Here is a 68,841-nt window from a genome sequence, read left to right as displayed (position 1 = left end):
TTCATCCATAACTCAGCTGAACCCAGAATTCATGTGCTGCTTGTGGCCCAACAGGAACGGCGAGAAACGGGTGCAGCTTTGAGGATGATCTATCACTGGGAGCCGAGGGTGAGTTCCTCTGCTGTGCCCTTCCGGAATCCGAATCCTCGCACCCTTTGCTGCGAATGGAGTCCTCGTGGCCCATGGGGAATGTTCTCCCTCAACCAGATTGTTTCCTTCCCGAGACCCTCAGAGTCACTGCCTCCCGCGCTGTCATATTTCACAGAGCGGGATCCACATGTTCCTCAGGGCTTCTGGAAGCTTCTCGGGCCATATCCAGACCCGCTCACATACTTGACACACTTTTTAATCATTTGACTCAGCTAGACGCCCTTCCTCAAGGTGACCTGCATGGCTCTGCTAATCTCTCCTCACAAGCTGTTTGCCAGCACCAGTGACTCCCCCCAGACAGCAGTCGTGTTTCTCTCGGATCCTTAACCACGACGCCGCTTTGCTGCGGTGGGCCCTGTCTCCTGAGTCACTCCACTCTGGTCCAAAGGGCAGAACTGTTCTCACCCGCTCTTCTCTACTCTGTCCCCAGCCAACTACCTGCAGGCCAGCGGAACTGCGACTCTGTCACCGTGGTGAGTGACGTCCCATCGGCAGCGCCCCCCACAGGCCGTTGGTGACCTTTCTGACTGTGTTTGTATCCATAGCAGCTTTGGTGGCCTGGCCAAGGAGAAAAGGAGTCAGTTTCAACAAAGGGCCTCAAGCATGAACTCCACCGGGTCTGGAAGGAGCAACACCACGGTGTCCAGGTGAGTGGCAGCAGGGGGCGCTATGCGTAAGCTGACAAGGTGATTCTCATGTTGCTTCTATTGGCCCCAACAGTAATGATCTGTGAAAAACATGCTGGACACAGTATGAAACCAAGTAAAGTACTGTAGGGGTAAGTAACATGGTGAGTCTATGTGCTGCTAAGATGATGCTCACTTTTCTGATTTTTCTGGTTTCGGTCCTTGTCTTCCCAGCATCTCTGAGCTCCTGGACCTGTACGAGGAGGACCCCGAAGAAGTCCTCTACAACCTTGGCTTCGGCATCGAGGAGCCCGACATTGCCTCTAAAGTACCGGCTCGCTTCTTCAGCTCCGCCTCCAATGCCAAGGGAATTGACATGAAGGTGTATCTGGGAGCCCAGCTGAAGCGCATGGAGCTAGAAAACCCTAGCTATGCCCTGACCAGTAAGAGCCGCCTCCTTATGATTTCAGCTCCACCCCCAGACCGCCCTCCTGAGTCGGATACCGTACGGGGATACAGTAGCCAGCGTGGCATTAGCAGAAGTGTCTTTGGGATGTGCTGGTGCTAAAGTGCAGAGTTCTGGTGCTGCTGAGGGACAGTGGAGGCGGAGCTTCCCACTCAGGTTGCCACGCCTTTCCACCTGCCCTGCGGGTACTCAGCACCCAGGTTGTTTGTACCCCATCTACAGAGTCAGTGTGGTGTACAGAGTGTTTCTTTCTAGCTCTGTGTGATTCTCTACTGCTGAGTTGCTCAGTTGAGTTGCAAAAAAGCATTTTTACATGTCACAGCTTCTGGAATCCTGAGTGGGGTCAATTATCATCATCCTGCTATCATGTATCATTACTCCTCAGAGGCCAAACCAGGTATTCTCCCTTTGCCCTTCCCTCTGCACGCAGGCCGCTTCCGGCAGATCGAGGTTCTGACCACAGTGGCGAACGCCTTCAGCGTCCTCTACTCCCAGGTGTCGGGGGCTCCCGTGCAGCAAATTGGCGGAGGGGGATCCACAGAGTCCAGAGAGCCGCCGCCGTTGAGGAGGAACAACTCGGCCCTGAACGCGGCCAAGTTGCTGAAGAAGAGCCTCACGAGGCTCAGTTTGCAGAACCCGGCAGAGGAGGGAAGCCAGGCTCAGGTGGCCCCAACCCTGCCTATAAGGAGCAGCTCTGCCCAAGAGCAGAGGCACCCGCCCTCTCTGGCCACTGTGACGGAGGAGGCCCTCCCCAGCAGGGTTGCTATGGAGACGGAGGAGGAGCAGGGCAGGGAGCCCGACAGACTGCCATCCACTGCTCTGGCCAGGGTGCGGTTGGCCCACATGCTCCCGCAGAAGTGCGACTCATTCGAGATGGAAGAGGTACCGCCCACAGAGGTAGCGCTTCACGCTCTGGGACTGATGTTAGCGCTCAGCTCAGGTGGCACTTCTCTGGTTTTCCAGCTTCACGCAGCATGAAAAGCTCCATTTGTGCTTCAGTGGGTCAGAGGCTCACAGTAGGCGGTGCCTTTTTCAGGGGGCGGAGCCTTCACAGGGGTCATGCCTCTAGACTCTCCTCTTCATGTTAATGCACACATGAGGGTAATCGGAGCATCTCTTCTAGGTGCAGAGCCTCGAGGGTGAAGCACTGCTGCTGCCAGGAGGCGCTGCGAAGGCCCCCGGCGGTGAGTCTGGGGTCGACCTTCTGCTGGGTTCATTAACGGGCAGGTGGTCGAGTCCAGAGACACCTTTAACCGGCGAGAACCTCTTGCCGTTTGCACGCAGGCTATGAGTGAGGCACACGAGTCAAGTTGGCCATGTATATGCAGCACAGATGTACTTGGCGCAGTGAAATTCTTACTTGTCTTCTGCAGATGATGAAAGTTATAAATACAGACCAGTCAATAAATACACAGACAGCAAGTGCAACGGCAGTAAAGAGACATTAAACATAAGTGAGAGCATCATATACGAAATATACTGAAACATACACGTCAGGAGGGGTCACTGGCTTCTGGGTGTTCAATAGCCTTACGGCCTGTGGACAGAAGCTGTCCCTGAGTCTACATGTGCTCCACTCCTCCATCACCATGCGCACCCTTTCACTCCCGAGTTTCACTTTTCAAGGTCAAAGTGGCTATATCGTCATTTCCACCATATGCAGCTGCAACAGTATATAGTGAAACAAAACCGTGTTCCTCCAGGACCATCAGGGCAGGGCAAAATCATAGATGTGTGTAAAGCAGGAGGTCAGTTCCAATGCCGTGATGGTAAAAGCGCATCAAATGCTGGTCTTTGTGGCACAGTGAAACCAGGGAACCCCATAGATGAGCTCTGATGCAAGCGACGCAGGTGCCGTCCTTGAGGACTGGTGTCATCTGTGTGTGGACGGAGCTCCAGAGGCATATGAAGCCTCACTTGCAGATGAGTGGAACATGGGCAAAAAGCCCACCACCCGTCAGGTTTGTCCCAACAGGCTGCTGTTAAAGACCCAGTGCAGCACTTTTACAGTGTTCAGTGTGAGGATCCAGCCCACTTCCATGTGGGCTCAGGGCTTGCGAAGCACATCTCTTGTAGAGGGGAGTATGTCTCTGTGCCCTGAGAGCCAGGCAATGTCTCATCTGCTCACATTTGCCGCCTGCTGTCCCTCCTGCAGCAGACTTGCAGAGGATGGCCAGCCAGCACTCAGACAGCAGCGGATTTGCAGAGGACCCCCCTGCCGACGGCCTCGCCAGCCCCCTGAAGGTAGCATGTTGACCGCCCATTGCTCGTGACACACAAGACCTTGGCACGCCTTCTGAAGCTGGCGACTGCAGCGATTTTGCCGGGGTCGTGCCGGGATGCTCTCCGTACACCGTGCATCTGCTACTTTGTCTCCACGCCGTAGGACACAGGGTCTCCCTGTGCCCCACACAATGGGTCGCTCCAACGGCAGACCTGATCGAGATCTCAGCAACTGTGGCGGACGCGGTGATCTTGTACCCTACAGGGAGAGATAAGAAAGGCCGAGTGCTCAGCAACCCTGGGAGACCAAGTGATGCAGAGCGGGAGGAATGAGTGTCCTGCACCGCGTTTGTCCTTCGCTGTAACCGACACGGATCACCACTGACAACAGCTCCATTTGTCTGCTATGGTGGCAGTTGCATAAGAGTTACGCTAAAGGACATTGTTTCCAAATAGATGTCAGCCTTGGAACCAGGATTAACCAACATTACTCAGTTGTGAACAGTGAGCGAGGTGGTTACGATGACACGAGTCTCTCGGAGATTATTCATTCATTAAGTTTCATTAATATGCATTCGTTCGGTCATTTTCTTCACTCTTGTTTTCTACAATTTCTGTCTGTACTAAAGTGAATGTAACTTGCGTTTAACGTCCGAACCAATAGATGGCAGTAAAGAGCACCGAAACGGAACAGGAGCATTAGTTTAACTCACTTCCTCAATGTTTACAATTCGCGTCTTGTGTTCAGAAGTCAATATTCAGTAACAAGATGAGGAAAATTGCACAGGTTTATGGGATGAATCTGTTAGCAACTGGCATTCCGTGGGAGTGTTTATTTTCCGTCATTGTGAATTAGTCCTATTTTTTAAGGAGTTAATCAGAATATTAATCAAAATATTCAAGTCTTATTTGGAGTACTAGACAAATAGAATTTGTTACAGTTGCACCTGAGACTTTTACAAATCAAACCAGTGGATATATAGAGAGAAGTGTGGCTTATTAACATTTTGTTAATTGTTACAAATAAAATGGTTGTTGTTCAGTTGAAAAACTGTTTGTTTACACTCCCTTTTCCAATGTTGCCAGCATGTTTTCGTATCGCTGCCGTTAGTGCCCGTGGAAGCCTGTGTGGTTTCGCGTAAAACTCCTCCTCTTGTGCATCTAAGTGGATTTGGCTCCTTATCCAGCTCAACAGTCCGTGGCACGTTCCTTCCTGTTCAGCCCTAGTGCCGTGTGCTGCCCTGACTGCAGGCTGCCCGTCGCGTTTGCTGAGCCACATGACACAGGTGTGACAGCCAGCTTACCTCAGCAGTGCGAGAAAGTGGTGATATGTACATATGAAAATCACTTCTAGGTGCAGAAGAGCTCATGCAAGGATGTCTTCGAATAGCGAGGGGTCCTGTCTGTTGTCGGGTTGAGTGCCGATTGCCGCGGGAGCAGTCGTCCTTCTACCGGTAACCATCTGTGCTTCCCTGTTCCTGCAGGTCCAGGACAGCGCCGACAGCTATGACAGCGATGCCACGGTGACATCCGCCACGGTGGGTGAAGCATCAGCCCTGGCTCTGCATCACACCACCTTTCCAGGACTGGGGGACGAGGACATTCTGACTGTGTCCCTTCTAGGAGACTCCCTCCCCCTGTATCAGGAGGCTTTCTCAGGGAGTAGTAATACCCACTGGAGCATGGAACAGGTTATTACCTTCAACCCCAACCAGACAGTAGACCCTGCTGAGGGTCAAGACTCTGGACCTATCGCAGAGCCTGGTTCTACAGGTGACTCCTCCCATACCGATGAGTTGGGGCCTATTGCAGAGCGTGGTTCCACAGCTGACTCCTCCCCTCCCAAGGAGCTCAGTTCTGACCCAGTTTGTGGTCCTGCTGTGATGCAAGACTCCGGGTTTGAGGAGGTGCCCACCGAGCCCATCCCTGCACGTGCAGTTACCATTTCTCAGCCGGGGCTCCAGCGGGGCAGGAGGGTGTGGCTGAAGCCCCAGGACCTTCTTGTGCAGGGGCGACGGCAGAGGTTTCCACTCCAGAGGTCACATTCCTTGCCCACCTCCCTCCTGGGTCCCACCTGTGTGGTTTCCTCCGTCCGCATCCAGCTCCGTCCAGGCACCACCCGCTGCTGTACCCCACCCTCCTTCTCGTACCGCTACACCCCTGAGGACGAGGAAGCCTCATCCGTCAGTGGAGAACAGGAAGGAGAGGAAGAAGAGCGAACATCGTGCCGTTCTGTCCTCCTCGTTAACCGCCCCGCTGCTCCGGAGAGCGGCCCAAGTGTCATGATGCAGGAAGGGCGGTACCTTCCCGAGAGACGGCCTGCCCACCCTCTGCATTTGCCTCCCTACCTGAGCTGTTCTGCCTCCTCACTACAGAGCAGCCCTCCAGAGTGGTCCCAGCGAGTGCCAGGCGAGCACATGCGAGATTGGAGTTCCTTCAGTGTGCCAAACTTGCAAGCGCACAGCGCCCCCAGCAGCTCGGTCTGTAACTGCCACAGCTCCACCCAACCCAAACAGTATCCACTTCACATCAGCCTCAACGCGCTCCCAGCCCAGCAAATTGCTGCACATAACAGCCAGCACGGCACCCCCTATGTCAACAACCAACAACGCACCCCCCACAGCAGCAGTCTCCACAGTGTCCCCTACAGCTTCTCCTGCAGTAATCTTCAGAGTGCCCCATTCAACCCCCCCTGCGATAACCTGCACGGCGCCCCCTGCAGCTCCTCTTGCAGTAACCTCCACAGCGTTCCCTCCAGCTGTCCTTGGAGCCATGTCCAGAATGTTCCACTTTCTGGCCCCCACCTCTGGGAAGACTCCACCTCACGGCGCAGCACTGAGCTGCAGCTGCAGGAGATCCTGCAAGAGATCCGGGCCTCAGTGCAGCACCTGTCCCAGGTAAGCATGTGTGGTGAGCGGCGGGGTCATGCCAACATCACTAGGCCACTTTCTTCAAGCCGGCCTCGTGAGAGGGCTCCTTGTGTCATCACGTGATGCTGATATCTTTCCTGTTGCAATGCAAAACACTTGTGCATGTCACACTGTGGAAAGTTTCGGTTGTGGTTTTGGGATGCACCTCCACCTCCTATGGGTGCCACACCGGTATCTCAGAGCCTGTTTAGCTTTAATACTGTCAGCCCAGCAGGTGGTGCTGTAGTTGAAGAACTGAGATTGTGACCCAGAGAGATGATGAATCATACCTGTAGCCTGGGTTTAAAGTGCAGGAACATCATCAGATTCACTCTGGTATCCAAGAAATGGAGCAGCACTGGTGGTAAATTCACTACCTCACTTCTTCCTATGATCCTGCCAAGCCCGTAGACTCATGTTAATATGATACCTGTGCATGATGTCTGGGAGCTTGTGGACTCCTCTCACAGTGCCCCACTGCTCTCAGCATCAGAGCCATTGCCAACTGGACAGTAGGTGGTGTAGTGCTTAAGGAACTGGATAAAAGTAGCTGTTGAAGAGAAGAAAAATTCAATAGAATAGCTAAAGCACTAAATCCCCCCCATACACTGCCTCCAGTAACAGACGGGCCTGGCTGTTGGTGTGGCAGCCGGTGTGTTTTTTGAGAATATTGGCTGCTGATTGGTGGATTTCCTGAGGATTCAGTCACCCACCAGATTCTACTCTCTTCTTAGTCAGCTTGGGAGGAAAGGAGCGGCACTAAGATGGTTTAAGTCCTATCTATCTGGCAGATCCTATCAAGTGGTCTGGCGGAGCTCTCGTTCTTCTCCCCTGCTTCTCTCAACCGGTGTCCTGCAGGGCTCAGTACTGGGTCCTCTTCTCGATCTACACGTCCTCCCTCGATCAGGTCATAGCCTCCCATGGATTCAAATTCCACTGCTATGCTGATGATATCCAGCTCTTCCTCTCCTTTCCACCTGGAGCATCAGACATTTCCACATGCATTGCTGCCTGTTTGTCAGATACCTCTGCATGGATATCTGATCACCACCTCCAACTCAACCTCTCCAAAACAGATTCTTCACCTCCCAGCTGGCCTGTCCTCCTGTCACGATCTATCGATCAAACTGGACAACTCACTCATTTTACTGACTCTTCAGCTAAGAGTGACAATTGACTCAAGTCTGTCCTTCTCTCAACACATCGAAGCCACAACCCGGACCTGCAGATACATCCTGCATGACATCCGCAGGATCCGTCCTCACCTCACAACTGACTCTGCCAAACTACTTGTCCAGGCCATGGTGACATCCCATCTGGATACTGCAACTCTCTGCTGTGTGGCATTCCTGCTACTGCCATCAAACCTCTACAGCTGATAGAGTACCATGGTACAAGTTATGTTTGACTTGCCGAAGCGTTCGCACGTATCTCCTCTACTCGTTTTTTTTTTTTTTTTTTTTGCACTGGCTTCCTATAGCTGCCTGGATCAAACTGAAGAACCTGATTGTCTACAAAAGCATCAATTGAACTGCTCTCATATATCTACAAGACTTGATCATCCTCTACACCCCAGCCAGACCCCTTCGCTCTTCTACTTCTGCTTACTTGGTGGTCCCGCGCACGAAAGGTAAAGCACAGAGGCTCACTGTTCTGGCTCCATTGTAGTGGAACGACCTCCCCCTCTCACTCAGAACTGCTGAAACTCTGTCTACGTTTAAGAAGGGTCTGAAAACTCACCTTTTCCCGACTCACTTCGCCCAAGATCTCTCCAGCTCATGTATGATGTAAATGTTCACGCACCATAACTTCACGAGCATCTGCAGATAAGTCTTTATATAGCCACTACTCTGGCATTGTATGTGATTGTTTGTGTATCATATTAACCTCATCAATTTTTTTTTATCAGGATTCATCTATCCTGCGTTTAATATACCTAGTCGAGCGATAAACATCGGTGCATCAAGTGGAAGGTAACAAACTAGGTTTGCTTAAGTCGCATGTCTGCAGCCATGTCTCTTTCTCCTAATGTACATTTACATTTATTCATTTAGCAGACACTTTTGTCCAAAGCGCCATACATCTCAGCAAAAGTACAATTTATGCATTACATTAAGGGAAGAAGACATAACTGCAGGCATGAAAGTCTCAAGCAAACCTAGTTCATTACCTACTACTTGCTGCACTGAGGGTCATTGATCGAGTAGTTCTATAAAATACATAGACATAGACAAATCCCGATACCCTCCCATCAATTTTTTTTTTTTTTTTTTACTTACTTAAATACACAAACAAGTACAATGCCAGAGTAGTGGCTGAATAAAGGTTGTATCTGGGGATGCTTATGGAATTACAATGCGTGAACAGTTACACCATAAATGAGCTGGAGAGATCTTGGGAGAAGGGGATCTGGAATAGGTGAGTTTTCAGACCCTTCTTGAATATAGACAGAGTTTCCGCAGTTCTGAGTGACAAGGGAAGGTCATTCCACCACAACGGACCCAGAAGCGAGAACCTGCATGCTTTACATTTTATGCGCAGGACCACCAAGCAAGCAGAAGTAGACAAGCGAAGGGGCCTGGCTGGGGTGGAGCGGTTGATTAAGTCTTGTAAATAGCTGGGAGCAGTTCTTTTGATGCATTTGTGCACAGTAACTATGGTTTTGAATTTGATTCGGGCAGCTATAGGAAGCCAGTGCAGAGAAATGAGTAGAGGAGATACATGGGACTGCTTTGACATGTCAAACACAACTCGTGCAGCAGCAGCGTTCTGTATCAGCTGTAGAGGTTTGATGGCAGTAGCAGGAAGGCCACACAGCAGAGAGTTGCAGTATCCAGACGGGATGTCACCATGGCCTGGACAAGTAGTTGGGCGGAGTCAGTTGTGAGGTAGGGATGGATCCTATGAATATTATGCAGGATGTATCTGCAGGACCGGGTTGTGGCTTCGATATGTTGAGAGAATGACGGACTCGGATCAATCGTTACTCCCAGACTCTTAGCGAAGGAGCTAGGCGAAATAAGTGAGTTGTCCAGTTTGATCGACAGGTCGTGACAGGACGACAGGCCAGCTGGGAAGTAAAGAACCTCTGTTTTAGAGAGGTTGAGTTGGAGGTGGTGATCATACATCCATGAAGAGATGTCCAATAGGCAGGCAGCAATGCGTGCGGAGATGTCTGACGCACCAGGTGGAAAGGAGAGGAAGAGCAGGGTATCATCAGCATAGCAGTGGAATTTGAATCGATGGGAGGCTATGACCTGATCGAGGGAGGTGGTGTAGATCAAGAAAAGAAGAGGACCCAATACTGAGCCCTAGGGAACACCAGTTGAGAGAGACAGAGGAGAAGAATGAGAGCTCTGCCAGACCACTTGATAGGATCTGTCAGAGAGGTAGGACTCAAACCATCTTAGTGCTGCACCTTTGATCCCAAGCTGGTTAAGAGAGAAGACGTGATGTAATGTACAGATTGTATTTTTACTGAGATGTATGTCACTTTGGACAAAAGTATCTGCTAAATGAGTAAATGTAAATGAATGCTGGGAAGTAATTGGGGTGTTTATAGGAATACTGGCTGCTGATTGGTGAGTTTCCTGAGAATGCTAGCTGCTGACGTATATTTTCTGAGCTGCTGAGCGTTTGCCAACAGTGCTGGCTGCTGATTGGTGTGTTTTCTCATGATTCTTGCTGCTGACTGATCACATTTTCTTTCCAACGGTTGCCTCCAGTTAGGCTTGGAGGAGGCCAGTGTCCAGAGGCCACCGATGTCCATGACTCAGGTATGTGCCATTATCTGTGGTTGGTGTCCACTGGCATTGGTTGTGTTTGGAGCAAAGCTGACTCTGGTTCCTCTCAGCTGAATAACTTTCACTTGGGCCCACCACTCATGGACGCTGGAGGAACGAGGGGCCCGACCGCCTGGCTAGCCCTCTTTGTTTACTCAAGTCTCTGTCGATGGCGTACGGTTCCCTCCCTCTGTCCTTCCTCTGTAACCCCAACAGCTCAACGTCCAGGAGCTGCAGGCCACTAGGAGGGCCCTCTCTGCTTTCCGCAGCCACATGACTGAGTTGGAGGTGGATCTGGTCAGGCAGCAGGCCTTTGTGTACCAGCACCTCAGCGTGGAGGAGAGGTGGGTCCCCTCTAGGGGTGTCCAGTGAACAGGGCCTTTTAGGACCTGTAGCCTTGTCTCCGAGTCCAAAAACTTCCAATGGGCCCTGTCTTGGAACCGGTGTTTCTAATGACTTATCTCATGGGTGACTTGTTAGTTAGGACAGAGTTGGCATGCACTCCTCCTCAGACACAAGGCAGCACTAAACGTACATGCTATAAAGTGATGAACACGTGGTTTTGCCGGTTACTGCCTAGTGTCACTAACCCCTGAGCCAAGTGCCCCTCTTGCTCGCAGGCAGGAAGTGGTGCAGCTGCAGCAGCTGCGCAGTTCTGTCCGGCAGGAGCTGCAGGAGCTGGAGCTGCAGTTGGAGGGCCGTCTGCTTGCCCTGGATGAACATCTGCGTCCTTCTCACCACATAGGCCTCTGCCGCCATCGCCCTGCGGTCAGTGTCTGCAATACTTGTGTTGGACACAAGGAGGCACCTGTGTGGACAGTGACTTTATGCTAATATTCTAATCATTCAATCACTATCAGCCGAAAGTTGTAATGGCTTCAGGTTTTAACTAGCTTTTTTTCAACAAAAAAAAAAAAATAAAAAAATTCTCACTATTGGAATTATCTTTACTATTTCTAAGTTATACAGTATTTTCCGGTTCCCTTAGAATCACACCAAATTCCATATGCTTTTGTAGTGCACGTAAGTCACAGCCCTTGGCTTTAAGTATTTGGTCATTCTACCCTCCGTAGGGCTGCTTATGTGTGTGCGTGTGTGTGTGCTCTTCTTCTCAGAGTCTACAGTGGTGTCAGAGCACAGACAGCTTGTTCAGCACATCAGCCGTCAATGCAATGGAGACAGTAAGATGCCTGTGGTGTCCTCATTCAGATGTCCTCCTGGTGTGCAGTCTTTCCTCCTTACCCAGTTGTGTGTGTGTGTGTGTGTGTGTGTGTGTGTGTCTCTCACCAGGTGTCTGAGCTCCTTAGAGAGCAAGTACACCTGAAGGAGGAGCTGGGTTTTGAAGGTGGGGTAAGTGCTGATGCACCCCTTGGCTCCACCCTTTCTTCTCGGTCCACCAGTCCTTTGAGGCCTTCCAGGAACCTGAGTTTGACCCTGGAACCATGCACCCATGCTCCACCCCCAAAGAGGTTCTACTCTTCAGCACAGCCCCCAATCTACCGGGCTTCCATGTTCCTGACTCCTGTACCGCCACCCCGGTCGGGTCCGGCCGTGCCTGCAGGTGGCACGCTGGCCTTGGCCGCTACAGTGGACGGTCTTGAGCAGGGAGCGGTAGGAGGGGATTCAACAGGCAGTGGCACCCTGGAGATGCTCATCAAGGAGGTAGGAGATGGGGTGTGGGTGATGAACAGCATCGGTACTTGTTACCATGGTTACTGTGGATGTACGTTGGACAGCAGCAATTGGAAACAGTGTGGTGAAGGCATTCTGTCTTGTTTGTGTTCTCCTGATCTGAGTCTTACGCTGAGCTGCTTCTCGCAGATCAAGGAGAGCATCACAGTCCAAGTGCGCCAGGAGATCGTCAATGAGCTCTTGTCTGCAGTGTCTCCAAGAAGATGTGCAATGATAGCAAGAAAGGACACATCATGAGCTTGGTATGGGAACCTTTCGTTCGTATCTGCCTACTACTGGTGTACAGCAACGGGCATCATGGTTAACAGTGTGGGTTTGTGTGACAAGTCATATAATTCTTATTTAAATGGTTTGCAATTTTTCATTCTATACATTTATTCAGCAACAGTGTAAATTGAAACCTGCAACTTCCTCAATGGACCTCTTGCGCATTCACCGCCCTGCCTCCAGCTGGCCCTGGACCTTCAAAGCAGCATCACTGAAAACAGACCCTGTTGCTTGTCTCTTACAGCTGGAATCCATGTCTCCTTGACTCTCCTGAGTATCTCTGTCTTCGTCTTCACACGTTGCTCAGAGCGCAGCCCAGGGACATGTAGAAGCAGGTCCTTGTGAAGATGTGTGAGAAGGAAGGAAAGGGCTGCAGTTTCTGCCTGTGCACTGATTCATGGGGGGAAACTGCTGTTGTACAAGCTGAGGGCTCAGTGCAGGATGGTTTTTTTTTTTTTTTTTTTCCCCCTCTCCTCTCCTTTTTGGTTTGCGAGTTATTCTTGAGGGGGGAAATGTCCTTTACTCGGCTTTACAGTTGCAAGACCCAGTGAAGAACGGTCTTCCAGTGAAGGGGCACACGATTTGCGCTGTCCTCTCCACGTCCACCTGCCCTGCCCTGCCCTGCTGTTTCATGTCTGTCCACCTGTCTAGCATCATGTTTCAGATCATCTCTTGTCATTAATTAATGAGAAACTTGGGCATTTTTAAATCTTTGAAGTAATTCTGGTTGAGTCATATTTGCTGTAATTTGGGTACCTTAGGGAAGATGTATAAAACATAATAAAGATATATTTTGAATAAATCAGCAGTGCACTCTGCTCATCACTGGAGCCATCATGTCCAAAGAATGGCCATTACACTATATGAAAAAGGTAAAGAAGATGCATTGAGTGCAGTATTGTTTCATGGACGTCAGTGTTCATTTGTTCAGCTCCATACCTGGTATGTGATTTGCTCTTTCAGCAGAAGAGAAGCAACATAACTCTCACAGCTCTTATACACACACAGGGTGATGCTACACTGTGATCATGGCTTCACCTCCCTGAAAGCCTGAAGTGTCTCCACTGTGGTGGCTTCTTTGTCTCCTGTTGCTCAGTAGGATGGTGCTATTGGTCTCAGCACATTCCTTTTCCATTCTCCAGGAGGCACCATTGTGCCTTTTTCCACCATCGCATGACTGCAGTGTTTGACCCATTTACGTTTATTTATCAGAGGCTTTTCTCCAAAGCGCCTTCCAATGAACTCTATGTAGTGTTATCAGCCCACACACCTTATGCACCAAGGTAACTTACACTGCTAGATACGCTACTTACAATGGGTCATTCATCCATATATCAGTGGAACACACATACTCCCTGTGTCACTCACACACTTTGGGGGAACCTGAACAGCATGTCTTTGGAGTGTGGGAGAAACCCAAAGGGGCTGAGCAGGGATCGATCCCACATCCTCTTCCCCCCCTACGGATGCTGTGAGACAGCAGCGCTACTCACTGTGCCACCCTGCCTCCCTGAACACATACCTCTGTTCAAGTGTAATAAGTGCAGTGGTGTCAGACTCTTGGTCCTGCGATGTAATAACAGTGTAAAAACACTTCTGTTCCCCGTGATGCTCGTTGGTCTTCTTGATGCGTTTGGGGCACTTCGCAATGTGACTATGTAAAAAGCTCCCATTGATGGTGAACATGAATGAGTGGGCAAGGCAGCGCAGAGGTGGGTGGGACTGCTGACCGGCGATGAATGACAGTACTGTGTCCACTGTGTTCAACATGCATTCTTCCTCCTCATACCAGATTGGCTGCTGGGCTTGTGGGTTATGAGGTTGGTTTCTGTCTTGTAAACTGAATATATACAGTATTTACCTCCAGTGTCTCAGTTCATGTTGCCATCTGGAAACAGCCTGTAATACTGTGTGTAATTTGGACATAGACATGTTGTCCCAGTCTAGCACTGTGCTACCCTTGTGCTGTGACCGCAATGTGACCACACCACCTAGCTGTAACAGCAGAGTGGGAAGTGTGCAGCTTGTTGGTGGTGCTCCGCTGAGCACATCGTCCTTGAAGCGGCCAGTACATGGAAGTATGCATGTGTTTGTGTGTGTGTTCTGGTCCTACATTTGAAAGCTATTCTAGTGCTCAGAGCTCCGTTAGGGGAAGGTGTGTGTGTGTGTGTGTGTGTGTGTGTGTGGAGGAGGGCACAGGCAGCACTTCGCTTTGAAATGCAGCTCTTTGTGTCTGAGTGTGTGTCTGTGTGTGTGTGTGCGTGCGTGCGTGCGTGTCACAGTGAGAAAGCACTGGCTCGCTCTCTCCGACCCGCCTGCAATCTCTCTTGCACTATGGAGCCCAACAGCCCGAAGAAGATCCAGTTCTCTGTGCTGCCCCTCCAGAAGCAGCTGGACCCACAGGCAGCAGAACACGTGAGTAGGACGCTCATGGGATATGGTGTACGGTGGGTGGGGCCCAGGAGCAGGAGAGATTGGAGACGGTCCAACAATGGTCCATATGTGGTCTACAGCAGGGACTCGGACCACTCACCTGAGTAACTATAAAGCCCTGCCTTATGAGACAGTTCGATGAGGACAGTTGTTAACACTCATTGTGCACAGATGAGAGAGCGTACAGGTCCAAGGTCTGCATGAGAGTGTGCAGGGAAAAGATGAGTCTCTGCGTGCTCGCCGTGTCCCGCAAGCCTCAGGGCTTTAAGGCCGCGAGGAGCACAGTAGTTAAAGTTTTACAGACAAGTACGCTAATGTAAGGACCTTAGTGTGCAGACCACCCGCTCTAAGTGCGTGACACTAATAAAAGTGTCGCATACAAGCACAAATTCATCAGTAATGACAGACAGTTGCTTTCTGTAAAAGTGTCGCATAATGACAAACGAGCAGGGCGATTTAGGAATGGGGGGCTGTCACTGTGCTCTCTGCAGTTTTCCCTCAAAGTTCCTCTCCCTCAAGCGGCAGCGAAGTTTCCCCACCCGGGATCCGTCTCCTCCGTCGCTGACGTGTGACACTCCGTTGTGAGACATCAGACAGAGATGCACATGTGACCCGCGTTCCTGTGTCGTCCTCCTCTGTCGCACTTAGATCCGAAGGAGGAGACCCACACCAGCGACACTGGCGCTTCACACTGACCCACGTTCCACAGGTAAAGTCCACTACACTGACACCTCTGTCTCAGGAACGCAGGCCAATACCTGTACAGGTGGTCCCCGATTTACAATGGTTAGACTTGCGATTTTTTTCAACTTTATGATGGTGAGATGGCGATACCCAGAGTGATACTCTCTCGCGATGCTGGGCAGCGACAGCGAACCGCACCCCCCAGTCTGTGACGCACAGGTGTGTATTAGGCGTATTAAATGCGTTTTTGACTTATGATGGGTTCGGAGGAACGTAACCCCATTGTAAATCGGGGACCACCTGTACACTCATCTTCATTATTGGTCTTGCTCATTGTTTATCACTTATCATTACATTGTGTGGCACACAGGACTCGTGTGTCTGCTGGGCTTCCCTCTTTCCATCATAGTGCTCCGAGTTTGTTGAGCCCGTGAGGAGCACAGGAGCTCCTAGTCTACGCTCTCTTTTTGCAGCAGCTGGCGACACTGAGCTCTCTGCGTTCGAAACTCCTGTTGGAACAAGCGGCTCTTTGTAATTCCTTGGCTTCTGTGAAAGGCCTGTTTCGAAGTTCAGTGGGTCTTTTGTCTTGTGGTTGAAATGTGATGACACTCCATTATGATGTGAGGCCCTTTCACACTGTCAGCCTGGTTGTGACGGTCACAGCCTGACGAGGTGAGCTGCGACACGAGCGCTCCGTGCCGATGGCAGCTGATGCCTGCATGCAATGATGGGCGAGATCAGCGTACCTGAATTTACCTTCTAGTGACTGCGGAGTGTCGTAAACAGCTCTAATAGTCTGTTGTCTCCTAGTTCTGTCTAGCTGTGTAGTGACCCTTCTTTTAGCTGTAAACATAACCCCTCTTTCTACCCACAATGCCAAGGACCGGTGGGCTGCCAGAGATTTATTTTTCTCCCTTGCCTTTTAGTTGTTTTGTTTTCCTTTGCTTCACGGCCAGTAGGTGTACTTCATAGCTTTTCTACCTACTGTAATTCATGCAGTAATGTAATGTATGGCTCTCCTTCTCTCTTAGCCTATTCCTGATTGATACATGTACATGTGTTCATTTATCACACGCTTTTCTCCAAAGCAACGTACATCTCATAGAAAATACTATGTGCTCATTACACTAGGAGAAAGAGATGCTTAGATGCAGACATGTGATTCTCGGTGGTCCCGCGCACGAAAAGTAGAGCACGGAGGTTCTCGGTTCTGGCTCCGTTGTGGTGGAACGACTTCCCCCTCTCACTCAGAACTGCTGAAACTCTGTCTACATTCTAGAAGGGTCTGAAAACTCACCTTTTCTGGACTCGCTTTGCTGAAGATCTCTCCAGCTCGTGTATGGTGTAAATGTTCGTGCTCCGTAACTTCATGAGCATCACCAGATAAAGCCTTTATACAGCCGCTAATCTGGCATTGTATGTGATTGATTGTGTATCTTAAAAGAAAAATTGATGAGGTTATCAGGATTCATTTATCCTGCGTTTTATGCACCTACTCGAGCGATGAATATCGGTGTATGAAGTGGAAAGTAACAAACTAGGTTCTGCAACTGTCTCTCTTTCTCTTAAATGTAATGTACAAATTTGTATTTTTGCGGAGATGTACATCACTTTGGAGAAAAGTGTCAGTTAAATGAATAAATGTAAATGTAATAATTTATTAAATTTAAAAATAATTTATTTAATTTATAATAATAATCTAATTTGAGGGGTGTGTGGTGGCACAGCAGGTTTTGCCAGGTCCTGCTCTCTAGTGGGTCTGGGGTTCGAGTCCCACTTGGGGTGCCTTGCGACGGACTGGCGTCCTGTCCTGCGTGTGTCCCCTCCCCTCCAGCCTTGTGCCCTGTGTTGTTGGGTTAGGTTCCAGCTTGCTGTGACCCCACTTGGGGCAAGCGGTTTCAGACAGTGTGTGCGTGCAATAATCTTATAATTTTCTTCCAGAAGTTGGAGCTCAGCAAAGAACTGGCAATCCAGGCCAGGTATGAAACTCACTTGCATTTTCATGCTAATGAAAGAGTGAGAAAGCAAGAGTGTGAGAGTAGCATATGAGAGTAGAATGCATCTCCTGTAATCTGTGCAACACAAGACTGAATCTTGAGCTCGTGTCTAATAGACTGAAGTCTGTCTGCCTCTGCTTAACGTCTTCCTTTGGAGGCCATTCTGAGTGCTGTTGGTCACTTGACTAAAGACTCTTTCTGATGTGCTCCTAGTGTGACTGGACATCCTGATTAGGTCTCGCTCCCATGCCCTCCTCTCTATTGTAGGCCCAGGTTGGTGAGCTCTCCAGTGCACAGAGAAAACAGGGAGTCTACAGGCTGCCTGCAATGAAAGGTACTCCTCAGACACTCTTCAGTTTCCAATCAACCCCTCCATTTGCTTGGACACAGAAAGGCGCACTCTGGTCCTGTTTGAGCAGAACTCTTTCTGTGAATGGGCCTCTCGTGTTTACTGTATTTTCTGTTGGAGAGCCACTTCTGTCTTCTGTAAATGCTGCTTAATTTTCTGTCCAAGTTTGGATGTGATAACACATCATAATGTGGAACCATATATTAACAAACCTGTCTGTTAAAGTTTAGGTCAGAGGCCAAGGAACAATACCTCTCATGTTGGTAAATCAGCCGACTTTTCCGAAGCCACTTATTGTCTGGATGTATGGTACAGCGAAACACTCGAGGTCCAGCTCTGCTCCAGTGAAGCTCTAATTGAACTTTTAGTGATGTTCAGAGGGAATCCCAGGGGCCACACACACACGTGTGATGGCTGTCATAACCATTAGTGACGTTTTAATGTACTTGTTTCTACGCAAAGCCATGTTTGCTTGAAGGACAGAAGTATCACAGCGTGTTAATGAACACAAGCCTGTCTGGGGTCACGTCAAACCTGTTCATATTGTTGAGCTGTTTCAGTATCATGGCAATGCAGAGTCTGTAACTGGGTTCAACTTGTCTTTAGTGGACTTCGCACAATTTCTAGCAGATACCCAGATTCCTCCTGACTTTCTGATGATGTTTGTCATGAGTATAAAACGTGGCCAGAATCTAACACTAACTGTTTTAAGATAGGATTTCTTTAGACAATGCTTACTGAGAACCTGATGGGGCTGAGTCAAGGATGAAGCTCTTCTTGAAATGGTTCAGACTGGTGTATCCCACAATGCATTACAAAGGTCAAGGGTCACTTGTGAAAACTGATTTTATCAGACCCCATCCTTGTTAGTTCACAAGACAACTGCCTTCATCCCTGTTGGTAGTGTGTGAAGGTTCATAGCAGTAAGTGTTGGGATGCTTTTGTGAATTTCTCATCTGTATAATTCTGTAGGCCTGACCCTCATGTGGCCCTGTTATCATCTAACAGGAGGAAAATTGCTGAAGACTCACAAAGAACCACCTTTCCTCGAAGAAGAGGAGGCTGTGATTGAGCAGGAGGCCCGGGACACCTAGAGAAGAGTCAGGATGGAGGATGAGGTTCGCAGCTGTGGACAAATTTTCTCGGGACATTGTTGAGACCATATGGAATGCAGTTGTACTTGTTTTGACCTGTGGTACCCAGTTTATTTTAATCTCCTCTTCTGTCTACATTTAAACACTCAGCTTGATACTAGTTAAGACTAGTTTCCTTTTTCAGATTGTCTTCACTTAATTTTTCATACACACACACAGACTGACTGAAATCGCTTGTCCCAAGCAGGGTCACAGTGAACCGGAGTCTAACCAATCAAAATCCAAAATCCAAATCATTCTTTCCCAACTGATTTCTGAGGAAGACTTCTTATCATGAATTAGTTCTTTGTGTAGCTATTCTTGATATACATCTTTTCCTGGTTTCTCTAATCTGAGTCTTGGGTTAAAATTAACTCCTCAGTTGACACAGCCATGTCTACTTGAATAATGTCTTAGAGTGATTGTTAATAATCATTTGGTTCTCCATATTAGGCATTGTCTGTCATTTAGCAAATCTCACATGTTCAAATGAACTGTCCTGGATTCATTGTCATCCCTGGAGCTTCTTTAATCAAGGCATACAAAAAAAATCGACAAAAGTGAACAGCAAACAGACTGAAAAAGAGCAGTCTCCTCACACCTTTGCCTTTCATCTAAACTGCACTTATACGTGTGTGTTATATCTTACACACACACACACACACATACACGCGCATCATCTGAAACAGCTTGTCCCATACAGGGGTCGTGGGGAGCCAGAGCCTAGCCCCGCAACACAGGGCAGAAAGCTGGAGGGGGAGGAGACACACCCAGGACAGGACGCCAGTCTGTCGCAAGGCACCCCAAGCAGGACTTGAACCCCAGACCCACCAGAGAGCAGGACCCAGCCCAACCTACTGCACCACTGCCCCCCCCCCCCATATTACATCTTAGCACTTTTTTATTACTTCAGGTATTTTCACATATACCAGTAATAATTTGATAAATTTGACAATGTACGTGTTGATGATCAGCTTCATCATTGCTTAACTGATTAGTTTTTTTTTTTGTTACATAAAACAATCATGTTTTTTGCGCTTTAATATTTTTACATGCGCCTTAGCTGCTATCAGCTTTGAGAAAAAACTTTGTGTGTTTGTGGAAGTGAAACCTCAGCAAGTTTATTGATGATGTACATGAATCAGTTTCTGTTTGAATGAGCTTTATCCTGAAACAGACAAATGAATGCATGAAGCAGCTGCTGAATAATCTGTGCTATAATCAAAGAAGAAAGTGGAGTCTAAAGGAAATGAAACTGGGTATTTTGGTACAAAGTAAATCCATCTTTAACAAATAATACTTTAAAATTCAAAGGTAAAAAGAATACATTAAAGCAGAACAAAATATGGGAAACGGGGAACTGCTAACACAGTCCGTGAGGACTCTGGGTTTTATCCTCAATCTCCAGCCCTGATCCCTCCTACGGAAACATCACAGGTGAACTTTTGCTGAAGAACAGGTGAACTGCAGGGTCATTGAAATTACTTTAAACATCTCAGAGGAGCCACACACCGTATTTCCCTCCTCTCTCAAATCCACTCATACACAATCTGTTACGCAATTTGTTCTCTTCTGCTTTTCAGTCTCCAGTGCTCTCTTGAAGACAATTATGCACAAGGCTTTCATAACATTTCTTACGTCTTGGCCCTTTATTGAAAAGAAGAGAGCAGCTCAGTTAGGAGGGACGGAGGGTTTCTTCTCTCCCTGTCGAGTCTGTGGAATCCACAACCTTCTGTGCGTGACATCCTATCCATGAAGCCAGAGTCACTCAGTCACACAGGACTTGCCATCTCCCTAAATACAGCTGTAGTCACCGATGAATCTTGCGCTCCAAGTGACCCCCCTCCCACGGAGTCACTTACTTTACCTGGAAGCGAGTCCACACACACTCAGCCTGCTCTGACATAAAAAACTTTGAGGAGCTGCTTCTCCAACCAGACAGCTCCATGGTGACTGGTGGTATTGCATCCTCAGAGCATACTGGCCTAGGGGGTTTCGTGTCAAAGCAGCAGCAACAGCAGCTTCCAGAGCAAAGGAGCTCAAAGCTCTGTCTGTCTCTCCCCCCCCTCCTCTAGCTCCCTCTTTGTCTCACCCTCTGCACCCCCCAATCTATCTCGATTGCTCTGTCTCACTTGGGTAGGTCTGTTCTCAAACACTTTTGGCGCTATTATTTGGCATTTTGAGATGTGAAAATAAGTGTTGTAGCCACACATTTTTAGGCGACTCAATCAGAGGTGACTTTGTCGCTATCAGACTGGAAATCTCATTCATTCTGCTTACCTTCTTGTCTAAGAGCCTGGGAGTATTGATTGTCTCAAATCTGTCCTACACTCAAGATATGAAGCCCACAACCTGGTTCTGCAGATATATCCTGCATAACATCCGCAGGTTCCTCCCCATCAGACCTCTCCAGCTGATGCGGAATACCGTGGTACAAGTTGTGTTTGACCTGCTGAACCATTCCCATGTTTCAACCCCTTCCTACAGCTGTCAGGATGAAGTTCAACACTCTGGGTCCCCCTGAAAAGCATCAATGGATCTGATCCCATATCTACAAGACCTGATCAATCGCCGCACTCCAACCAGACTGCTACACTCCTCCACCTCTGCTCCCTTCGTAATCAAAAGCATGAAGGTCTTCGGTTCTGGCTCCAGTGTGGTGGAATGACCTCCCCCTCTCACTCAGAACTGCTGAATCTCTCTCTACATTCAAGAAGGGTCTCAAAACTCTTCTCTTTCACACTCCATAAGAGTCTTCCTGATCTTCTAAGAGCATGATAAATGTGTAAATGTTTAATAATTTTGTGGTTATAAATTGTAGAATAATGGATAAATATTCATGCATCTACTTGTGACATACATTGGTTCATATGGCAGAATTTGACAAATCAACTGTATGTTAGAATCAGGCATCTGTATCCAAATCTTTACTTCAGTTGATGTAATGCACACATTGAATTTTCTACGAGATATAGGTCGCTTTGAAGAAAACTGTCTGTTAAATGAATACATGTACATGCAAATGTAGTCAGGACCCGTGTCTCACAGTACTTGTGCAGCAGGTCCGGCTTCTGCTGTAGAGCCTATTTGGTTCGGGACACTAGGACTTGGTCATCAGCAAAAAATCCATCCATCCATCCATCTTCCTCCGCTTATCCGAGACCGGGTCGTGGGGGCAGTAGTCCGAGCAGAGCCCCCCAGACTTCCCTCTCCCCACACACCATCTCCAGCTCCTCTGGGGGAACCCAAGGCGTTCCCAGGCCAGCTGGGAGACATAGTCTCTCCAACGTGTCCTGGGTCTGCCCCGAGGCCTCCTCCCAGTGGGACAAGCCCGGAACACCTCCCCAGGGAAGTGTCCAGGAGGCATCCGGAACAGATGCCCGAGCCACCTCAACTGGCTCCTCTCGATGCGGAGGAGCAGCGGCTCTACTCCGAGCTCCTCCCGAGTGACTGAGCTCCTCACCCTATCCCTAAGGGTGCGCCCAGCCACTCTGCGGAGGACTTGGCATCAGCAAAAAATGTAAAAATTGAATTTCATGCCTTAACAGGGTAAGACCAGGTGCTGCAGACTTTCTTAGTCACGCACACACTGACTGCTGTTACTGATTGTCCAAGTCAGGGTCGGAGAACTCTGGATCCTATCCTAGAAGCACAGGGTTCAAGGCAGTTCAGGACAAACTTTAGCTGGGATGCCAGTCCATCCCAAGGCAGCCACACACACTTACTCACTCTTTTAGTGCCACCAGCTCACCTGAAACAAAGACACATGAACACAAACAAAACATGCCAACTCCATGCAGACTGAGCTGGATTCAAACCTTCCCCTGTAGGATCACTATGCCTCTCCTCAGTTTTCTCGTGGCTGTGCTAATTCTTTCGTGTTCTATGACGTGGCTGTTCAGGTTGCAGCACTGAGGAAAAAGTCCGAAACTGTGCTTTAATTTGCAATGTGTCCAAAAAACTGTGACTTTAAGTGGTGGTGATAATGCAGGGACAGTGCAGTGGACAAAAGAAAGGCTGTTGGCACAGTCCAATAAACAGGGCCATAAAACAGCTGATATGAAGGGCTTGAGAAGAAGGTGGGAGGAAGAAGCAGAAGGAGATCTGGTAGGTCTTATCTGCAGGTGATTCATTTGGTTTTGTTAGTTCTGTTATGCTATAAAGGGGCTACATCCCTGTTTTGTGTTGTTAATAAATGTCTTTTTTTGTTGGGGGAAACCTGCCGTCCTTGGCCCCTCTGTCCCACAGTCAGGCACAAAATGTAAATGTTACGGGTTTAGCTTTTTAGCTACTTTGGCTTTACATATACTGTACAGTATGTGCCTTTTTCGAGGCTGCTAGGCTGTTACCTCTTAATTCTCTCTAACTGTTGAGAAGGAAATGTTGTTTTACTGCTTCTTTATTTCTTTACATTTACACTTGTTTTTTTCTCTCGATCCTTGGATGCCTTGCTGGCTGATGCAACCTCTATCTCCTGGCTCCCTTGATTTCTAGATCTTTGCTGATTCTTGAAATCTTTCCAGAAAGAGTTCTTCAAAGTTTCTTGTGACAATTTTTTGATTTCTTCAGACTAATTTCAAAGGTAGGAAATCTCTGAAATATCTCAGGAAACCCTAAACTCTAGTGAAACACGACTTTCTTAGAGGTTGAAGGACCATAGTCAGAACACCTTCAGTTAGCCTATAACCCAGGAACAGTCCAATGTGAGGACCATGCGCAGGGAACACATTCTCTTGCACAGGTGCCCCATCCACCATCACGGAGATGCTATGGTGTGTGCAGCAGGTGCTTGGGTTTCAACACAAACAGTGGTTGGATGCCAGACTCGTGGCAAAATAAAGAAATGATGCAAATATGGCCAATTTCCAAGAATGGGGGGGGGCGTCTGGGGATGTTTGGAACCATATGTCTGCTGATGGAGTTTAGGGGGAATGCAGGAACTTGGTCATGGAGAACACAGGGGCAGTATGGAAATGTGGAGAGCAGCATTGTACACTAGCAAGAGGCAGAAGGGAAGGTTGGAAGAAATGCTCTGAAATGGGTCCTTACCTGTATCCTCACTCTCCAGTTTCATGGACTAGTTTTTGTGTTTCTTCTCAAAGCCCATCATCTAAGGAGCTGAGTGGAAGAACCATCGCCTCCAGTTGCATGCTATGAGCCACTTGCTTCTCTCTGGATAGTATGACCTGGGAGGGCATCGTATCGACTAAAATGCAGAATCCTGGCCTTGTTCTGCTCCCACAGCCTCCTGGTTTAGTTTGGTAGGGTTCTAGTCCTTATCACAGGGCACCAGCAATTCAAAAAAAGTGCTGCTGAGGCCATGTACAGTGGGGCTCTTTTTTAATTTCCTGTTTGTAAAAAATTTTCAATCCGTTTTTTCTTTTCTTGGAAACTCTGTCCCTTCCTGGATCGGGGCCTTGTTGTCGCGGAAGTGCTTGCGTGATCTAGGGATCTCCAGAGCCATATTGGTGAGCTGGATCAGATGACTGAGAAAACTGACAGACAGAGCTGGCAGAACCAAGTGCATAGTGAGGGTGCATGAACAGTAATGTGCTCTACATGACTAACTGGTCCCAGGCCACTGTGTGATACATGAAATCCCTAGAGCAGTGTGTGTGGGGTGTGTGGCTATGGACTGGTGCGTGAAAGCGCATCGGCGCTGAGACTCATTCCACCATGTCATACCACACAGATCCGGTACAGGGAGGTAAACGGCTCCAGTCTGGGCAACCTGCTGGACCAGGTCCATTTGACTGAAGCTACACGAAATTCACCTGCACTCATCACGACTGTCCACAGAAAGGAGGAGTGAAGCGAGAAAGTACATCTGGAGGTTCCCTACCTGAGTCCGTGGCTCTGAATGCCATTGCTCTGCTGCATGGATGATGTGGAGGAACATGAGTCACCTGTGAGGAGAAGAGGTGTGATAACATCATCTCTTGGTACCACCTGTGATGTGAAGTGTTATCAGGTGTATGTGGTGAAAAAGGAGCTTAGTCCAGACATGAATCTCATTTTTTACCATTATCATCACTGTCAAATCTCGTTTCCATTTTCACATTTTCTAAATACTGTGACATGCTGTGTGATGTTTTTCTTTCCATAACTTTCTTAACAATAGAGAAAAGGATGTTTTCCAGTTTACTTTTCACTCATTTAGTTAAGTTTTCTCCACAGTGACATACAACTCAGAGTTAACAAAGAGTATCATCAACAGATGAAGAGCTTTACACACACACACACACAGGACTATGGACACACACTTTTTGCGTCTGACACCACCATATGACTGGTTCACATCCCTCTAGTTGCTCCTATAGAAGTAACATTCAAACAGCAAATACATATATAATCATAGCAAATGGTGTTGGACTCATTTATGGAGCTGTCAGTAGGTGAGGAGAGAAAGGTCTCGAACTCATTGCTTTGAGAGCCCCTTCTAAATGTGGGAGTGATTAAGCAGCTCTGAGGGACATAGGGAGCTCAGTCTACCACACCATGACCAAAACCAGAGGATTTTTGATCTTGGGAGCCTTGTCTACATCTGAAAAATTGTATGTTTCTCCTTTAAAAATACCGACACCCCTATCAGGTGGGGCTCTTTTTTAATTTCCTGTTTGTAAAAAATTTTCAATCCGTTTTTTCTTTTCTTGGAAACTCTGTCCCTTCCTGGATCGGGGCCGTGATCTAGTGATCTATTGGTGAGCTGGATCAGATGGCTGAGAAAACTGACAGACAGAGCTGGCAGACCCAAGTGCATAGTGAGGGTGTGCTGGGAACAACTGTCAGAGGACCCTGTCCAGAATGATTTTAACTACCACCTCTGTGAGAACTTCTCCCATATGATGGAGGAGGTAGGGGACATGGAGTCTAATGGACCCTGTTAAAAACCTCCGTTGTGGAATCAGCCAGGTGCAGCTGTGGCCAGAAGCTTGTTGGTGCCAGTCACAGCAGCAACCCAAGAACCTGCTCGTGGACACTAGTGGTGAGGGGAAACATCAAGCTGAAGAAGGAGGCTTTTAGGGAGTGGTTGGCTCTGGGGACTCCTGACTCAGCACATAGGTACTGGCAGGCAAAAAAAGTGGCAGCGGCTGAGGTTGCAGAAGCAAAATCTGGAGCATGGGAGGAGTTTGGAGAGGCCAGGGAAAATGAATTTTGGTCAGCCTCAAAGAAGGTCTGGAGAACCATCCAGCAGCTAAGAATGGGTCAGAGAAGCTTTGCTCAAGTTGTGCTCAACAAAGGTGGAGAAACTCTGACCTCAAATGAGGACATTGTCAGGAGGTGGAAGGAGCACTTTGAGGAACTCCTAAACCTGAGAAATATGCTTCCCTTACAGAAGTTAGGGCCAGGGGCTTCCGGAGTACCAGAGTCCATATCCCTGGTGGAAGTCACTGAGGTACTTGGAAAGCTCCACAATGGCAAAGCACCGGGGGTGGATGAGATTCGCCCGGAACTGCTTAAGGCCCTGGATGTTGTGGGGCTGTCATGGTTGACATGTCTCTGCAATGTCTCCAGATGATCCCTGATACTTTTGCCCCTCGAGTTTGCCCTGCCCCCAATCAAAAGATTTGCTTCACCCTTTTAAATCCCCAATCACTGATGCCGCACCTGGGTCCATCTCCCTGTGCTCCAGCACATCAGTGTGACAGATGATTCTGCCTCTTCAACATGGACCCAGTGGAGAACAAGCAGCTTCAGAACACCGTCTCAGCACAGGGAGCCCTGCTCAGTATGCATGAACAAACCCTGCAGCAGATGTCCAAATTAATCCATGAGGCTCTGCATGGTCTCCAGCTGAAACCGTCCTTGGAAGCTGAAGGAGCAGCTGCTGCCGTTCACACCAATTCATCTCCAGTTGCTGCCACAGCTGTCCCAGCAATAGACCCCTGACTAGCCATGCCCATGCAGTACAAGGGTGTCCCAGAGATATGCCAGGAATTTCTTCTCCAATGTGAGGTGGTCTTTGCTAGCTTGCCCCATGTTTATCACATAGCTGAAAGCTATGTGACTTACCAGGTGTCTTGACCAAACCTGCTTTTGACTGGGCGTAGCAATTTGGAGCCACCGTACCACTACCTTCTACAGGCAGTTTAAAAAAACAATTTGAACCTGTGTTCGATTATGTGATCCCCGGGAAGACTGGCCAGCAGCGTACCCAGCTAGTGGCAGCTTCTGCCCTCCAGTTTTAAACCCTAGCGTCAGAGAGCCAGTGGAACTCAGCAGTCCTCCTGGCAAGCTTTTGTAATAGTTTGAAGTCTTGCATTTAAGCCAAACTCCCCTACAGGGGAGAAGATTAGACATTCGATCAATTCATGGAGAATGCCACCACTATTGACAGTCTGGCATGAGAATACCTGCTGAGCCTCTGGCAAGTCCCTTCCAAGTCCAGACCCTTTTTCGACCACCTGGAGCCCATGGAGATTGATCAAGGGCGAATGACTTCCGAAGAATGGTAACGGAGGCTCAGGGAGGGGCTCTGTCTGTATTGCGGCAGTTCCCAACACTTCCATGTGGCTTGCCCCAAATGACCTGCCAGTGGAGTCCCCTGACCAGAGCAACAGGTGAGTGATCTCCTCCAGCTATCCTCAGAACTCGTGGTTCCTATAACTTTGTCACGTGGGATTAATTGGGTTGTAGTACAGGTGTTTGTGGATTCAGGGGCCGCTAGTAGCTTTATGGATGTCATATTTGCTGAGGCCCAGTGAATTTCCACCAGTAGGTGTGATGTAGTGTTACAGGTCAGTGTGCTTGACAGGCAGTCACTAGGGACAGGAGAGGTGGAGTCCTGCACTGTGCACCTTAAGCTCCAAGTAGGAGTCTGCCACAAGAAAGAAATCTCTTTATTCCTTATAAAGTCTCCAGATAACCCCATCATTTTGGGATACACCTGCCTTGCTAGGAACAACCCAGTCTTTTTCTGGAGCACTGGGGAACTCTATATTAAGGGATGCAGTGTGCCTCCTAATGTTTGTCGCTCCCATGAAGGGCCAGCCATAGAGAGCTAGTTCTCTCCCATACACAGGAAACCCTACCAAAACTCCATCTCTGTGCTTATTTTTCATGTAAGCTATTGCCCACCGAGTGTAATTATGACATTGGGAACCTGGAATTACTGGCCCTCAAGGAATGGAGGTATTTACTGGAGGGGGCCACTCACCCGTTCTTGGAAGTTCACGATAGGGATGTGGTAATAGTGCCACCAGAACCCATCTTACCCATATCTTGCTTTGTCACTCCTGTGCAGTGGCAATTTCTACAGGACCTCAAAATAGCCCAGGAGGAGGAGCCAGGACCCATGGTAACCTCAGCAGGGAAGGAGTACGTCCCAGTGAGGATGCGGTTTCTATTGCTGCATTGAATGCACGATTCCCTGGCCGCAAGCCACCTGGATAGCCGTAACACTATTATTCTGTTCCAAAACAAGTTCTGGTGGCCCTCCATCCAAGTCGATGTCCAGGAGTTTGTGGAAGCATGTGAGGTGTGCACACATGCAAAGACCCTGAATCAGAAGCTTGCTGGGTTACTGGAACCTCTCCCAGTGCCTTTCCGGTAATGGTCCCATGTGGCAGTTGATTTCCTGACGGATCTACTCGCCTCAGAAGGTAACACCGTTATCCTGGTGGTCCTTGACCGTTTTTCCAGGGCCTGCCGCCTGATCCCCATGCACCGACTCCCCATAGGCCTAGATATGGCAAAACAACTGTTGCACCACATATTTTGCCTGTATGGCTTACCAGAAGACATAGTATCTGATCAAAGGTCCCAGTTCACATCGAGAGTGTGGAAAGCATTTTGGCAGAAGCTGGGTGTATCCGTCAGCCTCACCTCAGGCTACCACTCACAGGCAAACGGACAGGTGGAGCACCTGAATCAGGACCTCAGCCACTTCCTCTGGAGGTACTGCAGCCAGAAGCAACATCAGTGGTTGAAATTTCTGCCTTGAGCAGAATATGCCCACAACTCCCTCTCCCACTTGTCCAAGGGCCTGTCTCCATTTCACTGCCTCCTAGGGTATCAACCTCCACTGTTCTCCTGGTACCCTGGACCCAATGAGGTACGCACTGTGGTCGCATGGTTCCAGATCAGTGAAGAGATCTGGCAGATGGTCCCGGAGCACCTACGTCAGAGCACCCACCAATACAAACAACAGGCAGACAAGCACCATCATACTGGATCATCCCTGGTATAACATTCACCCCTAGAATTTGGACCTTTACTTGCCCTCAACCACGAGATTTGTTTTACGCTCAATCTCCGATCCCACACCTGGGTCCTTCTCCATGTTCCAACTGATCAGTTTGACAGATCATTCTGTGAGATCACACAAGGCATAAGTCGAGAATATTTACTGTCATGAACCTATCTGAGATCCCCCTCTGCTGAGTTCTCATTTCCAAAGTTTTGAGAGTTACCTTCCAAAGGAAGTTAGGAGATGCTCAGTTCACCAAGTCTTGTGTCTTCCACACTTAAGTCTTCCACACTTGTTTGCTCCCTTGTGTTAGCAAAGTTTCCGAGATCTGCTCCTGCTCTGACTGCCGTCAGTGTCCTTCATCTGCTCCTGCTCTAATTGTCCTCAGTTTCCTGGATCTGCTCCTGCTCCGAATGTCCTCAGTTTCCTTATGACCCTGAATGTACACCGTTCATCTGGAGATTCATCTCACTGTGATGTACTTCATTCACTATAAATAAACCCTACACCTGGGTTCATCTTTAGTTCACGTCACTGTCACTATTGTTATCTACACATCCAGAATTCACATAAAACTGATACACACATATACAAACTTACTGATACAACAAGCCACTGCAGAACTCAAGAATCATACAGTTGGAGGTTACTGCTTTAATAACAGAGGAACTACATTTAAATAAATACGTCATGCATAAAAAATAAAGGTGAAAACAAGATTTAAATCAGGTATGAACACACTGGTAGAAGAAATAGTATATTTTTGATATGACTTTATTGCCATGACTTGTATGATTATGTTTTAATATATTTATTTAAATTTAGTGAACAGAAATTATTAATTTTCCATGGTTTGCATTCAACACATATAATGCAAGTGGGATGGAAACAGGAGCAGAAAGACAAAAGGGGCTTAAACCGAGTAAAGCAAAGTACAAGGCAGCTACAGCAATATTCCATTAAATATTAATTACATGCAGTATGTGTTTGCGGTAAGTGCTGTCTGAGTCTACAGCAGCTTGAGGCCATTGACACAAAGAGTATGGAGTGCAGCTTCATCTGTCAGACAAGTTTGTGAATGAAGGAAAAACGGCACTTTGAATATAAGTGGATGAGAAGGTACAAAACCAGGAAACATCAAAATGAGCACAAAACTAATCGAAGGCTCGTAAACCCATCTCGCCAAAAGTCGGCCATGAGTTGCATACTGCCGGTCTTTATAGAGGGAACCGCTGTGTGTCCTTGCATTGCAAACATGATTATTAGCTCTTTATTTATCTCACACTTTTTTCTGAGGTGACTTACCACAGGAGATTGGTACACTGAGCTACTAAACTCATTCACCTATTTTTACTGTATCAGGTCAGGGTAAGTACCTTGATCAAGGGTACTACAGCAACAGGACTTTCAGACTGCAAGGCCCCAGCTCTAACTACGACACCACCTGCTGCCTTCATACACAATGCACAGAAACAGTCAAGCTTGAGTACAGACATTTGGTGCAGTTGTACTGTTGGACTGAACCCCCCCAAATATGAGTTTTGTCCAAGGAAACACGGTTCTAAAGAACACACATGAACACAAACACACGCAGCCTCGTTCCCAACATTTGCACAACGGTGCCCTCTGTGGCCTTCAAGGGTGCACGACACCATTCAGCTGTGGGTCCCCCTGTGGTCTGTAGCCTTTCAGTTGTTCCAGAAAGCCCGGGTTTGGGCAAATGACGGGTCGCGCCTTTTTCACCAAGGTGAAGGCGTCATCGAAGGTCAGGCCCTCCCTGCACATCAGGTATCCGATGACAACCGCGGCAGAACGGGAGACTCCGGCATTGCAGTGCACCAGGACGACACCTTTCTGAGAGGCACAGGAGAAAAATCCAAGGAAGTCGGTTAAATGTCTCCTCGGTCCAGGGACCCAGCACTACCAACCAGGACCTAGAGGAGCATCGTATGCACTTGGTTCTGTTCTGGTACAAGGGTTTCATGGCCCACTGACCCATGTAGACCTCGCACCATGGTAATGTAATGAGAGCAGAAAGCACTCGGCGCTAATGGTGTCCGGTGGCGACAGGACAAGCTGAAAGGCCATAGAGCCACCTGGTGTCATTAGTGCTCCGGCACATTGCCCCGCGTCCCGAGTTACACAGGCGGCAAAAACAATTCGCCATCAGCCAGACTCACTTTACCACACAGTGGAAACTTATAGCTAATAGCTTTTGTAAGGACAAACCTGGGAGAATGTGCATCGTGTGATGCTGTGCAGACGAGGGCCGCTGGCTCCCGAAGCTGTGTGCTGAACAAAGGTGTGTGGAGATACGATCTTCTCTACAGTGCGTCGAATGAGACGTTGTGACAACCGCTCATTTATTATTGAGCACGTTGTGTGCATAGCTAGAAGGCGGGGTGTTCCACATCAGCTGACAGGTGGGTATCAGCTCTTGTGATTAAATGTGTGAGATGGGGATGAATGTGGAGAAGCGGTCCCTCTGTGAGTTCTTTCGTTGCTCACTTTAAATATGCAAAAATGTGCCGTGCTTTTTTAGGAACAAGGCTCCAAATCTTCATGATCTCCCTTCATGACACAAAACATCTCCAACCCAGAGGGCAACATTCGAAAAGAGCATACAAAAAGGAGAACATTACCTCTTTCTTGGCTTGGTCTATGAACTGAGAACACTCCTGGAAATAGGAAGTGATGACCGTGTCCGGGAGGTCCAAGATGCTCAATGTTTTATGAATAAACAAGTCAGGGAAAGCGTTTTCAACACCATACGCAACATTCAATATGTGTGAAACCTAAGACAAAAGAAAGGAATTTCCTAAGACAAAAGGCATATCAAACTACTCATGAAAAATATAGAAATAAATCTCATATTCAGTCCTTGTTTTACCTTAAATTTCCTTAATGTGCCAAAATCCTGGGCAGCATCTTGTGAAGCTGATAAACAAGCAGGCAAACAAATAAATAGCAGCTACTGACCACCCGTGCATTGCCCATGTGACAAACTGTTTTTTTTTATTCCTCAGCCCAAGCAGCATTTCAACAGCTCCATTCCTGTATTAGAACTAAAACTGTATTAAAATCAAAACTTGGGACACAGAGCAGCACACCAGGCACCTGTCGTGAACACTTCCAACGATCTTAATAAACACCTGTCAGCCCTAAGACACTTCATGGAGTCAAGCTGATCCCACCTTGAGCTCCTGATAATGACTCTCGGTTGACGGAGAGCTCAAGGTGTTTCATGTTTGACATCATGTGTAACACACCGTTTGGTTTCATTCTTGTCTATATTGCATACCCTCAATGTACATTTGTTCTAAATGTCACTGCAGCCTGTGGTTTACCTAGCAGCAGGTATGGCCTGACCACTCCGACTTGAAGGTCCCAGCTGTTGTCCGGCACGTAACCACACGACGCTCCGGATGGAAGCGGGTCCTCGACCACATGCACTGTAGAGCCTTTCCATGTCTCGATAATTCTTTTGCCGCTCAGCGTGGTCACCCTGGTACATTGCTTTCTCAGATTGGTCTTGGAGAAGGACTTGATCTCCTGTGCGAGTGAATGCATCTCATGGGTCTACCGGACGCAGGCCACAGCAAAGGAAACAGAAGACGGTCAAAGTCTCTGGATTCCAGAGCTCCTCTTCTTCTCTTGTTCTCTTCTTTTTCTTCCACTTCTTTTTGTTTCTCTTATCCCGTGGCAATTCTTCCTATTTTTACCGTTTCTCCCCTTATTCCTCCAATTGTCACATACTTCTCTTGTTCTTTTTTCTTCGTTCTCTTACTCTTTTGTCTTTGCAGTCCTGCCTTTATTCGTACCTTTGTTCTTTTTTCTTCTCTTCTTCCTCTCCCATTCCTTTTATTTTCATCTACTCTTTTATTCTTTCTTCTCTTATTCCTCTCTGACTTGTCGCCTACAGGTCTGGAGGGGCGCTCCTGTCTCCAGCAGACCTCACTCCGAGGTGGAGCCACACCTGGACAGGTGGACAGGTGGACAGGTGGGCAGGAGACTGGCAGCCCCTCCTACCCACCCTCACTGCAACTGAAACACGAGAAAGTGCAGTTCTGGCTCAACATTGTCTGCCGAAGCAGACACAGAAGAAGACACGACACGTGGGCGGCAGTTCAGACCTCAGAGTCTTTATTATTTACTGTAGATTTTTGATTTTGGGAGCAGCTCACGTACACTGTGAAAATATCGTTTTATAAAAATAGCTCACGAGACTTGATAGTGAAAGATGATGGAATATTCTCTTTTCACTGTCTATCTTGCATCACTGTGAGTTTGGGCGGAAAACTGGTCTATTGAGAATAGTTGGACTCTGTGTAGGATGTTAATAAATTGTTCCATCACTGGAGGGACATAAGGGAAAATAAGGGGGTGGCCGCTAAGCAGGCTGGGAAGGAAGGCTTGAGGCGCAGGTCCTCGTGGAATGGGGTACTCGTAGTGAGCGATTGTCCGGCGGTCAGTGACGTCATCCAGTAAGGCGCGTCTAATTGGCTGAGGCGTTTGAATCACGTGACTCGCGCCGGCCACTCTCTGAGCGTCCTGGCGCTGCGGGAGCTGAGGCAGCCGGTTGGTGACAGTAAATGACGGACGAGCTGGGCTACGGCTACGTTTTCACAGTTTAACGGCGGTTGCTGGGTTCCCTCGTGCAGCGCGATGCAGTCGAGCCAGCAGAAACTGGCGGAGAAACTGACCATCCTGGACGACCGCGGGGTGGGCATGCTCACGCGCATCTACAACATCAAAAAGGTGAGGCGCTGTGACGTCACCCGTGTCGGTAAGCCGCGCGTCATCGGTGAGAAAGGTTGGGGAGTGTCAGTGTGAGTCGGTGCCCCCCCGTTCATATCTCCCTTCTTTCACGTCCCACCCGTGTCCCCCCCACGACGACACTGCTTTGCGTTCAGTTTACAGACTATAGTTTCCCAAGTTCTGTTGCTAGGCAACAACATGTTCCTCTGTCAACGTGAGTCCTGGCGCAGCGTGACGCCGTCCACGCACGGGGTCTGCTACGGAGGACCTTTGTAATGCGTGGTACCGAGGCGCGGTACTAAATGTGGTACTGCGTGGTGGCGCCAGGCCTGTGAGGAGGCAAAGCCCTCGCTCCGTCTGTTCTTCTGCCAGAGGGCGTCATGGTGGCGCCACCGAGAACAAGCGACTCAATCTGTCCGCTACTGGGATGCGAACCCATCTCTCTCTCTGCATCTCACTCACTTTGACGCTGACAGGGATGGACGCATGTCTGGAACGCACCGTGCACATTTGACAAGGGTTTGAATGCTACCTCCTGCTGCAGTAGCCTTGATCAAAGTAGTTACCGTGAACTGAAACAGTAAAAATCACAGTGCTGTAAAAATGCTTGGTGTACAAACGTCACACTGAGTGGCCTTGGAGAAAAGGGGCTCGATTAAGGAATTAATGATAGATAAATAAATGGAAATGCTTCCTTTGGTGTCATCATTCGCTCATTCCTTCTCTTTTACTTCCAAAGTCATGACTCTTTAAGCCGGTTTATTTGTCGGACAGGTTCCACAAAACTCTCACACAAAAAATACTTTGCAGGACTGTTCTGTATGGAACGATTAACTCCAAATCGTATTAAAATTAACTTGAACGACTGAACACAAAAATCTCTTTTCCACAAATTGCGTTAAGTGCTGACGGAGCAGTTTGGGATGTGAACACGTGCAGCGTTCCGCATTGCGGCCCTAAACTCTGTGCCTGTCAGCCTGTGAGTGGTGCTGGACGACTGGTAGTGTAGTGATTAGTGCTACTGCATTTGGATCTGAAGGTTGCAGGTTTGATTCCCACGTGTGCCTTCTTTCTTTAACAACATACAAAACCCTTACTGTAATACTGTAACTTTTTGCAGAAGGAATGCATGGAAATCTGAAATATACTCTTTCCCATTGACACAAACACAGAAGACATTAAATAACCATCTGAAACAAATGTTTTGTGAAACATCTAAGTGCCTAAGACTTTTGCACAGTACTGTATATGAGCTACTTACAGTGCTCTACCCATTTGTACAGCAGGGCAACTTTTACTGTGCCAACTGTGGGTAAGTACCTGGCCCGTTGCTTCCATTCCGCAGCTTGGACGCATCAAATGGGGCATTTTTCCTCCTTACAGCAACAGCTGACGCAGCTGCAGAAGGACAAGTCCGAGATCCTGAAGAGCCTCGCTCTCTACTATTTCACGTTTGTGGATGTCATGGAGTTCAAGTTAAGTGACCTTCCAACTCACAATGATGACTTTGAAAATCTGCTCTGAACATGTTGGTGACAGAATGACAGCAGAGGAGCGTAGATGATGCTGAGGGGGGCTAGCAGTGGATGATGATGATGGTGGATGACGATGGATGACGACAGATGACAAAGGTGCATGTGACGATGGATGACTGGCCGGTGATGGTTGATGACGGTGGCTCATGGTGGCTGGGGAAGGATGATAATGCATGAAGATGGCTGATGTTGATGGATGATGATGGATGACCATGGATGACCACAGTGGACGTCTGCATTGGCAAAGAGTGAGCAAATACTGATGGCTCAGTGCTGAGATCCTCTCCTTCCTGCCCAAGGAACACGTTGGCGAGCTGCTCAACAACATTGATTCGTGCCAAGTTTTCTTTGACATTGCGAGTCCTTTTTGAACCTATTTCAAACTGAGTCGTGACCCACTGTCCGCGCCGCTACCATTTTTCACCTTTCCTTCCTTTCCCTAAGACGGTGAATTTTGACCTGACCAAGAACTTCCTGGACTTGGTTGTGTGCTACGCCACGCTCTTGATGCTGCTCTCCCGCATTGAGGAGCGCAAAGCCATCATCGGACTCTACAACTACGCTCACGAGATGACGCATGGCTCCAGGTACCGCCTCGGTCAGGTGTCTCCTGTGAGCGCCCCCTGCCCCCTGCTGGAGCTCTCATGAGACCTTTGCTGTGCCCCACCGCAGCGACCGGGAGTACCCGAGGCTCGGCCAGATGATCGTGGACTATGAGAACCCGCTGAAGAAAATGATGGAAGAGTTTGCCCCTCACAATAAGGTGAGTGTCACGTAGAGGCCACACCTCCACCTGGCCATGCCCACTTCTCCTGACTTGCTGCTCTCGCTCTCTCTCTCTCGCTCTCTCTCTCCCCCCGCGCTGTGGCCCAGTTGCTGTCAAACGCCCTGGTTTCCCTCCAGACAGTGTACCCCCGCAGGAACCTGTCTGCTGACCAGTGGAGGAATGCCCAGCTGCTGAGCCTGATCAGCGCCCCCAATGCCAAGCTGAACCCGGTCCAGTCAGACACGGTGAGGAGTCTGTACGAGACCTGGTGTTGGCTCGACCCGGTCTGGTCCCGGACTCGACCCGGTGCCTGAGCTCTGCTCTCCCTTCCAGATGCCCTGCGAGTACCTGTCCCTGGACACCATGGAGAAGTGGATTGTCTGTAAGTAGCGGGCTGGTTCATCTCTGCCCCTGGGAGGTGCTGTGTCCAGGTTCCAGTGGCCCGCAGTGATGCCTCTTGTGTCCCATGACAGTCGGCTTCCTGCTGAGCCATACAGCGCTGAACAGCGAGCCGGCTGCACTCAGCCTCTGGAAACTGGCCCTGCAAAGCGGCTCCTGCCTCTGCCTGTTCCGCGACGAGGTCTTCCACACGCACAAGGCATGCGAGGACCTGCTGGTGGGCCTACGTGGGTGAGCCCCCCCTCCCCTGCCTGGCCCCCCCACCTCATACACATAATGCACACGGCCTGCTTGTCTTCTGTGTTCTTCTTCCTGCGCCGACTTAAAAGAGCAAGTCTCCCTCCTCCAATCCTCACCACATTCTATAGGGGAACAATTGAGAGTGTGCTAACCAGCTGCATCACTGTCTGGTACGGGAACTGCAGTGCAGCAGACCGCAAGACCCTACAGCGGACAGTGAACACAGCTGCAAAGATCATCGGTGCCCCTCTCCCCTCCATTCTGGACATTTTCCTTGCACGATGCTCCAGAAAGGCCACCAGTATCGTGAAAGACCCCACTCATCCCTCTCACAGTCTCTTCCAGCTCTTGCCATCAGGAAGACGGTATCGGAGCATCAGAGCCCACTCTGCCAGACTGCTCAACAGCTTTTTCCCCCAGGCTGTGAGAGCCCTCAATTGCAATCACCTTGCCACCCTCTGAAACCTCATCCACAACCTTAGCTCCTGAAACCAGGATCCACTCTCCCCCCCCCCCAACCCACCACATCACACGCACCACATGTAAACTGTTGGATACCTCCTGTGGAAACACACTCTTTTCCTTTCCATATGCAAACCAACTGTAGAAACACACTTTTTTCTCTATATGCACCAGACACTTTCTTATAAAACCTCCAATGTTACAAGGACTTAACAAGATAACACAAATGTTTACTTGTGAATGCACTACAAATCATATTGCACTATTCCTTCTTAAATACCTCTGTTGCACAAATATCATGTACTTGTGAATGCACTACAAATCATATTGCACTATTCCTTCTTAAGTACCTCTACTGCACAGTTATTATGTAAGTACTTGTATTGTATAGTTATACTATAAACAGTTATGTATATTTGCACTAATTTCAGATTATCGACTTAGTAAATTAGTTATGTAGGTCTAAAAGCTGTCCTTAGGTCTAGTGTTGCATGTTTATATTTATGCTTATTTTACACAGCACCGTGGTCCTGCGAGACACGACATTTCGTCCCACTGTATGTCCACACATGTAGTGGAATGACAATAAAGCTTGACTTGACTTGACTGTGTTCTTCTCTTTTAGCTACAACAAGCGCATCAATGACATCAGGGAATGCAAAGAGGCGGCGGCGGCGGCACATGCATAAGTGCGCCCCTGCTGGCTGCACTCCTGCTCCCGCTCAACACCAGCGTGTGTGTTTTTTGTGCTCTTCTCTGTGCCGGGCTGCGGGTTTGAGCTGTGAGCTTTCTCTGCACAGCGGCTCCATGCACAGAGAGAGGCGTCGCTTCCTCAGGTCAGCCCTGAAGGAATTGGCCACGGTGCTGTCTGACCAGCCGGGACTGCTGGGCCCAAAGGTATGGAACCGGAACCCTGCCGTGTCGCTGTGGTGTCTGTTGGTCGCTCCCCTGCAGGGGATCTCCGCTCTCTGACATGGCGGGATCTGTACAGTGTTGTGCGTAAGTAAGTAAACAGTGCATCTTTTCATGTGAGGATGCAGATGAATAAATACACGGTCAATGACTGAATAATTTATCCTGCCTGTGGGCGTGTCCTAACCAGGACCCTCCCACCGCATGTGCAGGCCCTCTTCGTCTTCATGGCACTTTCATTTGCCCGTGACGAGATAGTCTGGCTACTGCGCCACACCGACAACGTGCCCAAGAAGAACGCCGATGACTTCACTGATAAGTGAGGGTGGAGCACCGAACAGCGTGGCCCCACCCCTTTGTAATAGTCCCCACCTCTTCTGTCCAGGCACATGGCAGAGCTCATTTTCTACATGGAGGAGCTAAGGTCTCAGGTGTGGAAGTATGGACCCGTAATTCAGCGCTACTACGTGCGGCACCTGTCCGGGTTCGACGCCGTGGTGCTCGACGAGCTCGTTCAGGTTTGTGCCCCCACCAAGGCCACCCCTCCCACTGTACTGCCTACAGAGCTTCGGCCACTCTACATGGGTACAGATCTCACTGATTTTCATAAATCTCTTAGAAGTATAAGACATTTATTCACTTAGCAGACACTTTTGTCCAAAGCAACTTATAACAGATACTATGTAGTGTTACTAGCCCACACCTTATTCACCAAGGTGACTACACTGCTAGATACACTACTTACAAGGGGTTACTCATCCATGCATCAGTGAAACACCCACTGTGTCACTCACACACTATGGGGGAACCTGAACAGCATGTCTTTGGACTGTGGGAGGAAACCAGAGCACCCAGAGGAAACCCACACAGACACAGGGAGAACATGCAAACACCACACAGACTGAGCGGGGATCGAACCCACGTTCTCTCACATCACCCAGGCGTTATGAGACGGCAGCGCTACTCGCTGTGCCACCGTGCAGTATAAGCTGTACGTTGCTTTGAAGAAAAGCTCCTGATAAATGAATAAATGTAATGTAAACGTTAAGTGTAAAAACCTCACAGTTTCCATTTCATTTAATAGCAGCAACGAGCTGTGTAAACAGTGGAAGTGAGTTGAGTTGAAGTGGCCCCACGTGCTTCTTGTGTTTGCGTGCTCTCTACTACTATGTGTCGCTTCAGAGAGGAAACGCCACTCACTTCTGCTCCACCAAGGTTTGTAAGTCTCTCGCGATGACGACAGTAACACTGAGCCTCTGTTGTAGAACCTGTCCATGTGTTCCGAGGACGAGTCCGTCATAATATCCTCCTTTGTGAACACGATGACTTCGTTCAGTGTTAAACAAGGTAACCGCCCGCTGCTGCTGCTCTTGTGAAAGTCACCGTTGCACTGCTCTGGGTGTTGTGTTCTGAAGGTGGAGAGCGCACACACACAGACACACTCAGGCACACGCAGACACGCATACTGACGGCCTCCCTCTCCCCTTTCTGCTGCAGTGGAGGATGGCGAGGTGTTTGATTTCAGGGGCATGCGCCTCGACTGGTTCAGGTTGCAGGTAAGACGGGGGGGGGGGGGACAATACCTGGTGGTGTTGAGTTCCCGGGCGACCCGATGGCACTAATTAGCATGAACAATGAGACGCCGTGCCCTGCTTTCTTTCGTGCGGATGTTTCGATCCCGAGGAAGCCAAGGCGCATTTTCGTCGCGCACGTTGGCTCCTTCTCAGAGCTGCGCTTGGATATTCTCCCGCGGCGCTTTGCCACCTGCTGGCCGCACTCTGCGTCTTGCCGCCCGCAGGCCTACACAAGCATCTCCGAGGCCTCCCTGGGAATCGCCGAGCACCAGGAGCTCGGCAAGACCATGAACACCGTCATCTTCCACACCAAGATGGTGGATTCCCTGGTGGAGATGCTTGCAGAGACCTTGGACCTGTCCATCTTCTGGTAGGAGCCACTCGAGGCCCCGTCCAGGCGCTGAGCCGACGTACAGCAGGAGGAGCCATTTCGCTCACCTGTCGCCTTGTCACCTGTGCTGCTCTGTAAGCTTCTACAGCCGTCCCTTCGAGAAGATGTTCCAGCAGTGCCTGGAGTTGCCGTCGCAGTCGCCCCACTCGATCGCCTTCGCTTTGCTCTGCACCCACGAGCTCTGCCCCGAGGAGGTGAGTGCCGCTTCCAGGGTGCCTCTCTGCAGGAGGAGCCCATGGAACTGCTGGTGAGCGTTCCTCCTTCCCTTTTGTCCCCCCCCGCCGGTCCTCACAGCAGCACCACATCGGCGACCGCAGTCTGTCCCTCTGCAACATGTTCCTGGACGAGATGGCGAAGCAGGCGAGGAACCTCATTACGGATATCTGCACGGAGCAGTGTACCCTCAGCAACCGGGTGAGGGCAGTCCCCTCGCTCTGTGCTTCCACTGGGGGTCCAGTGTGTTCTGCTAGCTCATTTCCAACCGACAGCCCATCCCCATCCCCCCTTCTCACCTCTGTGCAGCTGCTGCCCAAACACTGCGCCAAGACCATCAGCCAAGCGGTGAACAAGAAGTCCAAGAAGCCCACGGGCAAGAAGGGCGATCTGGAGCATGAGAAGCCTGGGGTGGAGAGCACGCGCAAGGACAGGCTCCTGGTCACCAGGTGAGCAGGTGTCCGCTGCGGTCCAGCAGCCTGCCGTCACGTCCCATCGCGTCTCATCCCCCGGTGGCGCCCGCCCTCCCATAACACCAGCCGCTCTTGTGTCCCCAGTCTGGACAAGCTACGCACAGCCCTGTCCGAGCTCTGCTTCTCCATCAACTACGTGACGAACATGACGGTTTGGGAGCACACGTTCACACCTCGCGAGTACCTCACCTCCCATCTGGAGATGCGCTTCGCCAAGTGAGTCTCCCCATCCCACGCAGTGGCCCCACGAAATAAGTAGCGCTAAAGAGCCCCCAAACAGAACAGGAGTGCGGAGATGCCTTCATTCAACTCCCACCCGCAGTGTTTATAGCTCCCGCCTGCTCTTCTTCCATGTCAGCCATCGGTTACCAGACGAGCAGCGTTGTACATGCTTTTGGGATAACCAGCCAAACAATCGGCATTAAATAGGTGTTTGTAGGACAACATATTTTGTCAGTTTCAGTTTGTGTAGCTCGAAACTAATGAAAACTTTGAAGGTATTACAAAGTGTTTTAATTGATTATTTCGATGTCCCAGATTCGTACCGAACCAAACCAGGGAATAAATGGAGGGTCGTCTGTGTTATTAACCTTTTATTGATTGTGGCTTAATGGTACAAGTTACTTTGGAGTTACGACCAAAATGAGTTCCAGACAGACTTCCAGTTGCAGCAGTCTTTGTAAGTGGAGGAGCCCGAGTACTGTGTTTAAACATGTTCACGTTCAGCTTGAACCCAAACTGTCCAGGGTTGACCGTTTTCGGCCCGCTGTTGTTTGTTGCCAGGTCCATTGTAGGTATGACCATGTACGACCAAGCCACGCAGGAGATTGCCAAGCCCTCAGAGCTGCTGGCCAGCGTTCATGCCTACATGACCATGCTCCAGTCCATGGAGAACCACGTGCAGATTGACATCACCCGAGTCTTCAACAACGTGCTGCTGCAGCAGACGCAGCACCTGGACAGCCATGGCGAGCCAACCATCACCAGCCTCTACACCAACTGGTGGGTACCGCATGCATGGAACCAGAGGTTCGACTTAAGAACCGTTTGGGCTACAACAGCACCCCCTGGTGGCAACAAGCCTGCAGCCCCAGCAAGCGCAGCATATGCTGTATATGTGGTCCGGAGAGTCCAGGGATCGATCGCAATATTGATTGCCATGTGCAGCCAGTTTTTCTTTGTTTAATTTGCTGAACAGCAGAACCAAACTGGGTCACAAGAGTGCAACATAGCGAGAAAATCCAGATACAGGCATCCCTTGATTTACAAATGCCCTTTAGCTAAAACTTTGGTACGGTGGCTATTGGCTGTTGATACCTGGTTTATGATTTACAGAACATAAAGTCGAATCCCGCTCAGTAGCGTGGTCCTCTCGGTTAGGGACGACCACAAGCAGTTTGCCGGTGCCTTGGAGCACGTGCATCCAAGGGTGTGGATGTGGGGAGAAACGGGCAAATTCCATTTCCATCAGCGAACCAGCAACACATTCTGTTCCAGTACCTGTGTGTACGTTGGAGGAACATTTCCTTGGCATTCTCAGCTTCCTGCAGAGATGGTGGTTAAAGGCATGTTCCTGTGCAGGTACCTGGAGACGCTGCTGCGGCAGGTGAGCAACGGCCACATCGCCTACTTCCCCGCTATGAAGGCGTTCGTCAACCTGCCCACAGAAAACGAGCTCACCTTCAATGCCAATGAGTACTCCGACATTTCTGGTGAGACGAGGAGCGCGACAGATGCCCTAAGGGGTCTGCTCGTCTAACACCACTGAGAAGAATGAGTAAAGAGCATGGTGGGTGTGACCTTTGACCCTGTGCTGCTCTGGTGCCCTCGCTGTCCAATAGAGATGAGGGCACTGTCAGAGCTGCTGGGTCCATATGGGATGAAGTTCCTCAGCGAGAGCCTCATGTGGCACATCTCGTCCCAGGTTGCCGAGCTGAAGGTCAGCAGATGTTTCTTTTCTTACTTGGTTGTGCTACTCCTGATTTTATTTACCAGTTTAACAATTGCGGTGATGTTGTTTCCCTCTTCCTCAGAAACTGGTGGTGGAAAATGTGGAAGTTCTCACTCAGATGAGAACCAGCTTTGACAAGCCTGAGCAGATGGGCACGCTGTTCAAGAAGCTGACCTGTGAGTGCTTCATGGGGTGGGGTGGGGCGGGGCCAGGGCTCTGGCTCTCTCGGTTTGCTGTGATGCTCAACTGCTCCTTGTCTTGTGATTTCAGCAGTGGACAGCGTCCTGAAGAGGATGACCATCATTGGCGTTATTCTGTCCTTCCGCTTGCTGGCCCAGGAGGCTCTGAGAGATGCGAGTTTTTTTTCTACCGTCGTCTGCTGCCCCAGGGTATTTAAGTCAAGTGTCAATACACCCCTCCCTTAATATGTAAAATGTAACCAAATGTAAAATTTTAAAACAGGCTTATGATTCAGTACAGCGGCATTTTTCCCCATTAAACGGTCAGTGTGTTTATCCTGTGCGTGCAAAGCGTTGATAGAATCACTGGCCTTTGCTCTGACAGTTCGGTCCCAGTAGAGCACAGCTGCTGTGCAACTTTGATGCTCCCTTGTACGCTGGTACAACAGTTCAGTGAAGGAAACGGCCATTAAATAGGGGAGACAAAAATCAATAAAAAAAGCCAGTTGTATTGCAGTCTTTCAGTTGTTTCCAGTTGTTTTCGGAGAGAACAGGTCAGTCTGGGGGCAGCACAGTTACTGTGTTGCTTTTAGTCTGTCTGCAGGCTGGTATAAGGACACACAGCTGGATAAAAACAGTAAATGTGGTAAAACTGCATTTGAGTCTTCAAAACAAGGTAAAACGTTATTTCAGTGCTTCCGTGTTTCCACTCGTGAGTTCTTGCAGCGCTGTTTAACTCAAGCACCACACTCCTCAGATGGCTGCTATAATAGTGCTCCCCCTCCCAAGTTAAAACGGTTTAAAGTGAGTAAAGGCCTTGATGTTTAAAACAGAGCTGCACAGCTGCTGCAGAAAAGGAGCCTTTTTGATATCAGCTGTAATTTTTAACTGAACAAGAGTAATAGAGGAGCACTCAGCGGTGAAGTACTTCATCTCCCAGTCTGTCACACAGAGGTGTGTATTAGGTGTATTAAATGCATTTTCGACTTACGATGGGTTCCGTGGAACGTAACCCCATCGTAAATCGGGGACCACCTGTCTCTTTATTTTTGGATTTCAATTCATTCGAGGTGACTGTATGGGAACCTATTTTTTCATCCATTAATTTGCCTCCCTCACATTTGGAATTTGTCTAATACGGTGATTTACAGAGCAAATTAACCATGTTATTGTAGGAATGACTGTTCCAAAGGTTGCTGTGTTGTGTGTGCAAGTGGACAGGAAGAGAGACTCTTTCGCACCTCCCTGCAGGTGCTCTCGTGCCACGTTCCCTTCCTGCTGAGCTCCATTGAGGATTTCAAGGACCATATTCCCCGAGAGACAGATATGAAGGTAGGGGATGACTGCACAGCCAAACCTGCTGTGTGAGGCACCTGCTTCGCCCGTTTTGTTGGCTGACGCCACTGGTGTCTCATCCAGGTGGCCATGAACGTGTACGAGTTGTCCTCGGCCGCAGGCCTGCCCTGTGAGATCGACCCGGCCCTCGTGGTGGCGCTATCTTCCCAGAAGTCCGGTGAGGCCCGTACCGCAGAAGCCCGCGATGTCAAGGCTCACTTTTGCATGTGCACTTCGGTTTTACACCTCTAGTTGTCTGCAGGCTGTAGTGCACAGGGCCCCTCGACATACAAATAGTATGTCAGTAATTTATATTTGTTTATTTGTCTGACGTTGCATTTTCTTCACTCTACATCTATTTTCGACAATTTCTGTCTAGGGCAGAGAGAACGTGGTCTGTGTTTGCTCTCTGAGCACATGGAGGGCAGTACAGAGCACCCAGACAGAACAGAACAGGAGTGTGAGCCGCCTTTTCTCAGCTCCCTTCCACAGTGTTTACCGCTCGTGTCTGGTATTCTGAGTGCTGGTCATCAATAATAAGATGAGCAGCGTTGCACATTTATGGGGTGAATCGGTCAACGGAAGGCATTGAAGTGAATTTTGTGGAGAGAAGGTATCTTTTATTTTCAGACAGCTTGAATTAGTTTTAACTTTTAATTTGACTCAATAATATTAAGTTTTTTTTCTATTATTTATTATTGTTATAGCTTTAGCGGCGGCGCTCTTCACCATCCACAAGGGCAGCATTGAGGATCGCCTCAAGGAGTTCCTTGCTGTAAGAACCCGCCGCCGCCACTTATCCACGTCTGCGCCCTCACAAGTTGTTCTGTATCTCAGTTCCTTTTTCTGCAAGTTTTCCTCCATCGCGGAACCCATATGTACTCCATTTTTCTGCCCTTTGGTTGAATTTCAACTCTCCTCAAAAGCTCTAGTATCTTATGTGTACTTAGGATTTTTATTGCACTCATGTCATATTACACTGGCACCTCAGCCTATCAGCCCCAAGTCGAGAATTTTCTCACAGGCTTGACTTGTGACTTTTTGACAACACGTTTCCCAGTTCATTTATTTATTTAAATTGTATTTTCTTTACTTCTCACACACGTTGTCTGAAACCGCTTGTCCCAAATGGGGTCGCGACGAACCGGAGCCTTAACCCGGCAACGCAGGGCGCAAGGCTGGAGGGAGAGGGGGAGGGGAAACACCCAGGACGCAACGCCAGTCCGTCGTAAGGCACCCCAAGTGGGACTTGAACCCCAGAACCACCAGAGAGCGAGACCCAGGCAAACCCGCTGCACCACCGCACCCCCTATTTACTTCTCTGTTTCCTAAATTTTGTGCACATTGTGAAGGTGACCTGTCTACTCAGCCAGCCAGTAGATGGAAGCAAAGGGCAAACAAGAGGAACGGGAGTGTGGGACCACCTTAAACCAACTCACTTCCGCAGTGTTTACGGCTCCTGTCCGCCAAGCGTCAGTGATAAGTGACAAGCCCAGAAACACCGTGCGCATTTATAGGATGAACTGGCCTACCGTCAGTACAGAACAGGACTTTATTTTCTGCCAAACACACACTAATGGTACCACTGATGCCAAAACACTGAGCATTTCTACAGGACCTGGAGACTTTTTTTTGCACATTCCTCAGTTTAAATTCCTTTAAAGGACACAACACCCGGAGCAGGGTTTAAAGTGGGTTTTGTGTGAAGTGAGCCACATGTGGATTCTGCCCCTCGAGATATGCTCATGGCTACAGTGACAGCCGGGGGGGGTGGTTGGTAGTTGCTTCACTGTAGTTGGCCTTGTCCAGCCTGCTGAAGATTGGTCAGGAAACCGACAAGTTGTCACTGGCAAGCGGGAGTCCGTGTACCTGCTCCTCAACAGGGTGAGTCCGTTTCCATGGAGACCCCAGGGGTCCTTTGCGTTCAGAGCATAGCCTGCCATGTTCTAGCCTTTCCCTTTGGTTACATGCGTAGCCCCTTAAACACTACACCACCTACAGTTCATTCCGCCCAGAGCCCCATCCCGTGTCATGTGTTCGCACCAGATCGTTCAGGAGTCGCCGTTCCTCACCATGGACCTGCTCGAGTCGCGCTTCCCATACGTGCTGCTAAGGAATGCCTACCATGCCGTGTACAAGCAGAGCGTGTCCACCTCCTCAGCCTGAGGATTTGGACAGCCCCACCTGTAGGAAATCACCTCTCTTTTTTGCAGGCGCGTATCAACAAACCACGTTTCCTATGATGGCGATACAAAGGAGGACCAGCAATGTAGGAACTTGGCATATATTAGTCTTAAGAAATATGGACGATAATGTGGGACATGTGAAAAGTGTTCCCCTTTACCCGCTCGTCCTGCTGTCCGTCATTCCGTGTACCAGCCTTTTCATTTTTCGTACTCTGCGGCGTGCGTTTGTTTGGTCAGTACATCACTGTACCTGCTAGTGCAGTGTAACAAAGTCAGACATATTTATTAAGATTTGTAAATCTTTCTTCCAGAACCAATTTAATATATTTTACATTTTTGAAAGTGGGTGGTACCTTCCATAACATGAATAAATACTTATGTCCATTCTGTATGCGCTGTGCATGTCTGATAGTAACTATTCTTTGCTCTTTTACATTACATTTATTTAGCAGACACTTTTCTCCAAAGCGACTTCCAATGAACTCTGTAATCAGACCACACACCTTATTCACTGCGGTGACTTACACTGCTAGATACACTACTTACAATGGGTCACTCATTCATACATCAGTGGAATACACACACACTCTCTCTCTCTCTCTGTCACTTACACACTATGAGTGAACCTGAACAGCATGTCTTTAGACTGTGGGAGGGAACCAGAGCACCCAGAGGAAATCCATGCAGACAGGGGAGAGAACATGCAAATTTCAGACGGAGCAGAGATCAAACCCAGGTCCTGTCGCACCACCCAAGCACTGAGACCGTGCTGCCCGTTTATGTGACAGTATACAAACCTTGCACTGCAAGATACTTTGTTTTACCCCTCTATAGAACTGACACGATGTCCACCATTAATATGGCAGCATTGTTTTTCCTGCAGCAATAGTACAGTACCGACACAGTCAAGGGTACTACAGTAGGAGGTGGGATTCAAACCCTGGCTCTCGGTTTCTCAAGCGTCTCTTAAAAGTGTTGCTAATGACGGACATGTTAAGGACTGATTCGAAAAAGCAGGATGCTGATACTTGAACCCATGTGTGTCCGTTTCTCCCCCCATGTAAGAGATCAGTGACAGATGTAGTTTATAAAAAAAAAAAAAAAAAAAGTTTATTCAATGACAGTGGGATGTAGGCAGGGTGTTTGTTCCACTGTACAGAAGGACACTTCAGAAGAATGCAGTGAGATGAGGGGTCGGGGAAACCCAGGACGAGGGTTTGACGACATCAGTAACAGTGGTGAGTACTTCCTCTGTAAACAACAGCGAGCAGAACACACCTCAAACCTCAGGGGCAAAGAGACACCCTTCCAGACAGGTAAATGTGACAATAGGGGCACGATAAGTGAGCTGCACCGCAGACACCCCTGCTCCCTGCCCCCTACCCCCTACCCCCGTGCACACAGGCGCACACCACTCGCTCGCTGCAAGAAAGCGTCTGTCAAAGGTCCGAGAGCAGCGTGTGGAGTGTGCAGTCCGAGGGTCCGTGAGAGACAGCATCACCCTGCCAGTAGGGCCTCTCCAACATCCCAGGACAGTAGCACCGCTCAGTGAAGAGTCTCTGGTTCTGTCCTTGAATCCAACACTCATCTGTGGCCCCTCGGCGTCCTGAGCGAGCGATGATTCCGACTACAGCTCCTCCTGCACACAAGGTGACGTCAGCATCTCTTTGGCTTACGCATGTTGACAAGGCAACGGACACAGAACACACTGGCTGCTCACCCAACCAACAGGAAGGTCAGTAAAGCTTCCACTGCTCTCTCTAGTGGTGTGAATGTGATGCATCTTTTTGGTAAAGAGCAGCCAAAAAGTTGGGGAGTGAGGGGGGGGGGGGGTGTCTTAATTCATCGCCCTTCCCCAGTGTTTCCAACCCCCATCAGTAATAAAATGAGGAACTTTGTACATGTTTGTGGTGTGAGTCTGTAGGAAAGTTTCGTCCTTTTCAAGTAAAACTGTATGTTTACAGTCTTTCGTAATGGAGCTCAAAGTTAATAGTATTGAAGGATTTGCTCTCGCTCGTGCAGCACCAAACTAGCAGATAAACCCCCGGGGAGGGGCTGCGTTATGAACCCTTTGCCAAGTGCGAGGACACTCACCTTAGGGGGGCCGCTGTGGCCCCGCAGCTGTGGCACGAGCGTGTGCAGCCGCTGGCGGACGATGGCCACGATCGTGTTGGCATCTCTGCTGTTGATGTACTCCCCCCCCTGGTCTCGCTGGCAGTAAAACACACACACCTGTCAGCACTCGCATGTTTCGTTTGAGGAACACGCAACCTGACATACAGCTAACACTGTAAATACATGAAAAAAAAAAAAAAAAAAAAAAAAACCACACGTGTTTGTTGGTCAGCGAGTGCTGCTCTGCAAGAACCGCATCACAGGGGGGCCAGATCCCAGCACCACAGCCCCTCACCTTGTTTGACCCCAGATAGGGGTAGAAGCGCACCGTGGGGTACGCCCTGATGCCCACGCTCTGGCATGTCTCCCCATGAGCCTGACAGTCCAGCTTCCCTGCCCTCACCGTCCCCTGGAGCACCTGGACAGAGAGAACAGAGAGCAGAGCTCAGCAGGAGAGACCAGCAGCGCTAAACACCCAGGATGGGGGCGCACTCCACAACACAGCCTTACTCGGGCGAGCAGCTCAAACTCGGGGGCGAAGTGCTGGCACGGCCCACACCAGGGGGCATAGAAGTCCAGCACCCAGTGGTCGCGTCCCCGCAGCACCATCTGCTTGAAATCCTCGGGGTTGAGGTCCACAGACACCCTGGGCAGGGACCTGGGGGCCACACGAGGTCAACTAGGTCACCAAAAGGTTGCAGCTTCAAAGCACACACACGTTTCATTAAGGAGAGCCAACCCAGTACTGTGACATCATGGAGGGAGGCAACGTACCCGAGAGCCCAGGCGCGCAGGGAGTGGGCATCCCGGTGCCACCCATTGTAGCTCCTGTGGCACCAAACACACAGCATGTCAGTCCATCGCCTCTGCAAATGGCTCAGCATGTAGCTGATCCCCACCCAGCCCCTTCCACTCAGGGTCCATCGACGTGTTTTTGCGCTCTCAATGGTCAGCAGCAGCAGACGGTCACTCACTCGTAGTGGTTGCGGCTCCGTGAGTCCTGGGGGAACAGGCGGATCTCGGGATACGCTCTCACACTCTCCTGCTGGCAGAACCAGTGGTACTTCTGGCAGTCCACAGTGCCCACCTTCACGATGCCGTTCACCATCTACAGACGCACACAAACACACATTACATTTATTCATTTATCTGATGCTTTTTCTTACAGTATTAAGGTTACATTACATTTATACAGGTGGGTTGTTGTACTGGACCAATTTAGGGTAAGTGCCTTGCTGAAGGGTGCTACAGCTGGAGGTGTGGTTCGAACATGCGATCTTTGGGCCCAAAGTGAGCAGTTCTAACCGCTGCTCTTACCAGCTGCACCATACATGTGCGTGTGCGTACGCGTACACACACGCACGCACGCACGCACGCACAAACAAAAATGCAGGCCAGAGTGCAGTCAGTTCTAAGGCCCATGTCCACAGCACTGTTTGTGTTACTTTTTCGAAGACTTTGGTTGAACAGCAGAAGACCAGCTGTGGTCCTGAACAGGGCTGGCTGGGTGTGCATGGAAATGAAGCAGAACGAAAGCGAAGGTTTCTTTCCTCGTACCCGGGCCATCCTCCGCCACTCTGGCAGCAGTGCCTGGCACGGTCCGCACCACGGAGCGTAGAAGTCCACCGTCCATGTCTCGTTGGGCCTGCGCTGCCTCACCAGCTCATCGAAGTTGTCCGGGGTGAGAGGAACCACTACCGGGTTGACCAGGTCCTGCAAAAAGGCACAGCGGTGACCAAGAACACGACCACGTCACCCCCTTCCCACACCGCAGTCACCGGCGCCGCAGACACAACCGCACAGGGTCAGGCCTTCTCACCTCGATGAACTGCAGGATGCCATCCGCCGTGTGGTGGCCCTCATACTCGTGGATGCTGGAGCGGTTGAAGATTACAGTTGTCGGGTACGCCTGGATGTTATACTGGGGAGGACATACGCAGCGCAGGACACATTTAATCACAGTGTCACCACAACTCCATCAGGGCGCTGAACTACACTGCTTACATGAGCAAACTTCACTTAGAGCAAAAGAGTCGCCCACAAGAGTGCATTTTACTCCAAAAGCAACTGCCCAAGACCCTCAGTCCAGCACCGCCACAGAAGGGCGCCCTAATCCCACCCACCTGTGGTCAGAACCCTCTATGGGACGCACACGAGGTGTTTAAAGGATTACTTTTTAAAAAAAAAAAAAAAATGTGCTCATTAATGTCTATATTAATAGCAGTGGAAAGGAGCACCTGAGTTCATTCACCTGTGACACTGACATTCACTCCCTTTTCAGACACTGTTCTCCACAGCACTGTACAACTCAGAGTGAACAAAGTGCATCAGCTTGAGAGGCACAGCTTGTGGGTCTTACACCACTGTGTTGATGGTTCACATCCCTCCAGTAACTCCTATAGAAGTAACATTCAAATAGCAAATACATAGATAATCATAGCAGACTGTGATGGACTCATTGATGGAGCTGTCAGGAGATCAAAAGAGGCTCTCAAGAGAAATGGGTTCAAAACCCTTCTTCAATGTGAGCTGGGATTTCAGCAGCCGAGGGACACGGAGCTCATTTCACCACATATTCAATAAATTTTAAAACTTTTGACTCATTTATATGACCGGGTAGTGAACCTCCTGAACCTGCCTGTAAGGTACGTGTGCCAGTGCTGTGTCTCCCACTCACCGTGCGGCAGAGGCCCTCGTGAATAGTGCAGTCGAGGGTTCCGAACTTCAACTGACCAAAGAGCTGGACAGAGGCTTTCCTCAGCTCCGGCAGCAGGGCTCGACAAGGAGGACACCACTGCAGGCGTGGGACAGCAGACATGAGTCAACAGGATGCATAGCACAGTGCTCCTGTGTGGACGGCACCGCCCAATGAAAGGAATAAAGACCCACGGGTGCGAAAAAGTCCACTAGCCAGGGTTCCTTCTCATTCCGGGGGAAGTTCCTGGGCAGCAGCGTGGTGACGTGCGCATTGGCGCTGTCCTTGGCAAAGCCCACAACGTTGTATAAGAGTTCCTTCCCTAGGAAGACAAAGAAAGGCACTGTGGGAGAACGGATGCACTGGCAGCAAGCAGACAGTCACACCTGTAGCTACTTCAGCGATAAACTGATGGCCCGCAGTTCGCTGGTGGTCAAGCCATGTTCTCACCGTGGTACACCTCAAAGTCATTGACCCCAGTGTCCTTGAAGACAGCGATGCTCGGCTTCTGGATGTAGAAGGCGTCACAGAGCCGGGATTCTGTCAGGCAATCCACTTGGCCCACCTAAATGAAACACCGTGTTTTACACCATTCGGCATTTCAAAAACCCTGTCGAGTCAAAGCAGCGAACACATCTGCACCTTTACGCTGGCTTCCTTGAGAAGCACCTGGAGCTTCCTGTACTCGATGGATCCCAGGTTTTTCTGTCCAAAGGTGAAGCTCACCAGCCAGCGCTGGTTCTCCAGTTTGTCCTAAATGGGTCAAACACGGAGGCTCAGGGTCGGGAAAGAGACCACGCACACACTCAGCTGACCGCACCTGGCAGCCCAGTTCTCGGGTAGCGACTTCACCGTGAATGTGTCCTGGGTCAGGCTCTCCAGGTCCGGCAGGTACTGTATCACTTCACTGTAGATCTCCTTCACATCCAGACTGTGAATGAGCTACAGGGGATAGCAGCGTGTTCAAGAAAGTGAACAGAGAGTGTGTGAACGACGCACATGAAGATTGACGACACTTGCTAATTATCATCATCATCACATGATGACAAGAGCCATGCTGGTGAACAAGGTTAAAGGCTCGGTCTGTCCCCACGGTTTCCTACCAGCATGTGGTCCCTCTGCTCTAGGCTGCTGCCGGGGGGGGAGTAGGCTGTGAAGCTAGACGTGACGTGAAGGCGCTCGCAGAGCTCCGCCTGCACGGAGCAGTCCAGCCAGCCGACGCTCACCAGGCCCTCCTGTGGTCACACAGAGGTCAAAGCCGAGCAGGTTCGCACAGGACTGGGTATTCGTTCATCGCGGCTCATCATCTCATGCCCTGTCTGATGCTCACCAGCATCCCAGCCAACTTTTGCCTCGTCTGTGACTCCAGGCAGTCTGCAAAAAATCAGCATGAAAACATGGTCCTGAGCACAAAATAGTCACCACTTTTTCTCCAACACTGCTCGACAGCAGAGCTGTCACTGCCTCCATCTGCAAGAGGTCAACATTGCAGGTCATCAGTCTCATGCATTTTGATCTCCCTCTTGTTTTCTTCTCAGTGGCATATTGAGACACAACCCGCTGTGATGACAATGAGCTTCAGGAGCACAACTCACCTCCCGAGTCTGTGCAGAAGGTCAGCAACCAGCCGATGCCCAACGCAGATGCTCTGTCCATCTCAGTGCGGATGTTGCCTGCAGGAGTCAGCATAACAGCGCTTTCAGTCACAACGGAAACATACGAGGCCCAGGTAAAACAGGCTGTAGCTTTATTATAGTACAGCCTTCCCCCAAATAACTAGCACTTGTTACAAATAGTTAATTTGTACCAGAATGTTCGCACAACAAGCTGTCAACTCAGGAGAAACACCTGAAGAGAACATGAATTTCCATTCAAAATATCTTGGTGATGCCTAGTCCTAAAGCAGAAAAGTTTGAGGACGGTGCTAAAACAAGTTGAAAAGGCAAAGGAAAAACTTACCTCCCAGTTAGAACCTGGGAGTGAAAGAGTGCCAATGACTGTTTTGAAAGGCAAGAGACCAGTGACTGAAAACTTCTGATGCGACTATTTGTTTGTTTAAAAATGAAACTTAAGGAATAGCTGAGCAGAGAGGGGTTAACAGTGATTACAGTAATTGACATTTTGACAGCTGCTTTGTTAGGAAAAACTGGTTTTGAAATTTTTCGTGAAAAAACGGATGAATGCCCTCTGCACATTTATTTTTCCCCTTATAAATGAGTGGTAATTAACAGTTATATTTTCTTTACAAGCACATCTTCAGGAGCTAATTTAGCTCGTTATGCAATGGAGGCCTGTATTAATACACAGTTCAACACCAGCTGTGTGTTGTCAGTGAAAATAAACACTCCAAACAGCTGCCTGCCACAGGAAGTGTGATATCAGCTCATCTGCCATAGCGGAAAACTGAAGGTGTTCTGCAAAATTAACGCGAAAAAGGCAGTAATTATTCCCCCTTTAACTGAATGTCGGGCTGATCTAATCTGCCCTCAGCTCGCAGGTGGTTTACCTTCCCACAGCTCCGTCACCTTGCTGCTCACAAACTGCATGGCAAAGCTGACGAGGCTCTCCTTGGACCTGTCGCCAAAGTACTTCTGAGCGCTCTGTTTGGGAGGTGGTGAGAAGACAGCTGTTAAGACGGTCAGCTCAAAGACAGCCCAAGCAAACCCCCCACCCCCCCAGCCCGCTCACCATTCCAGCCCTGAACACGTAGAGGCTCGGGTAGCTGCTCACACCCTTGCTGCGACACAGGCGTCCGTTGTCTCCGCAGTTCACGGCTCCGATTCTGAACACGCCGTCCATCTCCTTGGCAAACTGCCTCCACTAGGGGACGCCAGGTGTCAAGGGGGCAAGTCAGTACACAAGGCAGCCAATGAGTTTGTGCCTTTGGGCTGTAGTATGGGCTCGTGTTCTGCTTATTTGGAAAAGTGCTTGTACGCTGTACGCTCATCTTTCATACAAATCCAGCAGAGAATAATCTGGCTCACATAACTGGCCTTCGCTCCCTCCTCTGTTGTTTGGCCCACTTTACTGATGTTAACAGGTACTTTGCTGGACACGTTAACCGGTAGCTTGAACTCAGCATGCTTCATAAAGTCGAGAAAGAGCTCGAAAATAAGCAGGTGCCCTGTAATAGCCACAGCCACAAATATGGTGAAATATGCTGGTGTGATCATGTTGTTCTTTACCATGTTTTATGTTAGTGTAGGTTTTTTTTTTTAGGTAAGACTTCACATTATTTTTCATCCACAAGAAATACTGATAGTCTGAGGCCATATAACTTGTGCTTGTTTGTGTGTGACAGCCTGGTGGAAATATTGTTCAGGGACAGTGACTGCGATGCAACAGCGAACCTGTATCACGCTGTAACCTGTACCATGTTAATTATTAACTTGGTGACTTAAGGCAGCCAGCAGACCAGCAAGTGATGGGTGCAAGTCTCTCACCGTGGGGGCGAGCTCGTGGCAGTGCGAGCAGCGAGGGAAGTAGAAGTTGACAAACCACAGCTCCCCAGAGTTCACCGCAGCGTCTGAGAAAGAAGAGCCCATGGTCAGTGACTCCCAGCGGTGCCCACATACAGCACAGGAGGCGAGGGGCCCTCAGAGGACCGAGAGGAACCTACCGAAATCTCCCCAGTCCAGCGTGATGATCTCGAGGTCCTCGTCATAGATCCCTTCCGCAAGAACAGACAGAGAGGCAGGTGTCAGCAGTTACGCTCGACGCCATGGGGACGGCGCAGCCGGAGAGGCTCGAACTGGGTGTGTTTCAGGATCGTCTCATTCCCTCAACCGTGTCAAGGTGAACACACCCCACCCCAGGCACCTACCAAAGTCGTATCGGTAGAAGTTCCAGCTCTCGTATCGGCCGCCCTGCTGGCTGTCCTGGAGCCCCCTCTCGCCGTACTTGTCGTACTTCCTGCGCAGCTCCTCGTCCTTCAGCACCTCGTAGGCCCGGTTAATCTTCAGGAACTTCTCGTGGGCGCTCTCATCGTTCTGAGGGAGGAGAGGAGGCGTTGGCTGGCCGTGCTGCCACAACAGGGTGGGGGACCCCCTCACAGCGCACTTACCGGGTTCTTATCAGGGTGCATGACCAGGGCCAGCTTCTTGAAGGCCTGTCGGATCTCCCTGGTGGACGCGTCCTTGGAGAGCCCTAGCAGCTGGTAGTAATCCTCGCCGGTGGACACCGTGTCCAGCAGACACGCAAGGCTGTAAACACACAGCCACAGCAGCCATGTGCGGGAGCTCACGTGAGCTCGACCGCGAAAGGGCTCCATGGGGAACGCGCGTCCTAGGTCCTCGGCGTTTGTCCCCCGGGCCGCCGGTGAACGTGTCGCAGCAGCAGAGTCCTCCGGCGCAGCAAAGGCGCGACACGAAGGCAGCGTCACTTCCGGGAAGTCAAGGTGTCTCTAACTACACGAGAACACCGAGGACACGGCTTCAGAGCAAATGTTTAGCAAAGGCGGCGGCGGCAGCAGAGTCTACCTGGAAATTAAGGCGAGGCAAAGAAAACATACAAGTTATACACGTGATTAGTAGTGTAACAAGAGCGTCTTTAACTCCATCAATGATCTTGCATGACACCGAACTACGTTTACAGCTCAAACCAGGGCCAGAAACGAAGCAGGACGACAGTGATAGTTAGAAAGTTAACGTTAGACACACAGATAAAGTGTTAGTGTTACAAAGATACAACAGCAGTGTCAGTGACACAGCAATTGAACCCCCCCGGTGATCGAGAAATTATTGATGTATGTAATGCAGCGTTAGAGTGTTAGCAATGCAGTGCTACAAATGTACAGTGTTAGTAATACAGTTACAGTGTTGGTGTCAGTGATACAGTTAGTGTTAGAATAATATGGCTAATGATACAGTTACAGTGTTAGTATGACAGTAATATGGTTAGCATTAGTGTAAGACAGTGTTCGTGTTGATGTCGATAGTGTTAAATTGCAGTGTTACAGCTACAATGTTAATGATACTACTAGTGGTGATTCTGTACAGTGATTACTGTATAATTCAGAGTCAAACTTTGTACAAGGGAAAACTGCGAGGTGAGATGTGACAGACTGTATACACACACACACACACACACACTCACTGCCGCGTGCTTAATCATGTTCACACCCTGATATTAACAGAGAGAGAGAGAGAGACAGACAGACAGACAGACAGACACACACACACACACAATCTCGTCATACTAGCGCAAAACGGAAAGGGACTTTTCGTTTCACACACAAGAAGAAGAAGACAAGACGCAAGAACGAGTGAGCGGCGGATTTCATTTCAGACGAATCTTCACCTCGACGAGTCCCTCTGTCTGAAGTCAGTTGAACTTGACAGTGAGTAACAGTGTAAAAAGGCAGAATAAAGAGTCTCTCACCTTCTCAGTCCGTCCGGCCGGTTGTACATTCGCGAGCCACTCCGCTAGTACCAGGGGCCGGGTCCTCGCGACGTGACGTCACTACCGGTCTCTCTCTCTCGCTCTCTCTCGCTCGCTCTCGCTCCCCCCCAAAAGCTAACGTCAGGAGGGCCTCCGGCCGCCACGTTCCCGCAGCCGTGACGTCACTATGAATCCGTCTCGTGCTCACGCGGGTGAAACAGAAGAATCCGGATGGAGTGGAGGTGAACGGCGGAGGTGGAAACACTCGCTGTGTTCGAAGTCACTGCGTCTCACACCTGTAGGGCTGCGGGTTCGACCTGAGGTCTGTCAGTCCAGGCCCTGGACCAGGGGGGCGTCCGCGGTGTCAGAGATACGTACGTGATCGATGTAAACACACGTGACATAACGGTACCGTGAGCCGTCAGAGCGGATTTTACAACTTAGGAGATAATAAAGTATCTAAGAGCCTTGAAAGCACCAGACAACCAATTACATCAATAATAAAAATACCTACATTCTTCTACACTGAAGAAGGAACTAACCCTTAAGTCTAAACGTATCCCAAACTCTTAACCCTAAAAATATCCCTAAGCCCAATCTTAACCCTTAACCCTAAAGGTATCCCTAACCCCAACTGCAGTCTTAACCCTTAACCCTATAAATATCCCCTAACCCTAAACGTATCCCTAACCCTAAAGCACCAAAGAACCAATTACATCAATAATAAAAATACCTACATTCTTCTACACTGAAGAAGGAACTAACCCTTAAGTCCAGCTCTAACCCTTAACGTATCCCGAACTCTTAACCCTAAAAATATCCCTAACCCCAATCTTAACCCTTAACCCTAACCCTAAACCCTAAAAATATCCCTAACCCTAACTGCAGTCTTAACCCTTAACCCTAAACGTATTGTAACGACCCGCGTTACTGTTTAAATGTAAATAGTTGCATTATGGGAAATAATGTTAAATGTGTGTAACCACTGGGGGCACTTAAGGGGAAAATAGTAGGGTGATCATGTCTCCCAGTGTGTCGAGAGAACTTCGGGGCGCTAAGGCAGGCTGGCTGTAAGCGCTGGTCTTGGAGGAAAAGGGGTCCTCGGACCGAGAGCATTATTCCCTGTGTGTTGGTGTTCAAATAAACCGTTCGTTATGAACGCTGCCTCCGCGTCCTCCTTCGCCCCATCCAAACCCACGGCGCTGCGCGCCACATTGGTGTCAGAAGTGGGATGGGGCAGGACGATGAGAGGCTGGATCAGGGAACAGCTGACCACCAAGCATCGTGAAGAAGAGAAGACCGGGACGGAAGGACGGTGTCCGGCGGGAGAAGCGCCTACGACGGTGGAAGTCGAGGCGGACGAGCCGCGGCGGAGCACGGGTGTCCAGGGGGACGCTGGGGAAGCGTGCGCAAGGGCGAGGACGGCGGAGAAGAGCTGCGAGGTGCCGCTGGAGATGGGCGAGCAGGTCGAGTGGGGTCTCCCTGCGCCCAGAGAAAGAGCGGCAGGAAGAGGCAGCGAACCGCCGTCGACCGCGGAGGAAAGTCGCCCCGCGAAGAGCGCCGCTTTACCGAGCAGGACGGATGCCGTGCTGGGCGACGCGGAGCAGTGTGCCTCGTCTGTGGACAGGCAGAGCTCCGTGTCGGAGAGGAGCGGAACCGCCGACGCGAATTCTCCCGCGGAACGGGAGTCCGGCACTTTCGGGGAAAAAGCGCCCAGCCTGCCTGAAGCCCAGGCGGGCGTAGTTGAGGAGCGGCGCGGCGGAGCAGGCGCCGCAGAAGGAGCAGAGCTGCGTAGCAAGAGGCGGCCAGTTTTGCGAGCGTCGCGGCGGGCTCAGCGTGCGGCGAATCGGCGGAGGCGAGAGCGGCAAGCGGGGCGGCTTTGCCGGGTCCTTCGCCGAGTCCTTCGCCGAAAGACGGCCGAGCGGCGAGGCGCGCGGCGAGACGACGGGGGGCGCGAGAAAGATGTTCGCCCCCGACAACGGAGCGGGGACAACGCGGAGCGGCTGTGGGGAGCCGTCACGAAGGTCCCACGGAAGCCGGTCAGCGAAAGCCACGTGGGCGCCGCCATGTTGGGGACGCGCCACGTGCGAGTGAGGGAGTCCTGCGGGGACCGAGGCCGGGCAGACAGGGGACGAGGATGGCCACCCCGACCCCCAAGCGCGCCGCCATGGGGGTCTCTTGCAGGTTTCCCCGCCCCAACCACCAGCGGTGAGCGTCTGGGACCTGTACTCCCGACCGGATGCACGTGAGAACAGCGCTGGACGTTGGGACAATTGTGGGGCAGGCAGCAGCGGGGACGCTGCTATTCTTTTTGATGGGGGGCTATGTAACGACCCGCGTTACTGTTTAAATGTAAATAGTTGCATTATGGGAAATAATGTTAAATGTGTGTAACCACTGGGGGCACTTAAGGGGAAAATAGTAGGGTGATCATGTCTCCCAGTGTGTCGAGAGAACTTCGGGGCGCTAAGGCAGGCTGGCTGTAAGCGCTGGTCTTGGAGGAAAAGGGGTCCTCGGACCGAGAGCATTATTCCCTGTGTGTTGGTGTTCAAATAAACCGTTCGTTATGAACGCTGCCTCCGCGTCCTCCTTCGCCCCATCCAAACCCACGGCGCTGCGCGCCACAGTATTGTGGCGCAGAGCGCCGTGGGTTTGGATGGGGCGAAGAAGGACACGAAGGCAGCGTTCATAACGAACGATTTATTCGAGCACCGGCACAAGGGAAATGATGCTCTCGGGCCGAGGACCCCATTTCTTCCAGGACCTGTGCTTACAGACAGCCGGCCTGCCTAGCACCCCTAGGTTCTCTCCCAACACACTGGCAGACACAGTCAACCCACCATTTCCCCCCGAAGTGCCCCCAGCGGTTACAAACATTATTTACAGATTTTCCATAATGCAACTATTTACATTAAGCACACACTCCCTCCTAAAACAGTAACGTGGGGTCGTTACAGTATCCCTAACCCTTAACCCTAAACGTATCCCTAACCCTAACCCCAATCTTAACCCCGCAGTGATACCACAGTCACAGCACAGCTATAGCACCTGCTCTCGTACTAATATTATTTTCACATGTCCACAAGATGGCACTCCTCTTATTCAGAGCTCCTAAGGACAGCGCAATATTTTGCATTGATCATACTCATAATTTCAAGTGCGCATAATGGCTCTGGGGTTTGAGCCCTGCTTGGGGTGCCTAGCGACGGACCAGTGTCCCGTCCTTGGTGTGTCCCCTCCCCTTTCGGCCCTGCGCCCTGTGTTGCCGGGATAGGCTCCGGTTCGACGTGACCCCACTTGGGACAAGCGGTTGTGGATAGTGCATGGATGAATTGAACTGAATAATTGTCTGATACTACTTATTGGACTCGATATGAGCTCAGGTGCAGAGTCCAAGAGGAAAGGCAGGGGACAAGGGGGGGTGGGGTGGGATCTAGCAGGAGAGGGTGGAGTCTAGAAGAATAGGGCAGGCTCCAAGGGAACAGGTGGGACTGTAAGGAAGTGAGGCAGGACGCTCTTTCGGGAACCGTGGGATTCATGACCGTGCGGAGCTTTGCCTTGTTCCTCGCTGCACTAATCTAACAGAAGAGTTCATCCCAAACTAAAGTGGTTTTGCTGCCAGCAGAATTACAACAAGCCCCTGTTGTGTTAATGAATTAATTTAAAGATTTCATCAAACGTGGGCGATGCGGTTGACCGCAGGGCACTGAGCTCTTGTCTAATGGTCGCTGTGTGGTCTGCGTCGATGGCCACGCCCACAGGCTGCGGTTGCTGATGATCAAAGGGCACGGCTTCACAGGAGCACCACCGAGCAGCAAGCCGCCTGTGATGCTCCCAGGGACATGTGACTGGTCTCTGTGCTGACCGTGACCGCACTCGCAGGCCTGGTCCATAGCGGCGACCGGCAGCATGGCCGCTCAGCCCTCACGACATTTACGTTATTGGAGGTTTTCATAAAGATTGCGCATGCTACTCATCTGCTGTGGCAGTCAGTCCAACGGAAGCCGGTCCCCTCCTTGGCGACAGGATGCTCTTGGACGCAGGTGTGAGGCAGCAGCCCGTCGTCCTCGGCTCTATGGGGGTGAGCGGCGGCATGGGGTCCCGCTCCCTTCGCAGCGCAACTACGTCTTCTCGGGCCGATGGAGGACGCGGCCGGCGGCTGCGAGCTCGGTCCACGTGGTCCACACTCGCACCGGCAGCCAAAGTGGCCTCTTCATTTGCATATTGGCTGCGGTTCCCCTCCGACGTGTTTGTGCTCGACCTGTAATTGCAGCCTTGGCTCCACTTCTCCTCTGCGTTTTTACTCTCTTTAATTTGAACCTTGGCTGCCAGTCACCTCTTGTGTGTTTGCTGCCCCTCCACATCCCTGTCGTCCACCCATCCGTCCACACCGCCGTCCCTGAAGGCCCGACGCAATGAGTCCAGCTCCAGGGCTGGGGTGGGGAGGGAGAGTGGTTGGGCAGTAGCCCTGTAGGACTAACATAGCAGCAAACTCTTCAGAGCCAGCAGAGGGCGCAGTTTCTAGAGCCAGGGTATCCCACCAGGGTGTCCCACATTTAGTCTGGTGTGTCCTAGAAGAGCAAGAGGGAGGAGCCAGAAGGCAGGGGGAGGATCCCTCACAAGCTCTTTTCTTTCTTTCTCTCTCTCTCTCTCTCTTTCTCTCTCCCTCTCTTTCTCCCTGAGGTGCCCAGTTGCCCAGGACAACAAACAGTGCTTCTGTCCCGCGGTCACACTGTGCCAAGACCACCGTGACGCACCATCACGGGTCCACACACACACAAGCACGCACGCACGCACGCACGCACGCACCTCCAGGATGGAGGCTCATCGCCTGCCCAACATCGAGCTGTATGGCAAACTCACCGCTGGCCACCGCAACAGAGGGGCACCGAAGACGAGGTACAAGGAGTCTCTGAAGAAAACCCTTGGTCTTCTCTAGGCTGCGACCGCAAGGCCTGGAGAAACACCTCCTTCGAGATGAAACGCAGGCCGTTGAGGACAAACCAAGGTGGCGGAAGAAAAGTGACGCTGAAGCACCAAACCCAGAGCAGACTTTCCCTTGCAGCCGCTGTGGCTGAACCTGCCTGTCCTGCATTGGCCTCGTCAGCCACCAGCGAGCCTGCGGTAGACGTGGGCCAAGCCATGAAGATACCTTTTTATACCTTACTGTACCTTTTTACTGATCTGTGTCCCTGATGAGATGAGCGCTACACACACACACACACACACACACACACACACACACACACACACACACACACACACACACACACGCACACACACACTAATAACTAATGTAGTTACCGTAGTAATTGACTCTACAGCAACCTTTTATTTCTGTTGTGTCTCTGAATGTAGTTCAGCGCTCCGTGTCACTGTGTGAGAGCAGCTCTGTACAAATACATTGAATTTAATAACTCCAGTGTTGCTCCAGCATCCCTGTTAGAATAGATGTTTCAGTCAGTTTCTCTGAGGCTCAAAGTTCCTGGAGGAGGAGACCAGACACATGATGACTCAACATCCTGCTCAGCACCCTCACCTGTCCAGGGTTGGAGATCCCACAAGAAGTGCAGCAAGGACAGTGCCGCCCCTTATGCCGAACCCGCTTCCGCTGCTGCCAGGCCGTCCCGGGGGACCAGGAGGACCAGACCGGCCCCGCTGTGACATTTAGCCGAGTCTCGCTGCTGGATGCGTGTGCTCAACCCCCCGCCCCCTGCCAGCTGGGGGTGAAACCCATTGACATTTTGGTGGCTCTTGAGGAGCGGGGGTGGGTGGGGGGACTTCTGACCACTGAAAGAAGCGTAACGTTTCTCTGACATGGCTCAAGCCCCTCATTGCGCCCAACCGCACGCAATGGACCGTTCAGTCGCAGCTGCTTGAACATGTCGTTTGTTCCTGTTTTGGGCTTCAATCCAAACGCACAATGTGACCGACTCTTGCAGACTCTGCTGTGCGTGAACAGAAGAGAAACTTGCTCCGCTGCGGACACACACTGCCAAGAGCCACTGGGCTGAGTGAGCTCATGCGGTCACTAAGCGGTCACTACACAGTGACATCCGTCAAACGTCCAGCCGTTGTTGCACTCGGACCTCGGCGGCTCCACTGGACTCTGGGTTGGACCGTTTGTCCCCGTGTCACCGAGCAGTGACCCTACAGGTGTAAAAGGCACCTTTCACCACGCGCCACATCAGTCCTGTGGTGTGTGCACGTGTGTGCGCGTGTGTGTGCGTGCGCAGTAAAATGTTACATGGTTAAAGAAACGACAACTTTCCGCTACTTTGCTACTTGGTGCTGTTACGCAAGCGGCACGACTCGCGTTTTGAGGAATCAAACAGAGCTCCGAAAAATAACTTCAAAGGCTTCTGGAATAATTATGAGGCAAAACGTAAACAAGAAGGAGGAGAAGGAGAAGAAGACGAAGACGGGGAGGAAGACCGTGCGCGACGTCGCTAACGCTCCTATAAATAGCGCGGCCCTGGCCTACTTGTGCGTTTGCGTGTGTCGGGAAGCGCCGCGGCGCTCGGCCCGTGCACCGCGTTCCCGGAGTCTTCGTTCACCCCCACCCCCACCTGGGCTCCAAGAGCGGAACCCGGACGCCGTGTGCAGGAAGTCCAATCGACCCACCGGTGTCCCCCTTCCCTCCCTTTATAACGTGGCGCTGATCTCCAGCATCGGCACCAGACCCACCTTGATGTTGCTCTTCGTCCACAGACAGAGCCCTGTCTGTCTGTCCTCCTGTCTATGTGTCCAAAGTATGATGCTGAGAGCTTGTCACAACATCGCTGTCCAATACACTCATTAAGTGTGTACCTTTCGGGGACACAGCTGAGACACAGCACTTCTTCACATTGTCTTTCTGTCACACTGTCTTCCTCCTGCTGTCCAGTGCTGAAAGAGACAAATGTTCCCTATCATGAGGGCAGAGTCTCTGTTTCACGTTCATGTTTTCACGCCATCGTAGCATCACAGTGATGACTGAAGACTGGAAACCTGTCACAATGTGTGTCGCAGTAAAATATGGAGAAGGAGAGAAAACTTCACACACCGACTGTGTCATTTCCTCTTGTTCTGCATATTCGTAGGACTTGCAGATGTAGATGTAAATGTCTACATTCCGTAAATGTCAACATTATATTTAGCTCCTTGTGCAGTTGGGGGGTGGGGGTGGTTTCAATGGCCTGGACCCCATGGTGTTTGTGTGTTCAGGTATAAATGTGTTACTGAGTGTCCTCGATTCAGGGACGAGCTGCCCTGAAGACTGCTGGACTTTCGTGTGCACTGTCTCCAGTGTACACAGTTCTGCACTGGTATACACTGCATACACTGGTGTACACTATATACCCTGGTTTACACTGCATACACTAGTGTACACTGTATACCCTGGTTTACACTGAATACACTGGTTTACACTGAATACTCTGGTGTACACTATATACCCTGGTTTACACTGCATACACTGGTTTACACTGCATACACTGGTTTACACTGAATACACTGGTTTACACTGAATACTCTGGTGTACACTATATACCCTGGTTTACACTGCATACACTAGTGTACACTGAATACACTGGTTTACACTGAATACACTGGTTTACACTGCATACACTAGTGTACACTGTATACCCTGGTTTACACTGAATACACTGGTTTACACTGCATACACTGGTGTACACTATATACCCTGGTTTACACTGCATACACTAGTGTACACTGTATACCCTGGTTTACACTGAATACTCTGGTGTACTCCTCCGTGAACCGCCACCTTACCGTGGTGGAGGGGTTTGAGTGCCTGAATGAGTCCAGGAGCTATGTTGTCTGGGGCTATATGCCCCTGGTAGGGTCTCCCATGGCAGACAGGTCCTGGATGACAGACGAGACAAAGCGCGGTTCAAAAACCCCTTATGAAGGAAAAATCAAGGCTTTCGTTTACCCCGCCCGGTATGGGGTCACCGGGGCCCCACCCTGGAGCCAGGCCTGGGGGGGGGGCTCGCATGTGAGCGCCCGGTGGCCAGGTCTATGCCCACGGGGCCTGGCCGGGCTCAGCCCGAAGCCATGACGTGGAGCCGCTTTTCGGTGGGCTCACCACCTGCCGGAGAAACCGTAAGGGGCCGGTGCATTGTGATTTGGGTGGTGGTCGGGGCCGAGTGCCCGGCCGACCCAAACCTCGGGCGCCAACTCTGGTTTTTGGGACTTGGAATGTCACCTCACTGGCGGGGAAGGAGCCTGAGCTGGTGCGGGAAGTTGAGAGATACCGTCTAGATATAGTCGGGCTCACTTCCACTCACAGCTTGGGTTCTGGAACCACTCTTCTCGACCAAGGGTGGACTCTCCACTATTCTGGCGTTGCCCAAGGTGAGAGGCGGCGGGCTGGTGTGGGCTTATTATTAGCCCCCCAGTTCAGCCGCCATGTGTTGGAGTCTACCCCGGTGAATGAGAGGGTCGTCTCCCTACGCCTTCGGGTCAGGGAACGGTCTCTCACTGCCGTTTGTGCTTATGCGCCTAGTGGCAGTGTAGAGTACCCGGCCTTTTTAGAGTCTCTGGGGGGCGTGCTGGAAAGCACTCCCACTGGGGACTCTGTCGTTCTACTGGGGGACTTTAACGCCCACATGGGCAGCGACAGTGATACCTGGAGGGGCGTGATTGGGAGGAACGGCCTCCCTGATCTGAACCCGAGCGGTGAGTTGTTATTGGATTTCTGTGCTAGTCGCGGTTTATCCATAACGAACACCATGTTCATGCATAAGGGTGTCCATCAGTGCACTTGGCACTAGGACACCCTAGGTCGGAGGTCGATGATCGACTTTGTAGTCGTTTCTTCTGACCTTCGGCAATATGTCTTGGACACTCGGGTGAAGAGAGGGGCTGAGCTGTCAACTGATCACCACCTGGTGGTGAGTTGGATTCGATGGCGGGGGAAAAAGCTGGACAGACCTGGCAGGCCCAAACGCATAGTGAGGGTCTGTTGGGAACGTTTGGCAGAGGCCCCTGTCAGAGAGGTCTTCAACTCCCACCTCCGACAGAGCTTCAACCAGGTCCCGAGGGAGGTGGGGGACATTGAGTCTGAATGGACTATGTTCCGCGCCTCCATTGTTGGGGCGGCGGTTCGGAGCTGCGGCCATAAGGTCTCCGGCGCCTGTCGCGGCGGCAATCCCCGAACACGGTGGTGGACACCGGAAGTAAGGGATGCCGTCAAGCTGAAGAAGGAGTTCTATCGGGCCTGGCTGGCTCATGGGACTCCTGAAGCAGCTGACAGGTACCGACGGGCCAAACGGAGCGCGGCTCTGGCAGTCGCCGCGGCAAAAACTCGGGCTTGGGAGGAGTTCGGTGAGGCCATGGAGGAAGACTTTCGGTCGGCCTCAAAGAGATTCTGGCAAACCGTCCGGCGACTCAGAGGGGGGAAGCGGTGTTCCACAAACACTGTTTACAGTGGAAGTGGTGCGCTGCTGACCTCAGCTGAGGATGTTCTCGGGCGGTGGAAGGAGTACTTTGAGGATCTCCTCAATCCCTCCGACACGCCTTCCGTAGAGGAAGCTGAGGCTGGGGACTTGGAGGGGGACTCGTCCATTACCCTGGCTGAAGTTGCTGAGGTAGTCAAAAAACTCCTCGGTGGCAAGGCTCCGGGGGTGGATGAGATCCGCCCCGAGTTTCTCAAGTCTCTGGATGTTGTGGGGCTGTCTTGGCTGACACGCCTCTGCAGCATCGCGTGGAGTTCGGGAACGGTGCCTCTGGACTGGCAGACCGGGGTGGTGGTCCCTCTTTTTAAGAAGGGGGACCGGAGATTGTGTTCCAACTACAGGGGGATCACACTCCTTAGCCTCCCTGGGAAAGTCTATGCCAGGGTACTGGAAAGGAGAATCCGACCGATAGTCGAACCTCGGATTCAGGAGGAGCAATGCGGTTTTCGCCCTGGCCGTGGAACACTGGACCAGCTCTATACCCTCACTAGGGTGCTGGAGGGTTCGTGGGAGTTTGCCCAACCAGTCCATATGTGTTTTGTGGACCTGGAGAAGGCATTCGACCGTGTTCCTCGTGGCATCCTGTGGGGGGTACTTCGGGATTATGGGGTTCGGGGCTCGTTGCTACGGGCTGTTCATTCCCTGTATGACTGGAGCAGGAGCTTGGTTCGCATTGCCGGCAGTAAGTCAGACCTGTTCCCGGTGCATGTTGGACTTCGCCAGGGCTGCCCTTTGTCACCGATTCTGTTCATTATCTTTATGGACAGAATTTCTAGGCGCAGTCAGGGAACGGAGGGTGTCTGTTTTGGTGGCCGCGAGATCTCGTCTCTGCTTTTTGCGGACGATGTGGTCCTGTTGGCTTCATCAAGTCAAGACTTGCAGCGTGCACTGGGGAGGTTTGCAGCCGAGTGCGAAGCGGCGGGGATGAGAATCAGCACCTCCAAATCCGAGGCCATGGTTCTCAGTCGGAAAAAGGTGGATTGCCCCCTCCGGGTTAGGGGGGAGTTGCTCCCTCAAGTGGAGGAGTTTAAGTATTTCGGGGTCTTGTTCACGAGTGAGGGAAAAATGGAGCGGCAGGTCGACAGACGGATCGGTGCGGCGTCCGCAGTAATGCGGTCATTGTACCGGTCTGTTGTGGTGAAGAGGGAGCTGAGTCGTAAGGCGAAGCTCTCAATTTACCGGTCGATCTACGTTCCTACCCTCACCTATGGTCATGAACTCTGGATCATGACCGAAAGAATGAGATCGCGGATACAAGCGGCAGAAATGAGTTTCCTCCGCAGAGTGGCTGGGCGCACCCTTAGGGATAGAGTGAGGAGCTCAGTCACCCGGGAGGAGCTCGGAGTAGAGCCGCTGCTCCTCCGCATCGAGAGGAGCCGGTTGAGGTGGCTCGGGCATCTGTTCCGGATGCCTCCTGGACGCTTCCCTGGGGAGGTGTTCCGGGCTTGTCCCACTGGGAGGAGGCCTCGGGGCAGACCCAGGACACGTTGGAGAGACTATGTCTCCCGGCTGGCCTGGGAACGCCTTGGGGTTCCCCCAGAGGAACTGGAGGAGGTGTGCGGGGAGAGGGAAGTCTGGAGGACTCTGCTCAGACTGTTGCCCCCGCGACCCGGCCCCGGATAAAGCGGAGGAAGATGGATGAATGGATGGATGGATACTCTGGTGTACACTATATACCCTGGTTTACACTGCATACACTGGTGTACACTATATACCCTGGTTTACACTGAATACACTGGTGTACACTATATACCAGGATTACACTGCAGACACTGTTGCCAATTCACCCACCGCTGACCCATCTACTCACCCTCATTGATTTTTCATGTGATTCTTAGTTTTGAGGCAGGAGCAAAAAGGGAGAGTGTGGGATGTGATCCCTTGGCCGCAGTGACACCGCAGACACAGACAGGAAGCTCAGCAGGAAGCGCACAGCCTCTCATCCACACACAGGAGCCAAAGGTGTCAGGCGGCGTTACGGTGCGCTGAACCGTGGAGACGCTGGATCGCGACGCCGAGCTGCCGTGAGCGCCCCCTGCTGGCGGGTGGGGCCCGAGCTCCTCTCCCGGCGCGGCCAAGCGCTTTGCCGGGATGCTCGTGCCAATGGGCCGGGACCCTCAGACACCGAGGAGCCCATCGGCGAACACTGCTTCAGCTCTGAGGGACGGAGAGGAGCGAGAAGGAGGCGAAGAGCAGAGTGCCTTTCGGGCTGAGCGCATACAACCTGCCGGTGCTCTGCCTCTCCCTGCAAACTCGCACCTTTTTATCGCTGGCGGCTCCAGGCCTCAGAGAGCGCTAGGTTGGCGGCCCAACCCTGGCAGGGCGTCACCTGGCTTCCGGACATACCTTCGCAACCCCTCCCCCACACTCACGCCAGTGCCGGGGACGTTTCGTATGCAGGACATACGGGACATTGTGACATCAATACATGAATTAGCCTTTTAACACATGCAAATTCATTCAAATATATTCGTGCAATTAATGATATTCCAGAAAGATTGGAGAAAGAGCGGATAACAGAGGGCTGTAATGAAAAAAAATGTGTTTCTTAGCTCCCGTAGCTGAAGAAGCAGTGATTAAAGTAGAGGTATGAATGAGCTGGAGCACAACGTGATACAAAAGGGACAATGTTATTATTATTATTATTATTATTATTATTATGATGCTTGGAATGGGGGTGCGGTGGTGCAGTGGGTTGGACCACAGTCCTGCTCTCTGGTGGGTCTGGGGTTCGAGTCCTGCTTGGGGTGCCTTGTGACGGACTGGCGTCCTGTCCTGGGTGTGTCCCCTTCCCCCTCTGGCCTTACGCCCTCTGTTACCGGGTAGGCTCCGGTTCTCCGCAACCCCGTATGGGACAAGTGGTTCTGAAAGTGTGTGTGTGTGTGTGTGTGTGTGTGTATATATATATATATATATA

The 68,841-nt window shown here is 50.5% G+C and overlaps 5 protein-coding genes across 10 annotated transcripts in view; 3 read left to right on the top strand and 2 right to left on the bottom strand.

Moving 5' to 3' along the window:
* Positions 1–12,895, top strand: part of LOC108930262 (protein ITPRID2-like) — a 21,563-nt gene extending 8,668 nt beyond the window's left edge. For 2 of the 5 annotated variants that reach the window (XM_018745460.2, XM_018745435.2), the window contains exons 5-19: positions 55–108; positions 581–623; positions 696–797; positions 1,011–1,219; positions 1,673–2,139; positions 2,366–2,426; positions 3,398–3,486; positions 4,950–6,362; positions 10,100–10,150; positions 10,373–10,500; positions 10,777–10,924; positions 11,272–11,337; positions 11,447–11,818; positions 11,978–12,090; positions 12,360–12,895. In XM_018745460.2, the coding sequence (XP_018600976.1) occupies positions 55–108; positions 581–623; positions 696–797; positions 1,011–1,219; positions 1,673–2,139; positions 2,366–2,426; positions 3,398–3,486; positions 4,950–6,362; positions 10,100–10,150; positions 10,373–10,500; positions 10,777–10,924; positions 11,272–11,337; positions 11,447–11,818; positions 11,978–12,085 (3,311 nt within the window). In that variant the 3' untranslated portion in view covers positions 12,086–12,090; positions 12,360–12,895. The other 3 variants (XM_018745443.2, XM_018745468.2, XM_018745476.2) reach the window with 3 other exon arrangements.
* A 1,480-nt stretch (positions 12,896–14,375) lies between these two features.
* On the top strand, positions 14,376–18,872 carry LOC108929340 (protein phosphatase 1 regulatory subunit 1C-like). The gene is made up of 5 exons (XM_018743789.1): positions 14,376–14,530; positions 15,197–15,257; positions 17,174–17,211; positions 17,497–17,563; positions 18,587–18,872. Exons 1-5 carry the CDS (start codon positions 14,450–14,452, stop codon positions 18,670–18,672), a joined length of 333 nt encoding a protein of 110 aa, XP_018599305.1. The 5' UTR covers positions 14,376–14,449; the 3' UTR covers positions 18,673–18,872.
* Positions 18,873–30,535: 11,663 nt separating this feature from the next.
* Positions 30,536–32,470, bottom strand: LOC108928037 (dual specificity protein phosphatase 19-like). The gene is made up of 4 exons (XM_018741792.1): positions 32,248–32,470; positions 31,791–31,837; positions 31,543–31,695; positions 30,536–30,754 (listed from the first exon to the last, which is right to left on the bottom strand). The coding sequence occupies exons 1-4, from the start codon at positions 32,468–32,470 to the stop codon at positions 30,536–30,538; spliced, it is 642 nt and encodes a 213-aa protein (XP_018597308.1).
* Positions 32,471–33,459: 989 nt separating this feature from the next.
* On the top strand, positions 33,460–45,209 carry LOC108930595 (nck-associated protein 1-like). The gene is given in 26 exon segments (XM_029256876.1): positions 33,460–33,658; positions 35,638–35,780; positions 35,866–35,956; positions 36,067–36,204; positions 36,293–36,341; positions 36,433–36,589; positions 37,686–37,763; positions 37,861–37,957; positions 38,185–38,291; positions 38,358–38,490; positions 39,238–39,319; positions 39,470–39,528; positions 39,771–39,916; positions 40,017–40,131; positions 40,232–40,351; positions 40,460–40,599; positions 40,708–40,839; positions 41,407–41,625; positions 42,205–42,335; positions 42,465–42,562; positions 42,657–42,750; positions 42,845–42,963; positions 44,005–44,085; positions 44,173–44,266; positions 44,468–44,548; positions 44,796–45,209. Coding segments are annotated over 26 exon segments (3,120 nt in total). The 5' UTR covers positions 33,460–33,565; the 3' UTR covers positions 45,119–45,209.
* Positions 45,210–47,319: 2,110 nt separating this feature from the next.
* Positions 47,320–56,563, bottom strand: LOC108927618 (dnaJ homolog subfamily C member 10-like). 2 transcript variants are annotated; one of them, XM_018741028.2, is made up of 23 exons: positions 56,464–56,563; positions 55,148–55,562; positions 54,908–55,073; positions 54,704–54,754; positions 54,528–54,610; positions 53,773–53,904; positions 53,591–53,684; positions 52,680–52,757; positions 52,415–52,458; positions 52,188–52,319; positions 51,937–52,026; positions 51,727–51,837; positions 51,535–51,649; positions 51,279–51,406; positions 51,067–51,183; positions 50,209–50,310; positions 49,947–50,102; positions 49,364–49,497; positions 49,164–49,217; positions 48,900–49,047; positions 48,685–48,807; positions 48,369–48,485; positions 47,320–47,913 (listed from the first exon to the last, which is right to left on the bottom strand). In XM_018741028.2, the coding sequence occupies exons 2-23, from the start codon at positions 55,352–55,354 to the stop codon at positions 47,902–47,904; spliced, it is 2,394 nt and encodes a 797-aa protein (XP_018596544.2). In that variant the 5' UTR covers positions 55,355–55,562; positions 56,464–56,563; the 3' UTR covers positions 47,320–47,901. The 2 variants fall into 2 exon arrangements, with proteins under 2 accessions (XP_018596544.2, XP_018596551.2); XM_018741035.2 differs by having other exon boundaries at positions 55,148–55,558; positions 56,464–56,501.
* Positions 56,564–68,841: the final 12,278 nt, after the last annotated feature.

This window comes from Scleropages formosus, chromosome 12 (genome assembly GCF_900964775.1).
Source record: "Scleropages formosus chromosome 12, fSclFor1.1, whole genome shotgun sequence".
Lineage (NCBI taxonomy): Eukaryota > Metazoa > Chordata > Actinopteri > Osteoglossiformes > Osteoglossidae > Scleropages > Scleropages formosus.
The sequence above is the reverse complement of the archived record's forward strand: the minus strand, read 5'-3'. Positions and strand labels throughout refer to the sequence as shown.

Coding starts and splice junctions, on each gene's coding strand:
- LOC108927618 (XM_018741028.2), bottom strand. CDS start 55,354: ATGGAGCCCTTTCGCGGTCGAGCTCACGTGAGCTCCCGCACATGGCTG. Junction 51,184..51,278: donor TAGTGGACTTTTTCGCACCC/GTGGGTCTTTAT, acceptor CCACGCCTGCAG/TGGTGTCCTCCTTGTCGAGC. Junction 49,048..49,163: donor CTGCGCGCCTGGGCTCTCGG/GTACGTTGCCTC, acceptor TGTGGCCCCCAG/GTCCCTGCCCAGGGTGTCTG.
- LOC108928037 (XM_018741792.1), bottom strand. CDS start 32,470: ATGCATTCACTCGCACAGGAGATCAAGTCCTTCTCCAAGACCAATCTG. Junction 31,838..32,247: donor CAGGCCATACCTGCTGCTAG/GTAAACCACAGG, acceptor CTTGTTTATCAG/CTTCACAAGATGCTGCCCAG. Junction 30,755..31,542: donor TAGACCAAGCCAAGAAAGAG/GTAATGTTCTCC, acceptor TGTGCCTCTCAG/AAAGGTGTCGTCCTGGTGCA.
- LOC108929340 (XM_018743789.1), top strand. CDS start 14,450: ATGGAGCCCAACAGCCCGAAGAAGATCCAGTTCTCTGTGCTGCCCCTC. Junction 15,258..17,173: donor CACTGACCCACGTTCCACAG/GTAAAGTCCACT, acceptor ATTTTCTTCCAG/AAGTTGGAGCTCAGCAAAGA. Junction 17,212..17,496: donor GAACTGGCAATCCAGGCCAG/GTATGAAACTCA, acceptor TCTCTATTGTAG/GCCCAGGTTGGTGAGCTCTC.